The sequence below is a fragment of the Molossus molossus genome, unplaced genomic scaffold (genome assembly GCF_014108415.1).
Source record: "Molossus molossus isolate mMolMol1 unplaced genomic scaffold, mMolMol1.p scaffold_m16_p_4, whole genome shotgun sequence".
NCBI classification, from domain to species: Eukaryota; Metazoa; Chordata; class Mammalia; order Chiroptera; family Molossidae; genus Molossus; species Molossus molossus.
In genome coordinates this window covers 96267192-96339280 of record NW_023425377.1, presented here as the reverse complement: position 1 = coordinate 96339280, position 72089 = coordinate 96267192, and the positions used below count along the sequence as shown (strand labels likewise).

Here is a 72089-nt window from a genome sequence, read left to right as displayed (position 1 = left end):
TGGTCTTATTATCAAGACAACATGCGTATGTGATTTGAATTTCAGACCTGAGGTCCTCAATGGAGGCATCACAATTAAGTTGATACAAGTGAAGAAACAGGATTCTAGAGGACGTTTGTTGTGTAATTAAAGAGAAAGGAAGAAAATTCTGGACAATATTTCAGCTTACAATTTGAGCATTTTAGACATGTCCAACTTTCCTAGCTCCATGGAATTTGTTTCATGGTAATTTTCTACTATGCATTTCAGAGCTGAAACAAGCAGACTCATTTGCTACCCGACTTTGCATCAAACGTTTACCTTAGGAAACCACCATTCTGTACTCAGGAAATAGAACTGAGGATACACCATCCTCAGGTTAGTCTACCAGTGATGGCAAAACCCATAAGAATCCATATTCAGAATCTATCCAAGTACTGCAAATAATTACTTAATAGCTTATTGGGAAACATTTTAGCCTCTTGGTTGCAAAAAGGTCTTCAAAAATAACAGGGCAAATAGTTCTAGGTCTCTGTGACCTAAAATGTCTAATGAAGTCAAAGAATTATTGGAGCCTAAGAGAAATCTGAGGCCATTTAGCCTAATGATTTAGAAATGATGTCTCTGTCACCGGGTTAGAGGAACATGTGGCTTCTAGCTTAATGTTTATTTATTTAGCAACATTCACCAATGTTGGTAGCACTGGCTGTGAGAATTCTTCCCGAATATTCTAAGGCAACAGTTTAAATAAATCCAAAAATAAATTTGTTTTGTAATGTGTTCAACTTTTAGAAAATTAGGTTATAAAGTCCAAATGATAAAGTATAAAAATAATGAAAACTCAATAGCTGAAAAGTAGACATTACATTGAAAATTTGGTTGGTACATGAGGTATAAGATAAATGTTTTTTTTTCTACTACAGATTTTAAATCCATAAATGGCAAAGTATAGTAATTTCAGAGGAGAAATGCAAAGGGGGGAAAAAAAGAAAAGAAGCCCACATTTAAAAATAAATAAATAAACATTTTTTTTTTTAAGAGCATGAAGACTATCACAATTAGACCTATACTGTCCTCTGGTGGTCAAATTTGAAAATGTATTTAGAAAATGGAATTAAATAAATGATTATTTAATATACATTAATAACTGAAGGTAAGACAACCAGATGCTTCACTTTGTGTGAAGTGATGAGTAGTATATTAATGAGTAGTATTTCAATGCATTTTATGAATATACCACAATTGTCTATCTATTCTCCTGTTCATGAACATGGGATTATTTTCAGTTTTCAGCTACTATGGATGTTTTTGTACAAGACTGTCTATGGATGTATGCATTTATTCCTTTTAGGTATATACTGAGGAATTATTACAAAATGATCCAGGGGTGGGGTTAAGTGGCTAGGCCTTTTTATGAACAAACTTGAAAAATGTTCCTAAAATGGTACATTCTTCTTTGTCTGTTTGTAATAAACACAGAATACTACAGTTGCTGTTGAACAACATGGGTCCACTTATACACAAATTATTTTTTCAGTAAACACCTGTACTGTTTTTGATCTGCAGTTGCGACTCCACAATGCAGAAGATGATGGTATGCATCCATCTACACTGTTTCATATAGGAGACCTCAGATGCATAGATTTTAGTATCCATGGGGGTTCCTAGAATCAATCCCCCACAGATACCAAAGGACAACCATGTAGTTAAGTTTGGAGGCAGTCAAAAATTATTCACAGATTTTCAACTGTGTATAACCCCTAACACCTGCATTGTTTAAGAGTCAATTGTATTACCAAACAGTGTAAACAAGAGTTTAAACTCAAAATATTGTCATGGTTGAAGAGCTGACTACCATAAAATGGCTTACTCTATATGGGACGGTTCATTTCATGTCACCTTGCCTAGGCCATGGCGTGCCTGTGTATTTTGTAAACATTATTTTGCATGTGTCTATGAGAGTGCTTCTGGATTAGATTGATATTGGAATAGGTAGACTGAGAGAAACAGAATGCCTTCCCCAATGTGTGGGGCCTCATCTAATCCAGTAAAGCCTGAAAAGAACAAAAAGGTGAAGTAATAGGGAATTTACGCTGTGCCTGTCTTTGAGCTGGGACATGGGTCTCTTCCTGCCTTTGGAGGACCTGGACTTCAACTAAAACTTAGAGCACTGGCTTTCCTTCTTGGGACTTCAAACTCAGACTGGAATGGACACCATCATCCCTTTTGCATCTCAAGCTTTTGGACTCAGACTGTAACTATACCATCGAGCTCTCCCAGGTCTCTAGCTTGGCAGCTGCAGATCTGGGGACTTCTTAGCATTCACAATCACTCATGAGTCAGTTATTTATAATAAATCTCTTTCTCTCTCTCTCTACACACACACACACACACACACACACACACACACACGCACACACGTGCGCGCGCACTTACTCCAGCGTCAGTATAAACAAATGACAAGTAAGTCTCAGCACACATACTAACATTCTGTTTTATTTTTCACTTTCCTCAGGATCTTTAAAATGATGGAAGTATCATTTTCTTTCAGAGAGACAGCTTGTTTTCAATACAAAAAAAATGATGTGAGTTCTCATATGAGGACTTCACTCTGATGTCCTCTGTGTGCTAGAAGAATCTTATAGTCAGTAGCAAGACACTTTAAAAATCCTATTATTTTTCTTATCTAACTCTTGTCACAGCTTTTTCTATATGGAGATGCCTGCTGATAATGATTTACACAATATTCCAAGTCATTTGGTTCATTTTTTTCTTTCTTTTTTAAAATCTTTATTGATGAATGTATTACAGATGTTCCTCATTTTTCCCCCATTGACGCCCTCCTCCCCACTCCCTCCACCCTCCTGCCTTTTCCCACATTGTTGTCTGTGTCCATTGGTTATGTATATAAGTTCTTTGGTTTATTTCTTCCTGCCCCCAACCCCCTTCCCTTTGAGGTTTGTCAGTCTAGCAATGAATTTGTACTTCTTAATCCCTTCACCTTTTTCACCCATTCCCCCAAACCCCCTCCCATCTGGCAACCAACAAAATGTTCTCTGTATCTATGAGATTGTTTCTGTTTCTGTTCTGCCTGTTCATTTTGTTTGTAGATTCCATTGTTGATAGATATGTATTCATTGACATTTTGTTTGTTCATATATTTTATCTTTTTCTTCAAAAAGACCCTTCAACATTTCATATAATAATGGTTTGGTGGTGATGAACTCCTTTAACTTTTTCTTGTCTGGGAAACTCTTTATATGGCCATCGATTCTAAATGACAGCTTTGCAGGATAGAGTAATCTTGGTTGTAGGTTCTTGCTTTTCATCACTCTGAATATTTCTTGCCCCTCCCTTCTGGCCTGCAAAGTTTCTTTTGAAAAATCAGCTGACAGTCTACGGGAACTCCCTTGTAGGTAACTAATTGCTTTTCTCTTGCTGTTTTTAAGATTCTCTTTTTGTCTTGAACCTTTTGCATTTTGATGATGATTTGTCTTGATGTGGGCCTCTTGGGGTTCATCTTGTTTGGGACTCTCTGTGCTTCCTGGACTAGTATGTCTGTTTCCTTCACCAAGTTAGGGAAGTTTTCTGTCATTATTGTTTCAAATAGGTTTTTGATTTCTTGTTCTCTCTCTTCTCCTTCTGGCACTCCCACGATGCGAATGTTGGCACGCTTGAAGTTGTCCCAGAGGCTCCTTACACTATCCTCATTTTTTTGGATTCTTTTTTCTTTTTGCTGTTCTGAGTGGGCATTTTTTGCTTCCTTATATTCCAAATCAATGGTTTGCTTCTTGGATTTATGTGTTCTACTATTTAATCTGTGTAAATTATTCTTTATTTCAGTTAATGCCTCCTTCATTTCTGACTGTGCATCCATCATTTCTGATGGGTCCCTTTTTATGCTCTTGAGGCCCTCACTAAGTTTGCTGAGGTTCTCACTAAGTTCATTGAGCATCATTATAAGCAGTATTTTGAACTCAGCATCTATTAAGTTGCTTATCTCCATTTTGCTTAGTTATTTTCCTGGGGTTTTGTTCTATTTCATTTGGAACCTGTTTCTGTGTCTCCTCATTTTAGCTGCCTCCCTGTGTTTGTTTCTATGCATTATTTAACAAGTGGTATGGGGCTAGCTGAAACCAGATGCTGCTTGTTGAAAAGAATTTAGGAAAACCTGAAGCAGGATCCAAGACAGGCCAATCCTATGGTCAAGCAACTGGCAACAGCTTGGGTGGGCCTGAAAGTAGGGTGGGGCAGGGCCTCAGGGAGTCACCAGGGCGGGGCAAACAGTGTGAGCCAGGTTGCTGGAGTCCCAGATATGGCGGCTGTCTGCCGCCCCAGGGAAGGGCTCACCAAAGGAACAAAGGCCTCTGACAGCACATTTGTCCCGGAGAAAGCCCCCTCTCCAGCCCTCGCTCCAATGCTAAACAGCTCAGTTCTTCCCTGTGTGTCTCTGGTGCCCCTCGAGCTGCTTCCCTCCAAGCTTAGAGGGAGTGAGTCCGATAAGTCCGTGTGAGGGCCCTTTTTTTTTTTTTATCCTCACCCGAGGACATTTTTTTGCATTTTTTTTTGTTCAGACAGAGTGGGAGGAAGAGAGAGAGAGAGAAACATCAATGTGAAAGGGACACATTGAGTGGCTGCCACCTGCATGACCAGCCAGGGCTGGCGACAAACTGTAACCAAGGTACACACCCCTAGCAGGAACCGAACCCAGGTCTCTCTGGACCACAGGTCGACCCTCCTGAGCCGAACCTTCCAGGGCTGTGCGCAGGCCCTTTAAGAGGAGCTGCCTGGGGCTCCAGCCACCTCAGCCTCCCTGAGCCTCAGTTTCTGCTGTTTTTTCCAGCCAGAAGTTATGGGGATTCTCTTCCTGGCACTGGAACCCTGAGCGGGGCACCTGGTGTGGGACAGGGACCCCTCAGTCCTCAGGGAGGACCTTCCCAGCCGAGGCAGCCTCCTGATTTTTATCCGCCATATGTGGGTGTGGGACCAGCCCATCCGCCTCTGCCCCTCCTACCAATCTCAATGTGGCTGCTGCTTTAATTCTGAAGTTGTAGGACTTCCATTCAGCTTGATTTCAGGCGGTTTTGAATGATGGTTGTTCTGTAGTTTAGTTGTAACTTAGGTGTGGTTGTGGGAGGACGCGATATCTCAGTTACCTACGCCGCCATCTTGACCGGAAGTCGGTTCATTTCTTTCTTAAAAAAAAAATCATTTGATACATTATTTTATTTCATAGAGGAAGAGAGGTATGATCTATCCCATATTCTCTAAAGATGAAATGGTCAATTCTATTAAAGCAAAAAAGCCACTATTTGAGACCTTCACAACATGTATTTTTTTCCTACTTATTCTGTGTTTTGCAATTTAGCCATCATCTTTATCTTAGCAGTAGTATTACCAGTACTAAAGGTCATGGGTTCCATTTGTGTATCTTATTTTGTTCCATGTCTTATATGCTCATTGGCTTAGAGGTACCTGTATTAGTTTCCTAGTGGTGCCATAATAAATTACACAGATTTAATGGCTTACGACAGAAATTTTTTTCCTTACAGTTACAATAGCTAAAAGTCTGAAATTAAGGTCTTGGCAGTGTTGAATCCTTCTGGAGGAACTGAGGGAAAATTTCTTTCCATGCCTGTGTCCCAGGTTCTACTGGCTTACGACAGTCCTTGGCTTTTCTTGACTGGTAGTTACATCACTCCAGCCTCTGCCTCTATTTTCATGTGGCTCCTTCTCTGTGTCTCTGAGTGTGTCGATAATCCCTCTCCTTTCTCTCATAAGGACACCAGCCATTGGATTTCGAACTCTTCTTAAACCCAAGAGGATCTCATCTTGAGATCCTTAATTTAATCACACCATAAAGACTTTTTCCGAAGTAAGGGTACAGTTACAGGTTCCAGAAATAAAAACTTGGACATATTTCTTAGGAAGCTATATTCAATTTATTACAATACCTAATTATTTTTTGAGTTTGCTATGCATGAAAATGTGACAAAAGAGAAATTGAAATGAAAATGTAACAGAATGTTAACCAGAGGACTTCTGCTTTTGGCACAGATGGAGTAGCAGAAACAAGGCTAGTCTTCCCACATTAAAGAAATTACAAATGGGTAAAATATATGAAACACTGGCGCACAGGCAGGACTGTGATCCCTGCTGAAGTGAAACAAATAAGCCGAGCTCTCCAGTTTCCAATTTTATTGCCTAGATAGAGTTTGGAGGCTGCAGTGCAGGAATGGGAACCACAAACAGAGCCAAAGGGTTTTCTTAACTGAACAGACAGACAAAAATTTAGAAAGTTCAATGCAGGTAGAATATATAGGATAAAATACTAAAGTGTGTGTGTGTGTGTGTGTGTGTGTGTGTGTGTGTAGAGGGGTAGAGTGGGGGGGGGGGGGAGAAGGAGAAATATCCAGAGATATTCAAAGGGTATCTGAAATCTTTAGCTGACTAATTATTAGTACATGTATGGAGAAAAATACAGAGACTGGGCAAAGAACCATGGAAAAGGAAAGAAGCAGGGGAAAAAATTCCCCCAAATGACATAAGGCTTGGAAGATCACAACCAAATAAGATCACAACCAAAGTCAACAATAATAACAACAATAAACATCTCATATTATAAAAGGCATCCGAGTGCCAAATTAGTAAAAGAAAGGAGATATATATATATATATATATATATATATATATATATATATAAATTAGACTGCTTGAATTCACCATGTGAATTTTCAGACTAAATATTGCTATGATTCTACCTAACAAAACTTAAGAGCAAGACTTTAAAGGATCAAACACTTTCTAAGTAACTATACTGGTTCCTAGAACAATGCTCAAAATTATATAAAGAAAAAAATCTAGTATTCAACAGAATAAAGTTCACAGTATTTTGCATCCAAACAAAAATAGTTTAGTATACAAAAAAGCAAGAAAATACAACCTATGATGAGAAAAATCAATTTATAGAATCTTACCAAAAAATGACATAGATGACAGAATAGAATAGATAATGACATTAAAACTAATTATAAATATACTCCATTTATTCAAGAAAATAGAAGAAAGCATGCACATAACAAAAGACATAGAAGAGATAAAAAGACTCCCCAAATTCTAGTGATATATATATATATGTCTAAGATAAAAAGTATACAGAATGGTATTAATAATAGATTGGAAAGGGACCTGTAGAGTATTATGCTAAGAGAAATAAGCCAATCAGAGAAAGATAAATACCACATGTTCTCACTTATTTGTGGAATATAATGAACAAAATAAGCTGATGAACAAAATAGACCAGAGACATAGAAAGGAGTACAGTTCAGACTGACAGAGCTCAGAGAAGGGGGGCAGGGGGGAGGGATGAGATAAACCAAAGAACTTATATGCATGTATGTGTAACCAATGGACGTATACAACAATGCTGGGGGGAGGAGGGTGTCTAGTGGGGAAAAAGGAGAAACATCTGTTAACAAAAATAAATTAATAAAAATTGCAAAAAAAAAAAATAGATTGAACACTCAAGAAGGAAGAATTAGTGAACTTGAAGACAGAGAAACAGACACTATTCAAAAAGAAACAGAATAGAACTAAATACGAATAAATAAACAGTTCTGGAGGAAGGGGGAGAAATAAGATCAAGTTAAGAACCTAAATGAAACAATAAATAATATGGAAGAACACAAATCAATAAAGTAAAAGATAAGCACAGTAGAGAGAAAACAAGGAAACCCACAGCTAATTTGTTGAGATCAAGAAAATTGATACACTTTTACTATAAATTTTTACTACAGTGATCAGAGAAAGAAAGTGAAGAAACAAATTACCAATGCCAGAAATGAGAAAGTGGACATCACTACAAATCCTACAGATATGAAAAGGAGAATAAGACATATTACGAACAATATCACAACAGTATAATTTCTACAATGTACACAAAATTAGCAAATTCCCTACAGATATGAAAGAATAAAGACATGTTATAAACAATATTATAACAGTATAATTTCTACAATGTACACAAAATTAGCAAATTCCCTGAAAGACATAAATTAGGAAAGCTCACTCAGAAAGAAATAGATAACTTTCATCACTCCATATTTGTTTAAAAAGGCTTACATAGCTTTACTTTTGAATTCTACCAAACATTTAAGAAAGAATAGTATCAATATTTAACAATTTTTTGGAGCTAGTACTACCCTGATATTACACTCCAATATTACTTATGAACACAAAAGTAAACATTTTCAACAAAATTGTAGAAAATGAAATTCAACAACATACAGAAAAGTTAATAATACATCATAACCAAGTGAAATGAAACCACTTAATAAATATTTAATGTATGATTCAGTGAATTACTAAGGGCCAGTTTTTAAACGATCAGTGGCTAATAAATGTTGGACTGTAACTTTAAGATGTTCTTCAGGGTACATGGCAAAAAAGTCTTTTTTTTTTTTTCTTCTTTTTTTCTTTTGTGCAGTGTGCTTTCTTCAGATATACAGATGAATAAAACAACTTATACTCTCAAAGAGCTCACAATAAATTGACTTGTCACATGCATATAAACCAATATAATTCTCAAATATTGTTGGAAGAAAGGGAGACAGTGAAGCTTTTTTTATTGGAAAGAATTATTTAAGGTGATTTTTAAAAATAAAAACTTTATGGTATAGTTGAAAGAAATGTATAAACTTTTTAATTATGTAAGGTAGGAATGAGTGAGAAACAGTGCTTACAAGTACCTCGTGGGTAAGAGAAAATGAAAAAAGCGCAGTCAGTGTTTCAGGAGGACCTGTTAGGTACTACAGAACATCTTGAGGACTGCTTCAGTAGAGTAGGTTCTGGTTTACAGCCCAGCTCACCTCTCTCTCTAGCTTATTTCCAGTTATTTATTTTGCTGGTCTTGTTGGACAGTTTCCATTTAGAAATTAGAATTTTTGTTTGTTTTCATGGGATCTTGTCAGGGAGAATTGTGCTAGAGATTTTATTACTGGAGAAAGTAATTATTCTGCAGGATCTGAAGTAAAAACAGACTTGGCCACTGGCCTCTTGGAAATGATTCAACTTGTGGAAGTCAAGTGGTTTGAGCTAAAAAGAGATGATGATATACAGCTATTATTATTGTTTTTTTTTAAATTTTTGGCAATGTTACATTTATAAGGTTGGTTTTAAGCATTTCATTATTCTTCTAAAAAATTCTTCTTAAAATTAAATAGATAACTTTCTCTTCCTCTAGCAGTGGAAGACAGAATATTCTTTTTTATTTTTCTAATAACGTATTTCATTGAAAACTTTTAAATATCAAAGTCACAAATACAAAAAATTTAGAGCACAGGTGTAATAAGGATCACCAAGAATACTTGTAAAATATACATATTCACACTTCCTAGCCCCCAAGATTATAATCCATTAGGTAATTGTAGAAAACCCAAGAATATGCACCTTTTTCAACATGTAGAAAATGGAGGTGATCTAGTTTAAACAGCTTAATGTGTCACAGCCCCGCAAAAGAGAATATTATAGACTGGAGATGACTCAAAGGGCAGCTAGGACTTCCTTACTATACTATTAATTTAAAACTGAATTCCCAAAACTTGACACATCACACACTTAAAAATAACAATCCCAAATGTGGATTATTTTTGCTTTAGTTTTTGTTTTAAATACACACATAGGATTTCTTCTACTAGGAAAAATCATCGAGAATGAATTATAAATGTTTTAGATCAGTAAAAATAGTTTTTTTTTCCTTTTTATTGAATTAATTGGGGTGACACTGGTTAACAAAATTATATAGGTTTGGGGTACACAAGTTTATAACACATCATCTGTGCACTGTAAAAATAGTTTAAAATGGCTATAAGATGACAGAAATTAAACACAAAAGGATCCGTACTGGTGTGATTCCTTTTTCTCCTCACCCGAGGACATTCTTCCATTTTTGTTCAGATAGAGTGGGAGGGAGAGAGAGAGAGAAAGAAACATCGACATGAAAGGGACACATCGAGTGGCTGCTACCCGCACGACCAACCATGGCCGGGGACAAACTGCAACGGAGGTACGTACCCCCAGCGGGAACCGAACCCAGGTCTCTCTGGACTGCAGGTTGATGCTCTAACCGTTGAGCCAAACTAGCCAGGGCCTGATGTGATCCTTTAAAAAAAATTTTTTTTAAATATGTTTTTTATTTTATTTATTTTCTAGAGAGAGAAAGAGGAAGGGAGAGATAGAAACATCGATGAAAGAGAAACATATATCAGCTGCCTCTCTCACGCACCCCAATGGGGACCAAGCCCGCAACCCAGGCATGTGCCCTGACCAGGAATGAAACTGGGACCTCTCAGTCCATTGGAGGACACTCAATCCACTGAGCCACACCAGCCAGGCAATTCTTTTTACATCAAACTTTAAAATAGGCTAAAGTAATCTAGAAAGACAGAAAACGGATCACTGGTGGCCTGGTGCGTGGCCATTAACTACAAAGGTTCAGAAGGGAATTTTGGGGGTTGCTGGAAATGGTCTGTATGTAGATTGTAGTGGTGTTCACACGACTGTGCATTTGCTGAAGCTCAGAGCACTGTCCACAGAGAATTTCATTGGATGCAAATTACACCTCATTAAAGTTTATTAAAACAGGCTGTAAAGGTATTTGTGAGTTATTTTTTAATGAGGCCAAATTTATAAAGCAACTTTACTAGGTAGTTCCAGAATCTCCAGCAGGACCACAGAACTGGGCTTGAAAGATACACAGTCAGGAGCGGCACATCCTCTTGCAAGGGAGGCTGGGAAAGCAAGTTTCTGGCTTCTACCTTTAGTTGGAAAATTTCCCAACTTTGTCTTTTTTATTTGCGTGTGTATGCTTGTTTTGAAAATTCAAAAAGTACTGAAAAGAATAGAGAGAAAAATAACATTCATACATAGTCTGTTTACCAAGACTTAATTACTTTAACATTTAGACCTATGCTTCTGTTAATTCTTTAACTCGTCTTAAAGAACACATGTATGAATTCATTGCCATAGCAATTAGAGTTTAATGGATAATGCTCAAGTTTGCCGTGACTGCAGCTGATCACCAGTTTGTTACCATTTATCCTCAGTAGAAGCAAATGTTATTATGAACTTGATCTACATATTTTCTAATATTTTACATACGTATGCATGTATAAAAAAAATATGTATTATTTTAACTTAAAAATTTACCTAAATGTGCACTTGATTCTATAACTTGCCTTTTTCATGTAATGTGGTTTTTAAGTCTACCAATATCGATACACAGAGGTCTAGCAGTTAGCAACTCTAAGTACAAAGAACTCAGTACAACAAAAATAAAAGGAGATTTCAGCCCTGGGCGGTTTGGCTCAGCCCTGGGCGGTTTGGCTCAGCGGTTTGGTCAGCCTGCGGTCCAGAGAGAACGGGGTTTGGTTCCTACTAAGGGCATGTACCTCAGTTGCGGTTTGTCCCCGGCCCTGGTTGGGTCGTGGGGGTGGCGACCACTTGATGTGTCCCTTTCACATCGATGTTTCTCTCTCTCTCTCTCTTCCTTGCTCTCCCTCCCACACTATCTGAACAAAAAATGGAAAAGATGTCCTCGGGTGAGGATAAAAAAAAATAAATAAATAAAAAATAAAAAGAGATTTCAGAACAGAGCACCCAGAAATTGACCCAAGACATTATGCTCAATTAATTTGAATATTGCAACAACCATGTGAGATAGATATTATCATGGTCCCCAGTTTACAGATGAGGAATCTGATACAGGGGGGCTCAGAAACGTAGCCAAAGTCATACAAGTACAACGAAGCAGAGGTAAATTTGAATCTATACAGGTGAACCTCAGAGTGATACACAAGCAGAATGCTATTCCGTCTCTTCTGCACAGCAGGGTAATGTACTTTCAGGTGACATGGGTCACCAGGGGTTGTATTATTTTGAGAGTTTGGGAACCATTGTGATGAACATTGTACTAACATTTTCATTTTGCTTTTCTTAGAGAAATAAGAGCAGCATGTCTGTCATTTTCTATTGCCTAGTAGAAACCACCAGTGAAAACCTGGAAGAAAAGATTTTAGAAAAGTAAACTCTCTGATAAGCTAGAACCTCACTTCAGGAACTCTAGTATTTTCCCCAAATTTGGAATAGTACATACCTATATGTGTATGTATTTATATGTGCTTGCATATTATGTTGGGTATGACACACATACTCTTAATGATGGGAAACTTTTGTTCTCTGAAGATGGATTTTATCTGGAGATAATAAAAATCATTTTGAGCTAAGTAAGATAGATGGGTGATATAGAGTTTGGGCAATATTCATTTGAAGTAAAAATAAGTTTGGGCTAAAAATAATGAAATGGCCTTTTTAACATTCAGCTACCAATTCTGACATTTACTTTTTCTAGCAAAGGATCTAGGTATCTTTGGGACCTAATTCCACTATGAGGTAATTCTCCCCCCCCCCCACTTTTCTCTGCCTCTCTTCATTAATGAGTGTCATATATCAGAAATTTGGATACACACAACACTCTTTGTATATGAACTCCACACTGTTTTCTAGATTATGCAATACTAAGGACATATTGTGGTAAAAGGAGCATCCTTAGATGTAATGCTGTAAGAATGTAGACATTTTAGTCACCCCCTGAAGTCCTACCTTCATAAATAGCAAGATTCTTTCATTTTTATACTTTATTGAAAATCAGTTTTCCTTAATTCTCACATTTGTGAAAAAAAATCATGTACCCATTCTGAGATGAGTTGAGATGCATTTGCTATATGGATCTGTTGTTCTCTGCATAATCTGTCTAGAGTCCGGTAGAGGCATTCTCTTAACCACTGCTGCCACCTGCTGGTTATATTGTTTTTAGATTTTATTTTATTTTATTTCTTAAAAACTTTTTTTTTCTATATTGATTTGAGAGAGAGGAAGGGAGGAGAGAGAGAGATAGAAACATTGATGACAGAGAACATTGATTGTCCTCTTCCTGCATGTCCCCCACTGGGGATTGGGCCCACAACCTGGGCATGTGCCCTGACAGGGAATCAAACCAGGTGACCTCTTGGTACATGGGTCAATGCTCAACCAATGAGCCACACCGGCCAGCCTGGTTGTTAGATTTTAGGGAAAGCAGTGCATAATGCTCCAGTCAAGATGATGCAAAATGCAAATATCATTAATAGATATTGTTGTTGACCCTGAATAATAAAAAAGAATAACTGTAATTAAGAACACAAACACACACAAGAGCACAGACTCTCAAGATTACTAGGAACTTTACTAACCATCTTCCTTGGCTACCTATATGCTTTCTTGCTGTTTCTCTAAGTAATCACCAGATTGCCTTGAAAATCCCCAAGATCTTTGCCAATTCGCCCATTCAGTAAACACAGGTGGGCTCCTACCATGCATCAACCTGTGCTGGGGTTAAAACCCTGAATAAAAATGGCAAAATGTGCCCTTATTCAGCCAAACCTATAGTACAGAAGACAGGAATTGATAAAATAATCACAGAAAACAATGTTACAAAGTGAGGGGGGTGTTAACAAGCAAGCAAAGATGGTGGTCTGAGTGTGTTATAAAAGAATCTTAACAGGGTGGTTTGGAGGGTGGAAGGTTGAGCGTCTACCTTAAGTATCAAAGCTTTGGGCTGGGAAAGCGGGCAGCAGGTTGAATTCCAGGTAGAAAGAAGGTTTTAGCACAGCTCTGTTGTAAGAGAAAGCGTGATCCTTGCCAGGGGCTGAAAGGAGGTCAGTGTGACTAGGGCAAGGAGAGTTAGAGCAAGGAGGGGGGAAGGCTGTGGGCCCAAGCAAACAGGGATCTAACAGGTCATCTTATGCTTTGAGTTTTATTTTTCCAAGCATTAAAGGAAAGGGTACAGCTAGATGTGGTCAAAAGACCGGATTTGCACGTGATAAAACCGACACTTTTTTTGCAACGGTGAACAGATTGGAGAGTGCTAGTTGGATGGAAAGAGACCAATGAGGAGGCAACTACAGTCCTCCTGGGGAGAGATGATAAAGTTTAAATAAATAGATCAATCTAAAGGGCGAGGCAGAAACAGAAAGGCTAAGTTTGGCCTTCCCAGCGATATGTGGATGGGAAACATTGAGAGTCACTGTCCAATGTAGACAGTCCTTGTGCAGATTAACAAAGAAATATTTTCCTGTGCTAACTAGACGCGTTGTATTTCCCACAAGTTCTCTCTCTAGGGTACAGAATGACCGATTCTAATTTCTCTCCCATAAGAAACACCCTCAAACATTGAAAAATAACTGTCTTATATCCCTGAAGTATCTTATTTCCTGGTCAGTATTTTAGCTCCTTTGACCATTTTTCTCATATGGAATGATTTCAAGCTCCCTCACTATCCTGGCTGTTTCCCTCTGAATGATTGATTGCCAGGTTGTCTATATCCCTCTTTAAATATAGTCCCTAATACCCTAACAGAGGGTTTGAGCACCACTAAGCAAAACAGAATTAGCGCCTCCCTAATTTTAGATATATGGTCTAAAATTACATTGTGATCTTCTGACAGTCAAATCATAGAAAACTCTTATTAGCTCTTATCAAGATTAATCTCAATGAATACAAAAACCAAACATAATATAACGCATGTCAACCTAATAGAGAATTGGGTTGGAGTGGATTGATTTGTCTGTTTCATGAGGAGAGAGAGGTCTTTGTAAACTGGGTTGGAGTCAGTTGTACTATTTGATTCACTGTGACCATCAACACTATCAAAAGTCACTCTAATATGAGTTCTACAAGTGAAAGATAGCACCACAAAGCCTTGCCAAGTACAGACCAGCACACACACACACACACACACACACACACACACACACACACTCCCATCCCGCAATAAGGCATTAGTTTTCTTGATATATTTTTCTTAGTTTTAAAGACAGTAGCCTTTACCTAGATGCCAGTACTGACTGGTGTGGAATAGGTACTTCATAAATATTTGTTAAAAAAATGAATACACTCAGGTGATTGCTAAATGTACTTTAAATTAGGCAATTGACATGATTAGTTAAATAAGAAAAACATTATATGGGGCTCAATTGTCAGCATTTTACAACCTAATTATGTGAAAGTTTTGGTAAGCTCTCTATTGTATTGTCTACGTAAACCGAAGAATAATGTTCTCAGGGAATAAAATGTTTTTTCCCTTTAAGGTTAAGAATCTGCCTAAGCTGCCTAGTCTCCTAGAGGGAAAAAAGATTATATTTGGGTAATAGTTTTCCTTGTTCAAAGGTGAATATTAGCTCTTAGAAAGATCACACTAACTTTATCCCCAAAGCAAAAAGCTTTTAACCTGGATTTTTGAAACAGCTATTGAAATAAAAAAAATCATCTCATTCTTTATCTGGGGGTAGCTACTGACCTATACATTGTTGTGGTAATAATCCCCATGCATTGGTATCACTGTAGATATACTGGCTAAAAAAGTGTGTTGCTAAAAATATAGTGAATATCTAGCTTAAAATAGTTAAATATAAAATTCTACAACAAACTTCCCAAAGAGGAACAGACATTAGATATAAAAGAACATCAGAAGTGCATGGCCCCCAACTGGAGGGCTGATGGCATTAAAACCAAATTAAACCATTAAATTCTTTCACACAGAAAGTGCTTGGTTCTCACTGCTGTAGGTTGTGGACTTTTAAATATGTGTCATCAAGGACTGCTTGAGGACATAACTGATAGGACCTAAAAGTATAAAGATACATGTTTTACTCCCGGGCTTTGTGTCGTTTCTAAGAAAAAGAATTTTTTAAAATTCTGGTAGGATTTGGGGTTCAGTGATTAGTTAGTAACTTTTTCTTAAACTCGTTTTGCAAAGTATTTAAGACTTAAACTCAATTGTCAAGAGGTGGTTAGGCATTTGCATTAAATGTAAGTACCAGTGGACATCCTTTAAGCTGCGTTTGTGGACAGATTCATGACTTTCTTTTTTAACTCTGGGGAGGTCAACAAAACTCACTCTTTGCTTTCAGCTTGGCCCTCCCTCTCTTTGTTTTCATATACACACTTGGCCAAACTTTAACACTCACTCTCAAATTCCAGGAAGAATTCCATTGGGATTTATAAGAACCTCAATGAATGTAAGTGGAGAGAACTGCCTAGCAACCACAGGGAGCTGTTCCACCAGGAATATGGTGAGTCTCCCCATTTGTTCTGATGTTCTTTTATGTCCTTTCTCAGTAAAGTAAAATATTTTATAAATCTAGCATACTTCTTAATTATTTTTATATATTTTTATGATCTGTGTAGGTATTAATAGTATTATTCCACTTTTTAGTATATTTAGTATATTTTCCACTTTTTAATTGATAATTAGTGACATATGGGAAGGATGATGATTTTACATTTGTGCTATATTTCAGCACCTTACTAAATGATCTTATTGCATAAGAATATTTTTCAGCTGTTATTGTTAAAAAACCTTCTTTGAATGTCTTTTAGTATGTTTCTGGAGGACTCTGACACTTAATGGTTAGAGATTCTCTCAAGGAAGCTCTGATTTCTAGAAAAAAAAGATTTTTAATTCAGTATCATTATCACTGTGGTAGTGAGCAAAATAATTTTCAAAAGCTTAAAATAAATCTGTTCTTAGTTTGTGCTTTTTTATACCTTAATTGCAAATAAGCTCTGGTCACTAACTTGTGTTTTCTAAGGCTTCAGCATGTTATACTGAATAGTAATTTTTAAGTGGAAATCATTATCCTTTGTGAGGCAGATGAAATATTTGCAAAGAGATTTACAGTGTGTTATGGGCATAGAATTATTTTTGTGGAAAGCAACCCTAACTAAAATAAATGAGAAACATGTGCACAAAAGCAACTTATGAGTCTATAAATGTTTTAAGTTGTCTTGTGCATTAAAAAAAAAAAATAATAAGATCATGGTCCAAATATCTTCTAAACATGTTTATTCCATCTGAGAATCTTACTCATATTATCAAATTATGGCTTTCTCAATAAAAACATTTTATTTAGAATCAATGAAATTATTTCTTAAATTTAAAATCAAATAGTCATTTTAAGGATCGGCCAGGGACACAGTGTAGCCCATGGTTCCCAGAGGTCTGCAACATCACATCTTCTTAGTACCAGGAATTATTTGCTATTACAGCTGCACATTTAGACAGAAACTACTACATCTACGGTGCTTTGAGAGAGTGTCCAAATCACCATCAATTACACTGGAGAGAGAAGAGGCAGTCATCACTTGTTCCCATACTGTTTCCCTGTAAAACTGCTCTTTTCATATGGAGATCTTTGGGAGGGAGGAGAACCCCCAGAAATATCTATTCTCAAATTCCACTTGCCTCAGGGATATTTTACTCTTTGGGCTAAAAAAAATCTTTTAGTTGTTAATCTACCATATTTTACACAAAATAAAAATTTCCTCTATCAGCCCTGGCCGGTTTGGCTCAGCGGTTAGAGCGTCGGCCTGCGGTCCGGAGAGACCCGGGTTCAGTTCCCGCTAAGGGCGCGTACTTCGGTTGCAGTTTGTCCCCGCCCCTGGTTGGTCGTGCGGGTGGCAGCCACTCGATGTGTCCCTTCACGTCGATGTTTCTCACTCTCTCTCTCTCCCTCCCACTCTATCTGTACAAAAAATGGAAAAATATCCTCGGGTGGAGGATAAAAAAAAAAAAAAAATTTCCTCTATCATATTTTATTGGATTATTTAACCAAAGCTCTCACGGAAAGATAAAGTTAACTAAAGCATTTTTCCAGTGGGGGCTGGGGGGGAGAGAAACATGTTTTATAATAACTGTCACATTTTTATTATTTTTTTTCCTAGTCAGGGATGAAAAAACATTTTTAACATCTGACCCATCAACTCGATTTATGCGTTTTCTGCATTAAGTTTAGTAGTTATATGCAGTTTTCAGAAAATAGCACACACACAGTATTAAATATCCGTTGTACATGGATCTACACTTGTTTTATAACTCTGCCATTTCTTGTACATACCTGTATTTCCTTAGACATGAAGACTTCCCACATTGCAGCTACAAATCCTGGACCCTGAAAAAAAAAACTTTAATTAAATCGGTTATTTTTCTGTGATTGTATTCTATGTAAATATAGTAAATTGGAGAGCTGACCTGATATTTTAATCAAATAACTTGCTATTTATAAGAGCAATATAACAATACTGTCAGGGAAATAATCTCAACCCTAACTCAACATTAAGTTAAACTAAATAACATTAGGTAAAAAATGAAGACTTTTTTTTTTCTTTATAGTTTTCATTTTTATTATTTTGATGATGCTGTCATATTTTGTGCCATAGCATGCTTTTCTTTCATGGGATCTATTTATAATAAAATATTTTAATAAGCAAGTAGTTTATTTTCTCTAGTGAACTAATTCTTTATGGTACTAGAAATAGGATTAACAGGAAAGAGTACATGAAGAAATGTATAACTTTCTCTGGCATGAGATAATCTCATGACTGAAGAAATTTTAATATGTTCTTTTGAATGTGACAAATAATGTGCTTATGGAAACAGCATGTATTTAAAAAACATTTTGAAACTGATACTACTTCACAGTAATCAATTATATCTAACATTAAACTCTAATACATGCTACAGATCAAATAATGGAGGAGAGAAAACCATGTAAGAAAAAATAAATAATGGGTTCATGAACAGGCAATAAAGACAGGTATCAAATAATATAGAAGAAATAAGAAGAAAGGAGAAGAAACGTAAGCTACTGAAGTCTATTGTTACTATTATTTTTAGCTGAGAAGGGAAAACAGGAATTTGAATTACTCATGGTTTCTGTGCAGAAGATATATTGTATTCACATTTTATGATTCTGTTTCAAGCCTGCACAAGCTCTGAGTTCCAAATAAACAATTCCAACATGTTGCTCTCTCCCCTTCTCCAGCTGTCCGCATGACGGGGTCAACAAGGCCTGACCCCACGTGGGCATGTAAGGGAAGTAATAAAAACACATTACTCTGTTAGCATCTGGAAAAGTCCACATCAAAAGAGCCAGAGAAATAGGTCAAAGGAACTGTCTCTTAGCAATGACGTAAGGTCCTAAGTCTCAAAATCCAAGCCAAACAAGGAGCATCTGGATCCTTTAGGCAGTTCCATACTGACTTCGAACAGGGTGGCAGAAAACAAGGGAATAGGGGACATAATATTAATGTTACCGTGCCATTTGCTTAAGAATTTTATTTTCTTTAACCAGAAAATGAATTTCCCTTTAGAGTACATGGTGGAAGATAATACCAAAAGGTATTATATGACCAGCCAGTGTGGCTCAGTTGGCTGGGCATTGCCCTGTGCACCGAGAGCTCACTGATTTGATTCCCGGTCAGGGCACACGCCTGGGTTGCAGGCTTGATCTCCAGTAAAAGGTGTGCAGGAGGCAGCCGGTCTCTCATCGATGTTTCCACCTCTCTCTCCCTCTCCCATCTTCTTTCTCTAAAATCAGTAAAAACATATCTATATATATATCTCTCTCTATATATACATATACACATATGCATATACATATACATATATATGTACATATACATATATATGTGTATATATACACACATATGTATATGTGTGTGTGTATGTGTGTGTGTGTATTTAAAAGGTATCTAAACAAACTGCTGAACAAAATTAACCCAGAGACATAGAGGTGGGGTACAGACTGACAAGCCTCAGAGGAGGGCGGGTTGAGGGGGGGGGGGAAGAAATAAACCACAGAACATAGACAACAAAGCTAGGAATGGGGTGGGGGAGCGGGGAGAAGGGTGTCAATGGGGGAAAAATGAGAAACATCTGTAACAAAAACAAATTAATAAATAAAAAAATAAATAGATAAAAAAAAAAGGTATCAATGACCTTTGAAGCTTTTTGGCTGAGGATTTTCTGAATAGTTCCTTAGACAGCGCCTAAGGTTATTGAGAGAGTCCTGTGGCTATAGGAAGTAAGTAGTGCTGTGCTAAATGCAAGCATAAGTCAAGGTGTGTCAGACACTAATTCAGGCAAAGGAGAGCCAAATAGGAAGAGCATCCCAGGTAAGACATGCAGCTGCTTTGGCAATTGGGATTGTATATTTTCTTTTTGTATATTTATAAAAATTATATTAGCAAATCAGTCTGTGAAAACAAGGTGAGCTTGAGGCATCTTGAGAAGCTGAACTTTCTGGATAAGGATGGATTCAGCCTTTAGACGCACAGGGAACATGCGGAGCAGAGGTAACAAGCCCTTTCTCGGGCTATGTAGGTTTTGTTTTTCCTTTCTTTTCATTCATTCATTCATCCATCCATCCCCTTCCCCCCTTTTAATTATATGTTATTTGCCAGCAAACAATATAGATGTGATTTCAAAGAACTCACAATCTAGTCACCAATAGATATGCAACAATGGAAATATATGTACCTGGGAAAATAGAGCGACTGGGATTCAAAAAATGTCCCTTTTTAAAATAAAATAAGAATGACCATATTTATAATGATTGAAGCTAGGTGATGGGTATATTTGAAATTTTGCATTAGAAAAAGTTAAAGTTAAAACAAAATCTACTCTGCTAAGAAAATAAAGTGAAAAAGAATGTAAGATCTTTGAGCGTAGGGACCGAATGTTTTCTGTGTGTGGGTAAGGTTGTCTTAAATAGAGTAACACAAGTACAATCAAGGAAGAACCTAGTGGCAATAAAGACCTATTGCTTCATCTCCTAGCAGTACCTGTCCTTCCCAGGAAAGAATCCTCAAACACCAGAGGAAGCTACACCTGCTGGGTGGGACCGCTCTGTTTGTATCAATGGTTCAAGAATAATCCTTTCGCCCTGGCCGGTTTGGCTCAGCGGTTAGAGCGTCGGCCTGCGGTACAGAGAGACCTGGGTTCGGTTCCCACTAAGGGCACGTACCTCGGTTGCAGTTTGTCCCCAGCCCTGGTTGGTTGTGCGGGTGGCAACCACTCGATGTGTCCCTTCGCATCGATGTTTCTCTCTCTCTCTCTTCCTCTCTCTCCCTCCCGCTCTGTCTGAACACAAAAAATGCAAAAAAAAAAAAAAAAAAAAAAAGAATAATCCTTTTGATGGGCATGTCTCCAAAGCCTCAGTGATCACTCCCACTGACACCTCTGCCCACACTCTGCCTACCTCAGCAATTTATTTCCAATGAAGTAGGTATTCATGTTTTGCTGTAAGGCTTTACCATAATTTAATACAAGAAACAGTGTTTGGAAAACCATCTCTCTGTCTACTGTAAAATTTTGGTAAAGAATATTACTTATTATTGTTCCATGTCCCTTGCAAAAAGGCCCCATATGATACATTCTGTTTAAAATTTAATGCTAGAAAATAAACTGTCTTTTCTGAGAAAATAGTAGGCTATCAGTTAAAAATGATTAGCTATCTCATTGCATTACCTCCTTTTGTAGATGCGAAGCAAAATTTAATTTTCAATCCCATAACTATTTACCCTTTGTACTATTTGCTTCCTTTCTCATTTTTATTATAGTTTTGATGTTCTATTTGTGCTTACATTTCTATTTGTCTTGTGCGACTTGATTGTATCTGTGTATTTTATATAAAATTGCCTCACACCTTTTCTAGAGAACCCACATTTGTTCAAGAATATAACGTTTGAATCCCTAGTGGAGGAGAATATCATACTGTATACTTCTCCATGCAAATTTACTTTTAAGCGTATAACTGGTATGCTTTATACCCCTGTTGCCCAGTATATTTCCTGTGTTATATGGTCACCTCTAGCATGACATATCCCTGAAGTGATGAGAAACAAACCCCTTTGTGGAAAGAATTTGCGTCCTTTGCCATTCCAATGATGAGGACTAAAAAAAATCCTTACGATATGTTCGATTTCAGTAATATTTTTCTTCAGCAGAGATTATGAACATCAAAATGTGAGTTCTCGAAATTTAAAAAAATTAATTTGTTTGAATTTAGAGGTACTTTAAAGCTAACCATTTTATGAACACAATAAAATAGTCAAAAACATACTGTTTGAAACCTAGAATTTATATTAAAATCGAAGGATGTTTCAAACTTTCATGTAATGTGATTTATTTTTTATTTTTATTTTTTTATCCTCACCCAAGGACATTTTTCGATATTTTGTTCAGATAGAGTGGGAGGGAGAGAGAGAGAGAGAAACATCGACGTGAAAGAGACACATCGAGTGGCTGCCACCTGCATGACCCAACCAGGGCCGGGGACAAACTGCAACCAAGGTACATGCCCTTAGCGGGAACTGAACCCGGGTCTCTCCGGACCGCAGGCCGACGCTCTAACCGCTGAGCCAAACCAGCCAGGGCTCATGTAATGTGATTTAGACTAGACAATATGTGTTTTAAAAATCGACTTTCCAGGTTTGCACAAGTGTGCTGATAAAATATTTCAGGCAAATTGTGTTTGTGATGATTTAAAAATGGGATGAAGGTGAACAGCTGGTCAGCAGTCCCAACTATCTAGTATGGACATAAGAGCCCGACATTAAAGCACTCAATTCCCGTGTGTGTATATGTCAGTCCTATTACCATAATGAACCTGGACTCTAAACCGGATTCTATACTGATGGCAAAAAATAGCACTGTGTTCTTTTTTTTTTTTTTTTTATCCTCACCTGAGGACACTTTTCAATATTTTGTTCAGATAGAGTAGGAGGGAGAGAGAGAGAGAAACATCGATGCGAAAGGGACACATCGACCGGTCACCACCCACACGACCCAACCAGGGCCGGGGACAAACCGCAACTGAGGCACGTGCCCCCAGCGGGAACCGAACCCAGGTCTCTCCAGACCACAGGCCGACGCTCCAACCGCTGAGCCAAACCGGCCAGGGCAGCACTGTGTTCTTTAAACTTTGTACTTAGAAGCCTTGCGGTTTCCACTTGCTTTCTCACTCTGACAATGCTCTTAGCAATTGCCTCAATTTTCTCATCTTCAAAATGGGGACAATCCTATTAATACTTGTCCCACCTATGTCAAGGGAAGTATTTTTGTTTTTCTGTTACCTAACTAAGTGCTACCTAATTGGCACCTCAAGAAGTCAGATGAGCCCTGGCTGGTTTGTCTCAGCGGTTAAAGCATTGGCCCACAGACAGAAGGGTCTTGGTTCGATTCCCAGAAAAGGGCATGACCCTTGGTTTCGGGTTTGACCCCTGGCCTCAGTTGGGGTCGTGTGGGAGGCAACCAATTGATATATCTCACATTGATGTTTCTCTTTTTCTCCTTCTCTCCCTTCCACTCTATCTAAAAATCAGGGGGAAAAAGATCCCAGGTGATGATTAACAACAACAACAAAAAAGTCAGAGGAAGCAAATTGTATTATGTATAGCACCATACATGGCATTATGCAGAGACAACACTTTGGTTTAGGACTTCATGAAAGCCTTTCTCAAAAATATTGAGGTTCCATATGAAGAGGTATAGGAAGTGCTTTCTGTCTCACAAGGTTGTCATGTGATTCAAGTGTGATAATTTACACAAAAGCATTTTTATATGTTTAAACTGTTGTATAGATATGACGAGTGCTATAACTAGCAAGTTATAATGTATCCAAAATGATACCAGGTAAAATGACCCAACAAACACTGCAAGGATATCAGAGATGAACAAACCTGCTAGAATGAGGTTAGCAGTGTTCCCTTAGCAATCAAGGACTTGAGATTAGAAGGTATCAGTTTATCTACATGAGTCTATTATACTAATTGTTCTCCTAAAACATTAAACTCCACAACTGCCTTCAATGAGTCAGTATGAATGCTCCAGAAAAATTAGATTTACATTTGAAAATCAAAAATGTCAGAACAATCCAGCCATTTACAGCAGTGATTATCGGAAAACTGACCACAGTGCCGAGAGAGTGATTAGCTATGAACCAATAGCAGGTGGCTACTGTCCAAAGTATCCCTCACAGAAATCCTGAAACACGCACAGACAGTGTCATTACAAGCCACGGCCCCCTCCCGAAAACTTCACACTCTAGATTTAGCAGGAATGTTAACGTATGCACATCAGTGTGTTCCTACCAACATGGTTGGCCAACACGGATTTTTGAGCTTTTCTTTATGGTCATTTTGGAAACCAACTGATTGCCCTTCACTGCTTTGGGTACAATGATCAACCATCTCACTTTACTGACATTAAATAAAGTACCCAAAGGAGTAATTGAGTAAAGTTGGGTGGTGGAGAAGGGCCTAGGGAAGACACAGGATCTGAACATGCTCTGTAAACACCATTTACTCTAACTCATGAACATATATGCAATTTAGAATGATGCTTATAGCTAAGGAAAAAACGAAAGTCCTAGAATTTGTATGAAAACACCAGCTAAAAATGTCATGATAATTGAACGAAGCCTTCAGTAAATAGTGTACCATTTTCAATAGTGGTACAGTGGACACTTTGGATTAAGTCAATCATGTGCTTAATTTTGTTCTGTGAAATTTTTTGCTTGTGCACCTTTATTCCAAATTGAATTGTAGCAAAATCACAGATAAGTGAGAGATGACACATATATTTTTTGCCACCAATGCCTAATGGAGTAAATCCAAAAGCATGTGCATTTAACGTATACCTGTTTGAGTTCTAAAATAATTTCTACTTAATTTTTAGGAAGAATGTTTGCTTTCCCAAGTGACTGCAGATTCCTATTTATTGATACTTAAAAAAAAATTCCCATTCCCTGGTTTGTGTAGCTCAGATGGATATTTTCCCGTACACCAAAAGGTCATGGGTTTAATTCCTGGTCAGGGCACATACTAGGTTTCCAATTCAATCCCTGGTTGGGGCTGGGAGGCAACTGATCAATGTTCATCTCTCACATTGATGTCTCTCTCTTTCTCTCTAAAAATCAATGAATATGTTCTCGGGTGAGGATATAAATAAATAAGTAGTCACAGGACTCTGACTTTTAATAGAAATCCTTATAAAGAAGAAATTAAGCCCTGGCCAGTTTGGCTCAGCGGTTAGAGCGTTGGCCTGCGGTCCGGAGAGACGCAGGTTCGGTTCCCGCTAAGGGCACATACTTCGGTTGCAGTTTGTCCCCGGCCCTGGTTGGTCGTGTGGGTGGCAGCCACTCGATGTGTCCCTTTCACGTCGATGTTTCTCTCTCTCTCTCTCTCTTTCCCTCTCTCTCCCTCCCACTCTATCTGTACAAAAGTTGGAAAAATGTCCTCGGGTGAGGATAAAAAAAAAAAAAAAAAGAAGAAGAAATTAAAAAGTCTGACAGTCAACACATAAGATATTTTGGCCTAGGAAATTATCTTAGATTTATTGTTCAAGTTGTAAGATCTGTAACAATGACTAGCATTTTATATTTAGTTTCATGTTTTTTTTTTTTACTCTTTATTGTTGAATGTATTACAGATGTTCCTCATTTTTCCCCCATTGACGCCCTCCTCCCCACTCCCACCCCCCTCCTGCCTTTTTCCACACTGTTGTCTATGTCCATTGGTTGTGCGTATAAGCTCTTTTGTTTATTTCTTCCCACCCCTAACCCCCTTCCCTTTGAGGTTTGTCAGTCTAGCACCCAATTTGTACTTCTTAATCCCTTCACCTTTTTCACCCATTCCCTCAACCTCCCTCCCATCTGGCAACCAACAAAATGTTCTCTGTATCTATGAGAATGTTTCTGTTCTGCCTATTCATTTTGTTTGTACATTCAATTGTCGATAGATATGTATTCATTGCCATTTTGTTTGTTCATATATTTTATCTTTTTCTTCAAAAAGACCCTTCAACATTTCATATAATAACGGTTTGGTGGTGATGAACTCCTTTAACTTTTTCTTGTCTGGGAAACTCTTTATATATCCATTGATTCTAAATGACAGCTTTGCAGGATAGAGTAATCTTGGTTATAGGTTCTTGCTTTTCATCACTCTGAATATTTCTTGCCACTCCCTTCTGGCCTGCAAGGTTTCTTTTGAGAAATCAGCTGACAGCCTTATGGGAACTCCCTTGTATGTAACTAACTGCTTTTCTCTTGCTGCTTTTAAGATTCTCTCTTTGTCTTGAACCTTTTACATTTTGATGATGTGTGGGCCTCTTGGGGTACATCTTGTTTGGGACTCTCTGTGCTTCCTGGACTAGTATGTCTGTTTCCTTCACCAAGTTAGGGAACTTTTCTGCCATTATTGTTTCAAATAGGTTTTCCATCTCTTGTTCTCTCTCTTCCCCTCTGGCACCCCTATGTTGGCATGCTTGAAGTTGTCCCAGAGGCTCCTTACACTATCCTCATTTTTTTGGATTCTTTTTTCTTTTTGCTGTTCTGATTGGGTGTTTTTTGCTTCCTTATATTCCAAATCGATGGTTAGCTTCTTGGCTTTACCTACTCTGGTACTGAATCTGTGTAAATTATTCTTTATTTCAGTTAGTGCCTCCTTCATTTCTGACTGGTCCTTTTTTATGCTCTTGAGGCCCTCACTACATTCGCTGAGGTTCTCACTAAGTTCATTGAGCATCCTTATAAACAGTATTTTGAACTCAGCATCTGGTAGGTTGCTTATCTCCATTTCACTTAGTTCTTTTTTGGGGGTTTTATTCTGTTCTTTCATTTGGAACCTGTTTCTTTGTTTCCTCATTTTGGCTGCCTCCCTGTGTTTGTTTCTGTGTATTACTTAACGGGAGGTTTGGGGTAGCTGAGACCAGATGCTGCTTTTTGAAAGGATTTAGGAAAATCTGAAGCAGGATCTAAGACAGGCCAATCCTATGGTAAAGCCACTGGCAACAGCTTGGGGGGGGGGGCTGAAAGTTGGGTGGGGCCGGGCCTCAGGGAATCACCAGGGTGGGGCAAGCAGTGTGAGCCAGGTTGCTGGAGTCCCAGATTGGGTGGCTGTCTGCCGCCCCAGGGATGGGCTCACTAAAGGAACAAAGACCTCTGACAGCACCTTTATCCCGGAGAAAGCCCCCTCTCCAGCCCTCGCTCCAGTGCCAAACAGCTCAGTTCTTCCCTGTATGTCTCTGGCGCCTCTCAAGCTGCCTCCTCTTCAAGCTTAGAGGGAGAGAGTCTGAGTAAGTCCATGAGCAGGCCCTTTAAGAGGAGCTGCCTGGGGTTTCAGCTGTTTCAGCCTCCCTGAGCCTCAGTTCCTGCTGGTTTTTCCAGCCAGAAGTTATGGGGACTTCTCTGCGGGGCACTGGAACCCTGATCAGGGCACCTGGTGTGGGACAGGGACCCCTCAGTCCTCAGGGAGGACCTTCCCAGCCGAGGTGTCGTCCTGATTTTTATCTGCCACATGTGGGTGTGGGGCCAGCTGGTCCGCCTCCGCCCCTTCTACCTGTCTCGATGCAGCTTCTTATTTAATTTTGTAGTTGTAGGACTTCCATTCAGCTTGATTTCAGGCGATTTTGAATGATGGTTGTTCTGTAGTTTAGTTGTAACTTAGGTGTGGTTGTGGGAGGACGCGATACCACGTTTACCTATGCCGCCATCTTGACCGGAAGTCCCTAGTTTCATGGTTTTTAAATCCTTCATATATGGTGGTGAACTGGGGCAGAGCAATTAAGGAAATACACACACACACGATAGCTTGGTTTCCAGAAGATGATTATTTAAGTGAAATGAGTAGAGAATGATCCTTTTACAGAGTAAGAAGATTTTCTATAGTAAACATTCTTACATGGCAAGACTGCTTCAGGATATAAGTTAGGATTATTTTTCATGGTTACACAGTAAGCCAGGAAACAGACCATACTTGTAAGAAAGATGCCACTGGCATGTGCAAAGACATAGTCTAGATCTGAAAAAAGATGATAAAACTCTTGTGTGTACCATTTTAGTCATGTCAAATGTAGAGTTCTAAAACAAAACTCACCAAAATGAACCTTAAACATCAAGGAATCATTAATTATATTTTATCACTTTAGTTTTCTACATACTCTTTATATAGAATTTTAATTAAAAATAACTAAAAACAAAACATCAAACAGTAAATTAATTAGTATAATCAAATCTAAAGGGCTTGTTTTTATGATCATCTTGGAAAGCAAAACAAGAAACAAGAAGCACCATGTGAATACAATGTTAATATGTCCTTTTTAAGAATAGGTATTCAGACCTGATTTCTCTAATAGCTATAGCAATTGTAGCAAATTTCCAGTACACCATAGTGGGAGGGGGGTGTGAAAAATTGGGGGACCCCTCATTCTATATGTCCTTTAATCAATCTGGAGACCACTATATCTGTGCAGATGACATCTATATAGAAGAATATTTAGGAAGTTATCCCAAAAAGAGTTTTATTCAGTTACTTACACATGATGGTGGCCTAAGGACTGAGAAACCCCAACTCCACTGACTGTTAAGCAGACGGTACTTTCGTCATAAAGATGGGTGCTCTACAGGTTCTAGCTGGGAAAGCCACATTGGACTCAGTGGTTCTCTCAACTATAATTCTGACTAAGATAAATGACCATATTTAGGGAGGAAAGTTTGAAGATCAAAGAGTTTGTCTAGTCTTCAAAAATATTAAGTCCTACTTCTGGATCATACAAGAACAACACACCTATATCTATGTGCTACCACAAAAGGCAGCATAACAGAACAATGAGAAGCACAGACCAGCTGGGCGGTATACCTCAATCCACAACCTGCTGGCTCCGAGTCTTGGGTAAGTTACCTAATCTCTTTCTGTCTTAATTTTTTCAATTATAAAACAAGAATAATAATGGTGTTCAACCGGTAATGTTGCTACAAATGAGTTATTATTATAATGTGCTTAGAACAGTGCCTAGCAGAGCATGTACTTGTTATGCACTTGTAAATAAAGAAGTGAAAAATTATGCCGCCCATTTTTTAATAAAGTGTGTTCCTTTCAGACTATATTTGAGTTGTCATAAGAACGATCCCCAAGAACGGACTGTACTATTTATGCAAAGAAATCGTCAAGGACATTGTTTATTATGTCCCAGTACCAAGGACAACTGTACTCCTGAACAATTAGTTGTTTACATCTTGTGTTTGCTAAATTGTGGAACTGATCTGATTTTTCTTGTGGCTATAAGAAATCTTAGAGTTAGATTTATGGTTCATGTCTACCAAGTGTACAAGTGTGGTACAGTTTTTAGACTCATTTCGGGTTCCATTTTATTTTTTCACTCTTGTTTTTCTTTCTCTTTTAATGTATCCCATGTGTTATTCTATTTTTATTATTTTTATCCTTTGGGAAAAAAAGAATAAAAATATAAGTATTTGTATAAAATCTAAAAGAAAAGAGAGAAGTTAATAAAAGGTTTGAATATTGTTCATGGAGCTGAATATAGAAAGAAAGAAAGCAACTATGGTATCTACTCAAAGTCTATGTATTCATTTAAAATTAGTTAAAGTCTCAGCCTTTCCATCAATCTTTCCCCCAGGTCTTTGGCCCTCCAAACCTCTCCTTGTCCTGAACATAGATCATGTTAATTTTCCAAACCATCTGATTTAGAATTTTACTATCCATGATCTCATACTTCTATCATTTCATGTGTAGCCATGTTTCAGCATAATTATAGGACCTTCAAAGTAGAAACTTTTTCATCTCCTTTTGAGCCTCCACTAAAGCTACTGCACATAGTGTTGAATTTATGCCTAAGAAATTAATTCTATCACTAGAAACAGATGATTAGGGAGCATTACATCGAAACTGTCAATGCACCACTCTGTGCTTAAAAAGTAATATTCTCTGACTAAATAGACTCTACTTTAACCTTTAGGAAGCCTATATTTTGATCTTTACTTGATTTTAAAGGACTATATACTGAACTTTAGTTTGTTTCTTTAAAAAGAACACATATTTTTCCAGAGATCATCTAACCAGAAAATAATCCCCAAACCTTAGTGTGAAGCTAGAAACCATGTGTTAAGTTCTAAGGAGCTGAAATAAATGCTGACTAAAGTTGATTATATTTGTATGTTAAAGATCACATGAAAATAACTCAAACAGTCCTTTATTACTTTTAGTTTTCAGTGTCTTTTTAATTCACCACTTACAATGAAAAAGTAAGATCAAATCTATGTACCAATTTACTACAATCACATTCTTTTTTAATTTTTAATTTTAACCAATTTCACGTGTACAGTTCTATAATACATCATCTCACTATTGTATTGTGTGTTCACCACCCAAAGTCAAGTCTCCTTCCATCACCATTTATCCCCTTTTACCCTCTTCTACCTCCTCCCACCCCCTTTCCCTTTGGTAATCATCATATTGTTGTCTGTGTCTATGAGTTTTTCTTTCTTTTTTTATCCTCACCTGAGGATATTTGTTTTTCTATTTACCTTTAGACTGAATAGGAGGGAGGGGGAGAGAGGGAGAGAGAAACATCGATGTGAGAGAGACACATTGACTGGCTGCTTTCTGCATGACCCCAACCATGGCCAGGACGAGCTGCAACCGAGGTACGTGCCCTTGACCAGAATTGAACCCGTGACTCTTTGGTCTGTGGGCCGACACTCTAACCACTGAGCCAAACTGGCCAGGGCTATGAGTTTTTCTTAATCCCTTCATCTTTTTTTTTATTTTTTATCCTCACCCGAGGATATTTTTCCATTTTTTGTACAGATAGAGTGGGAGGGAGAGAGAGGAAGGGAGAGAGAGAGAGAAACATCGATGTGAAAGGGACACATCGAGTGGCTGCCACCCGCACGACCAACCAGGGCCGGAAACAAACTGCAACCGAGGTACGCGCCCTTAGTGGGAACCGAACCCGGGTCTCTCCGGACCGCAGGCCGACGCTCTAACCGCTGAGCCAAACTGGCCAGGGCCCTTCATCTTTCTTAAGTAGAAAAACCAGTATTGAGTTTGTTGATAAAGTAAAATAACTTTTTACTTTTACCATACTGGCTTGCCCCTGCATATATACAACATTTCTTTTGCTGTGGTCCTTGATATAAATGATTGGCACAAATGTGGATCCATAGAGTATTTCAGATATCACTGCAAGACTGAAGCCCCTTAAAAACAAATAGATCACTATTAATCTTGGTTGAAAACAATATTTCTGTCAAACACACAAATGGAATCATAATTGAAGCATGCTTCAACATGTAAATCACAAGCAGTTATGCAGAATTTTAGGCAAAAACCATTCCTTTCCAAACTTAAAACCAAATTCTTAAAAGTCTATTTTTAAAAATTTATTTTTGTTACATGTTTCTCCTTTCCCCCACAATGACACCCTCCTCCCGACCCCTGACCCCCACCCCATCCTCAGCATTGTTGTCTATATCTGTGATTACACATACACAAACAAATTCTGTGGTTTATTCCCCCCCCCCCCTTTCTGGGGTTTGTTAGTCTGTCTCTGGGTCTATTTTGTTTATTATATTCCAGAAATAAGTGAGATCATGTGATATTTGTCCTCTTCTGACTGGCTTGTTTCGCTTGGGATAATACCCTCCAGGTCCCTCCATGTCATCTCAAATGATAAGAGATCGTTCTTTCTTACAGGTGCATAGTATCCCATTGTATATATGTACCATAGATTTTAAAGTCTATTTTAATAGAGCTTTAAAGAATACAAACTTGTAGAAACTCAAAGGCTAACTCATAAATGAGCTCTATTCACGTCAGAAATCCTACATCATGGTAAAGCCTGGACTTCACGGTCCTGGAGGAATGTCCTCAACACAGACCAGGCTAATAGACCAGGTCTGTCTAATTGTGAGACCACTAAAAATATTTTTCTGAACAAATATTTCTTTTTTTTTTTATGAATTTTTATTTATTTTTTTGTTACAGATATTTTACCTTTTTACCCCATTACACCCCCCACCCCCACCCCTCCCTCCACCCTGTCCCCGGCTTAGTTGTCCATGTCCATTGGTCATGCACACATGCATATAAGTTCTGTGGTTTATCTCTTCCCCCCTCCCCACCCCCCATCCCCTCTTCTGAGGGATGTCAGTCTGTGCCCTACTTCCATGTGTCTGGGTCTACTGTATTCCTCAGACTGTTATGTTCATTATATTCCGTATATAAGTGAGATCATGTGGTATTTGTCTTTTTCTGCTTGGCTTCTTTCACTTAGGATAATACTTTCCAGGTCCCTCCATGTCGTCTCAAAGGATAAGAGATCTTTCTTACCGCTGCATAGTACTCCATTGTGTATATGTACCACAGCTTTTTTATCCATTCGTCTACTGGTGGACACTTGGGCTGTTTCCAGATCTTAGCTATTGTAAATAGTGCTGCTATGAACATGGGGGTACATATATTCTTCCTGATTGGTGTTTCAAGCTTCTTAGGGTATATTCCCAGCAGTGGGATCACTGGGTCAAAAGGAAGTTCAATTTTTAATTTTTTGAGGTAGTACCATATTGTTTTCCATAGTGGCTGCACCAGTCTGCATTCCCACCAGCAGTGTATTAGAGTCCCCTTTTCTCCACACCCTCGCCAACACTTGTTGTTTGATGATTTGTTGATGGCGGCCATTCTGACAGGTGTGAGGTGATACCTCATTGTTGTTTTAATTTGCATCTCTCTGATGATTAGTGATGTTGAGCATTTCTTCATATGTCTCTTGGCCATTTGTATGTCCTGTTTGGAGAGGTGTCTATTCAGCTCCTCTGCCCATTTTTTAATTGGGTTCTTTGTCTTCCTTTTGTGGAGTTGTATGAGCACTCTATATATATTGGAAATTAACCCCTTATCTGATACATCATTGGCAATGATGTTCTCCCATACAGTGGGTTGCCTTTCCATTTTGATGATTGTTTCTTTTGCTGTGCAGAAGCTTTTTAGTTTGATGTAGTCCCATGTGTTCATTTTCTCCTTTATTTCTGTTGCCTTAGGTGATGTATCAGTGAAAATTCTGCTCCGTATGATGTCCGAAATTTTGTTGCCTACATTTTCTTCTAGATTTTTTATGGATTCACGGGTCACATTTAAGTCTTTTATCCATTTTGAGTTTATTTTTGTGTACGGTGTAAGTTGATGGTCTAGTTTCATTTTTTTGCATGTAGCTGTCCAATTTTCCCAACACCATTTATTAAAGAGGCTGTCTTTACTCCACTGTATGCTCTTGCCACCTTTGTCAAATATTAATTGAGCGTATTGCCTGGGGTCCATTTCTGGGTTTTCAGTTCTGTTCCACTGGTCTATATGCCTGTTCTTGTGCCAGTACCAGGCTGTTTTGGTTACAGTCGCTTTGTAGTATAACCTGATATCTGGTATTGTGATCCCACCTACTTTGTTCTTCTTTTTCAAGATTGCTGTGGCTATTTGGAGTCTTTTTTGGTTCCATATGAACTTTTGAAGTATTTGTTCTAGTTCTATGAAATATGTCGTTGGTATTTTGATGGGGATTGCATTGAATCTATAGATTGATTTGGGTAGTATGGACATTTTAATTATGTTAATTCTTCCAATCCATGAACAACGTATATGCTCCCACTTTTTTATATCTCCTCTATTTCTTTTTTCAATGACCTGTAGTTTTCTGCAAATAGGTCCTTTATTTCTTTGGTTAAGTTTATTCCTAGGTATCGTAATTTTTTTGGCGCGATGGTAAATGGGATTGTTTTTTCAGTTTCTCTTTCTGTGAGTTCATCATTGATGTACAAGAATGCCGTCGATTTCTTGACGTTAATTTTGTATCCTGCTACTTTGCCAAATTCATTTATTAAGTCTAATAGATTTTTGATGGAGTCTTTAGGGTTTTCTATGTACAATATCATGTCATCTGCAAATAATGACAGTTTCACTTCCTCCTTTCCAATTTGGATCCCTTTTATTTTTTCTTCATGTCTGATTGCTGTGGCTAAGACTTCCAGTACAATGTTAAATAAGAGTGGCGAAAGTGGACATCCCTGTCTTGTTCCTGTTCTTAATGGAAATGTTTTTAGTTTCTGTCCATTGAGTACGATGTTGGCTGTAGGTCTTTCATATATGGCCTTTATCATGTCGAGGTATGATCCCTCTATTCCTACATTGCTGAGCGTTCTTATCAGAAATGGATGCTGGATTTTGTCGAATGCTTTTTCAGCATCTATTGATATGATCATGTAGTTTTTATTCTTCATTTTGTTTATGTGGTGTATCACGTTTATTGATTTGCGAATATTGTACCAGCCTTGCATTCCTGGAATGAATCCCACTTGGTCATGGTGAATAATTTTTTTGATGTATTTCTGGATCCGATTTGCTAATATTTTGTTCAGGATTTTGGCGTCTATGTTCATCAGGGATATTGGCCTGTAGTTTTCTTTCTTTGTAGTGTCTTTTTCTGGTTTTGGAATTAGAATTATGCTGGCCTCATAGAACGTGTTTGGAAGTCTTCCTTCTTCTCGAATTTTTTGAAATAGTTTGAGGAGAATGGGTGTTAGTTCTGTTTTGAATGTTCGGTAAAACTCCCCCGTGAAATCATCTGGGCCTGGGCTTTTGTTTGCTGGGAGAGTCTTGATTACCTCTTCAATTTCCTTAGTTGTTATTGGTCTGTTCAAGTTTTCTATCTCTTCCGGGAATAGTTTTTGGAGACTGTGTGTTTCTAGAAATTTGTCCATTTCGCTTAGATTGTCGAATTTGTTGCCATATAGTTGTTCGTAGTAGTTGTTAACGATCTTTTGTATTTCCGTGGTGTTGGTTGTTACTTCTCCTCTTTCATTTCTGATTTTGTGTATTTGGGTTCTCTCTCTTTGTTTCTTGGTGAGTCTAGCTAAGGGTCCATCAATCTTGTTTATCTTTTCGAAAAACCAGCTCTTTGTTTCATTGATCCTTTGAATTGTTTTTTTGGTCTCTATGTCATTTATTTCTGCTCTGATCTTTACTATTTCCTTCCTTCTACTTGCTCTGGGGTTTTCTTTTTGTTTGGTTTCTAATTCTTTAAGTTGTGAGGTTAGACAGTCAATTAGAAATTTTTCTTGTTTTTTGAGGTAGGCCTGTAGTGCTATGAACTTCCCTCTCAGAACTGCTTTCGCTGCATCCCATAGATTTTGTGTTGTTGTGTGTTCATTTTCATTGGTTTCCAGGAAGTTTTTAATTTCTTCCTTGATCTTCTCGGTGACCCATTCATTGTTTAATAACATGCTATTTAGCCTCCATGTGTTGAAATGTCTTTGCATGTTCTTGTTGCAATTGATTTCTAGTTTCATGCCATTGTGATCTGAGAAGATGCTTGATATGATTTCAATCTTCTTGAACTTGTAGAGATTTAGTTTGTGTCCTATCATGTGGTCTATCTTTGAGAATGTCCCATGTGCACTTGAGAAGAATGTGTATTCTGTAGTTTTGGGGTGTAATTCTCTGTAGATATCTATTAAATCCATTTGGTCTAGTGCTTCATTTAGAGTCTCTGTTTCCTTGCTAATTTTTTGCCTAGAGGATCTATCCAGTGCTGTCAACGGGGTGTTGAAGTCCCCTGCTATGATTGTATTGTTGTCGATTTCTCCTTGGAAGTCCTCCAGAAGATTTTTAATATATTTTGGTGCTCCTATATTGGGTGCATATATGTTTATCAAGGTTATATCTTCCTGTTGGATAGATCCTTTCAATATTATGTAGTGGCCATCTTTGTCTCTAGTTATGGTCTTCATTTTGAAATCTATTTTATCAGATATGAGAATTGCTACCCCAGCTTTTTTTTGCTTTCCATTTCCTTGGAAAATTTTTTTCCATCCCTTCACTTTCAACCTATATGAGTCTTTTGTTGAGAGGTGGGTCTCTTGTAAACAACATATAGATGAGTCATGCTTTCTTATCCAATCAGCTACTTTATGTCTCTTTATGGGAGCATTCAATCCATTTACGTTTAAGGTGATTATTGATATGTACTTATTTATTGCCATTTTTGTTTAGTGTGGTTCCATTTTTCTTCCCATTTCTACTGCTAATTACAGCAGTCCTTTTAACATTTCTTGCAGTGCTGGTTTGGTGCTAATGTATTCCCTTAGCCTTTTTTTGTCTGGGAAGCTCCTTATTTGACCTTCTATTTTGAATGATAGCCTTGCTGGGTAGAGTAGTCTTGGATTCAGATTCTTGTCTTTCATGACTTTGATTACTTCATGCCATTCCCTTCTGGCCTGTAGTGTTTCTTGTGAGAAGTCAGCTGAGAGCCTTATGGGGTTTCCTTTGTAGGTAACCTGTTGCTTATCTCCTGCTGCTTTTAGGAATCTCTCTTTGTCTTTAATTTGTGGCATTTTAATTACTATGTGTCTTGGTGTGGGCCTGTTTGGGTTCTTCTTACTTGGGACTCTCTGTGCTTATTGAACTTGAATGCCTTCTTCCTTCACCAAATTAGGGAAGTTTTCTCTCACTATGTTTTTGAATATATTCTCTATCCCTTGCTCCTTTTCTTCTTCTTCGGGGACTCCTATGATGCGAATATTATTACGTTTCCAGTTGTCCCATAGTTCTTTTAAGCTGTCTTCCTGTTTTTTAATAGTTTTTTCCTTTTGTTTTTCTGATTGGTCGATTTTTTCTACGCTGTCTTCTAATTCACTGATCCGGTCCTCAGTTTCCCCTACTCTGCTTTTTATACCTTCCAATGTGTTTTTCATTTCGGATATGTCATTTTTTATCTCTTCTTGTTGGCTTTTAATTTCCAATTGGCTTATTTTAAGTGTCTCTATGTCCTTACTCATGCTGTTCAGCTTCCTCAAGATCATGGCTCTGAATTCTAGCTCTGTCAACATGCCTAATTGCTCCATATTGATCTCATCTTTGGTGGAGGTGTCTTGCTCTTTCATTTGGCTTCTGTTTCTGTGTTTCACCATTTTGGCTATCACTGTGGGCTTTGGAGCCTGTCAAGTTCTCCCTGTGGGTGTTGGTGTTCTGCTGTTTGTGGCTCCCTCTCCTGTGTTTAGATGAGCGAGGGAGGACCCACGTTGAACACCACTGTCAAGTCTTACTTTCCTGGTTAAAGTTGCCAGCCCAGGAAACGTACTGTTATCCTCCAGCCTTTTGCCTGGAGGCTAGCAGTCTAGGTTAATTGATGAGTTTTAGGTTGTTAGTTGATTGAAAAACTCCCTCTGGTGCTCAGCCAAGGGGCTTTCACGAGGGTGGGGCAGATGCTGGTTGTTAGTGAGCCTCAATTAGCACTTCAATGGCCCACAGGGTGGGGTTGGATCTCCGAGGGAGGGGCTGCTGCCTCTCCTCAGAGCCCTGGGAAGGAGCAATGTGGTCACGGTCTGCACTCAGCCAAAGGTCTGAGCGCCCTCCAAACCCCGAGTGTCCCAACACAGTTCCAGTCCAGTCCGCCCTCCCTCTGCCGGAGCCCAAGTGGCTGTGGCTGTTTCAGCCTCTGTCCCGGCTGCGCTGTGGAGCCGCCTAGGAGTGTAACCCGAGGGAGCTGCTCCCAGCTAAGGCCGCTGCCGAGCTGCCAACCGTGGGCTCCCTGCCCCCGTATCGCGCCTTCGCAAGCCTACCGGGATGGAGTCAGTGTCCCTCATTGTATGGTCCTCGCAAGCTGCTTTTCTGTTGCTTTTTCCCGTCGATTTGTCTGTGTTATTGTTGTAAATGCAGTTTGGTTCTGGGAGATGGTCTGTGTAGCTCCGTTCACTCCGCCACCATTTTTTTTCAATCCCATGATTTCTGACTGGTCCTTTTTTATGCTCTTGAGGCCCTCCCTAAGTTCACTGAGCATCCTTAAAAGCAGTATTTTGAACTCAGTATCTGTTAGGTTGCTTATCTCCATTTCGCTTAGTTCTTTTATTGTGGTTTTGTTCTGTTCTTTCATTTAGGACCTGTTTCTTTGTCTCCTCATTTTGACTGCCTCCCTGTGTTTGTTTCAGTGTATTACTTAATGAGAGGTATGGGGGCTCGCTGAGACCAGATGCTGCTCGTTTGAAAAAATTTAGGAAAAATCTGAAGCAGGATCCAAGACCGGCCAATCCTATGGTTAAGCAAGTGGCAACAGCTTGGGTGGGCCTGAAAGTAGGTTGGGGTGGGCTTGAAAGTAGGGAGGGGTGGGGAGGGGTGGGGAGGGGTGGGGAGGGGTGGGGAGGGGTGGGGTGGGGCCTCAGGGAATCAACAGGGCGGGGCTACCAGTGTGAGCCAGGTTGCTGGAGTCCCAGATATGGCGACTGTCTGCCGCCCCAGGGAAGGGCTCACCAAAGAAACAAAGGCCTCTTACAGCACGTTTGTCCCTGAGAAAACCCTCTCTCCAGCCCTCGCTCCAGTGCCAAACAGCTCAGTTCTTCCCTGTATGTCTCTGGCGCCCGTGGAGCTGCCTCCCCTCCAAGCTTAGAGGGAGAGAGTCTGATAAGTGCATGCGCAGGCCCTTTAGGGAGCTGCCTGGGGTTCTAGCCATGTCAGTTTCCCTGAGCCTCAGTTTCCCACGGGTATTTCCAGCCAGAAGTTATGGGGACTTCTCTTCCTGGCACTGGAACCCTGAGTGGGGCACCTGGTGTGGGACGGGGACCCCTCAGTCCTCAGGAAGGACCTTCCCAGCTGTGGGAGCCTCCTGATTTTTATCTGCCACACTTGGGTGTTAGACCAGTCTGGATGTGGCTGCTGCTTTAATTCCGTAGTTGTAGGACTTCCATTCAGCTTGATTTTAGGCGGTTTTGAATGATGGTTGTTCTGTAGTTTAGTTGTAACTTTAATGGGGTTGTGGGAGGACGCGATACGCGCCATCTTGACCGGAAGTCCCTACTCTACTATTGAATCTGTGTAAATTATTCTTTATTTCAGTTAGTGCCTCCTTCACTTCTGACTGGGCATCCTTCATTTCTGCCTGGTCCTTTGTTATGCTCTTGAGGCCCTCACTAAGTTCACTGAGGTTCTCACTAAGTTTATTGAGGTTCTCACTGAGTTCATTGAGCATCTTTATAAGCAGTATTTTAAACTCAGCATCTGGTAGGTTGCTTATCTCCATTTCACTTAATTCTTTTCCTGGAGTTTTATTCTGTTCTTTTACCTGGGACCTATTTCTTTGTCTCCTCATTCTGGCCACCTCCCTGTGCCTGCTTTTATGTAATACTTAATGAGAGGTAAGGGGCTAGCTGAGATCAGATGCTGCTTGTTTGAAAGAATTTAGGAAAACCTGAAACAGGATCTAAGACAGGCCAATCCTATGGTAAAGCAAGTGGCAACAGCTTGGGTGGGCCTGAAAGTTGGGTGGGGTGGGGCAGGGCCTCCAGGAATCACCAGGGCGGGGCAACCAGTGTGAACGAGTGTGCTGGAGTGGGGCGGGGCAGGGCTACCAGTGTGAGCCAGGTTGTCTGTCTGACACCCCAAGGAAGGGCTCACCAAAGGAACAAAGGCCTCTGACAGCACATCTGTCCAGGAGAAAGCCCCCTTTCCAGCCCTCCTCTGCAGGCCAAACAGCTCAGTTCTTCCCTGTATGTCTCTGGCACCTCTCGAGCTGCCTCCACTCCAAGTTTAGAGGGAGTGAGTCTGGTAAGTCTGTGCGTGGGCCCTTTAAGGAGCTGCCTGGGGCTCCAGCCACCTCAGCCTCCCTGAGCCTCAGTTCCCGCTGGTTTTTCCAGCCAGAAGTTATGGGGATTCTCTTCCTGGCACTGGAACCCTGAGCAGGGCATCTGGTGTGGGCCGGGTACCCCTCAGTCCTCAGGGAGGATCTTCTCAGCCGAGGTGTCCTCCTGATTTTTTTCCACCACACGTGGGTGTGGGACCAGCCTGTCCACCTCCGCCCCTCCTACCAGTCTGGATGTGGCTGCTGCTTTAATTCCGTAGTTGTAGGACTTCCATTTAGCTCGATGTCAGGCGGCTTTGAATGATGGTTGTTCTGTAGTTTAGTTGTAACTTTGGTGTGGTTGTGGGAGGACGCGATACCACGTTTACCTACGCCGCCATCGTGACCGGAAGTTCTGTACATAGTCTTGGCACTTCTGCTTTGTCAGGTCTCTTTTAAAGATTGTTCCTATTTAATCTAGATTTTCAATTTCAGTTTCATAAAAATCAAAACAGTCAGTCCTTACACATTTCCTGCCTTTACCTTTGAGTGGATCAGAATATGGCAGAAAAGAGAAACAAGGAAAAAAATGAAGTCCAATTTTTACCTTTGTATGGCTTACACTTTTATTGGCTTCTTCTGACCCATTTCCCCCTGCCCTCCCTGGGACCACTTTAAAACCACCTTCCCCCTCCTTTCTAAAGTAACTTTCATATTTCTCTATAATAATCATGGTTCTTCTATAAATCATTACATCATTCCAAAATATGGGCTTGTATATACATCTTCTAGTAGGACTCAACTGTTAACAAAAATAAACAGACTTCTGTGTTTGCTGAGAAGGTTTTCTGGGGAAATATTGATTGCTACATAGGCCTTCTTGTAATAAATCAGATATTTTATTTATTTTATTTATTTTATTTTATTTTATTTTTTATCCTCACCCGAGGACATTTTTCCATTTTTTGTACAGACAGAGTGGGAGGGAGAGAGAGAGAGGAAAACATCGATGTGAAAGGGACACATCAAGTGGCTGCCAACCGCACGACCAACCAGGGCCGGGGACAAACTGCAACCGAGGTACATGCCCTTAGCGGGAACCGAACCCGGGTCTCTCCAGACCGCAGGCAGACGCTCTAACCGCTGAGCCAAACTGGCCAGGGCTAAATCAGATATTTTAGATAACACCGATTGAAAAACAAACAAAAAAACCCAGTACCATCTTTGTTTCAAATCTATGCATTTTCCTTTTATCTTAATTTTTTTTTAATCCTCACTTGAAGATATTTTTCTATTTATCTTCAGATTGAGTGGGAGGGAGGGAGAGAGAGACATCCACGTGAGAGGGACACACTGACTGGTTGCCTCCTGCACAACCCTGCACAGGGCCGGGGACTAACCACAACCCAGGTACGTGCCCTTGACCGGAATCGAACCTGTGACTCCTTGGTCTGCAGGCCAACGCTCTAACTGCTGAGCCAAACTGGCCAGGGCCCTTTTATCTTAATTTTATGTTTCAAATCAATTTGTCTATCATATTATACTCACGGGTTCTGTCATTAATAGTGTGATGTCCAGAGAACACGTGTTATTTGGTGTTTCACTTTAATAAACAAAAATATGAAAGCACTGTAAAAAAAATACTTTTTAATATTTATCATGAACTCTGGTTCATATCAAGTTGCTTAACTTTTAAGAAAAAGCACAGCTTAAATCAAGTTCTTCTGGCATGATAATTACTTCCAAACTGCCTCTTCAGTGGTCCTGCCGTTTTCCCAGGACTGTCGTTCTCTTCGGGATCTCTCATTGTCCTGAATCGCAACAGGTTAAAACCTAAGCTCACAGGCTTTCCCCCTAAATCAGATCTTCCTCCTGATTTTCTAGTTTCAGTCAATGGTTCCATCTTTCTTTTTATTCCTGCTTAACCCTGGAATCACAGTGAAACAAAGCAGATAAAAAATACCTTGAAATAACATTTTTAAAACCTATTCTATTGAAACCCCTCCCACAAGTTTTAATAACATCGCAGCTGGAAACAGATACCTCTGATAGAGGTGCAGAACTATGCAACTCCCATGGAGGAGACTCTGGGGCCATCTACCAAAGCCACAGGTGTGTCCAATCCTGACCTCACCAATACTGTTCTAGGACCTATAATACAGGTACATCACACTCAGGCAAGTTGACATTCATGATCACACAATGGAATACTATGCAGCTATAAAAGGAAGCGAGGATGCCCTGTATGCTCTGATAAGCAAAGATCTCTAGAATATATTTTAAGAGATAAAAACACATGCATAGCCTAATGACTTTTTCTCTCTTAACACCTCTCTCATAATGTACTTTCTCTTCGTATCCTTGTAATGAATGCCTCACTCACTGTTGACTTTTGAACCCTGCAAATGTATGAAAATATTAAATCAATGTAAGAAAACTCACAACATTAATATGCTTTTGACATTCTATTTTAATAAGTGTGCATGGTTCAAACGTTACAGCAATATAATAAGTTTTCAAAGTACACACGTGGTTGAACTAGTGTAGATAGCTAAGTGTGAAATAGCGAATATGATGTGCTATCTTTCAGGTAAAAACAAAATATTTTGTAGTTAGCTTCCTTAGTTCAGTATCTTACTTGCTTTAAAAATTTGAATGGATCCACAATCCCTTCCACTGGGAATTTAACTTTCCTTTTTGATTTTCATTGCTCTCTGCATTATGTTTCACCCAAACCATCTCAGTGGGATTCCCCACATGGAGGTCTCCCTCTAACCACACCTGCTCCAAGGCTCCCTCCTTCCCCAACCTTTCACAACTGTCTGCTCTTGCTCATGTTTCTCACATATCTGGACACACTACTCTCTTACTAAGGAAATGAAGTGCTGAATTTGAGAAGAGAACATCTCCCCAGGTCAGTCCTCACTAATCTTACGCTTCTCCGAATCCCCACAACACTGAGAACAGTCATCACAAAATCCAGACCATTTGCCACAAATCCACGTAATCTTTTTTCTCTAAAGAGTTTCTAATTTAATAGAAGATAGGAATCACATCTTATGTCTCCTTCAAGGACTTCAAAGTACTTAAAGGTCAGTAAAGTGGAATGTGTAAAATCTAATTATTTGCCTATATCTTAATGACTTAAATTTGTGTGTGTGTGCTTACACAGATTAATTTTCAAAGGTTAATATCAGATATTGAAATTGCATTTTCTTCTCACAGTTATAATGAAAACCCTTTACTTGGTATAGACCAGTGTGTTTTTCTAATAACAATGCAGGCTAATATGTCAGAAATGCCAGAAGGATACCAATAAAAGTTCTTGTTCAGTATTAATTCAAATAACAGTATGACCGATCTTCCAACAAAGAGCTTAACCTCTCTAAGCCTCAACTTCTTTTCATCTAAAACTGTGGGGATGCCCAGCCGATGTGGCTCAGTGGTTGAGCATTGACCCATGCACCAAGAGGCTGCTGGTTTGATTCCCGGTCAGGGCACATGCCCAGGTTGTGGGCCCGATCCTCAGTGGGGGGCGTGCAGGAGGCAGCCAATCAATGTTCTCTCATTGATTCTTCTGTCTCCCTCTCCCTCTCCCTTCCTATCTCTCTAAAATCAATAAAGAAAAATAAAAAATAAAACTGTGGGGATATATCCACTTTACTGAGCTATGATGAGAATTAAATAATAATGAACACAAAATCCTCAGTGTACTTTTGGCACATGGTAAAAATCTCAAAACATGTTAGTAAATAGAGAGCCTTCACTACAAATTGGATGGAAAATGGGGTTACTGAGAATGAGGAAGAAATCAAGACTAAGAAATCGGAGGTTTTGAGCCTGTGTGATTAGTGCTAGTCACAAAATAGTAAGTCGGAAAGAAGAACCTCATGGTTCAATTAGGTCAAGAGAGGCTATGTCGGCACCAAGTTAGGACAAAGTCATGAGATTTATCTTATGTATATGAACATCAAATCAAGTAGATCACAAGGTCTTTTCAGCTACAGGCTTAAAGAACTTGGTGCAGTGCTTCACACACACACAAAGTTACATGATACAGGCTATGAATATTGTCAGCAGAATGGAAAACAGCAAGGGCAAAAATCAATGTTATACCCAAGAATGCTACTTTACATTTCCAACCTCCCAGTTTCCCTAGATTTGCAACCTATACCTCTTAGTATTAGTAAAATTGATGTGTGTGAGCGTGTATATACACTGAAAATTAAATTCTACAAGCATCTATTTATTGAGCATCTATTATTTGTCAAGCTCCTTATAGCAAAGTCTGATGGTAGTGGTAGGGGAAATATCGTACAAAGAAAATAATAGACTTGTCCTCCAGGATCTCATAATTCAAGGATAGAGTGTTATATGAATAATACTAAACAAATCCTGAGAATTTTGATAATAGAAGGAATACAAAATGCAATGAAAATTTTGGGGTGACTCATTCTAATTAAGAAGGAAATTAAGGAAACATCACATAGGGTGACAAAGGAGGCTGAGAAAAGGGCCTTTGGGCTGAGGAAAATGTCTGGGTTATGGTGTGATAAATAATCCTGTCGATGAATTGTCAATACAGTTGGCCCTCTGTATCTGTGGGTTCCGTATCTGTAGACTGAACCAACTGCAGATTGAAAATATTTGAAAAAATGTTATGTTGTTGCTGACATATACTATGTAGTACATGGACATGTACTACATGGTTTTATCTGTACTAAACATGTACAGATGTTTTTTCTTGCCATCCTTCCCTAAACAATACAGTATAATAACTATTTACACAGCATTTACATTGTATTAAGTATTATGTGTAATCTAGAAACAATTTAAAGTATATGGGAGGATTGTGTTATATAAGGGACTTGAGTATCCATGATTTTGGTATCTGCAGGAGGTCTGAAACCAATGCCCTATGATTGAGGACAACTATACAGGGAGAAAGATGTACTAATAAAGGGGCTGAAACTACCACTGTGGAGGATATGCCAAATTAGGGAGATAAAGGTGATTTTTTTTTTATCCTCACCTGAGGACATTTTTACATTTTTGTCTTCAGATAGAGCGGGAGGGAGACAGGGAGGAAGAGAGAGAGAGAAACATTGATGTGAGAGAGACACATCAAGTGGAGAGACACACACGACCCCAACCGGGGCCGGGGACAGACTGCAACCAAGGTATGTGCCCTTAGCGGAAACCAAACCCAGGACTCTCTGGTACGCAAGCTGACGCTCTAACCACTGAGCAAAACTGGCCAGGGCAAGACAAATGTAATTTGATAGCACATACAAGCAAGTCACACTGGCAAAAGGAAGAAAGGAACTAGGGAAAATACATGTGAGCTTTTCATATTTGTCTGCAGGTGGGTAGGTAGTAAGGATCCAAGGTGATGGAGAAGAACTAGTGAAATATTCAGACTTTTATAACTTTAGATATAGGGTGGTATGTACAATGAAAAGAAAGATGAAGGCGACGGAGGTTTTGATTTTGTATGATTGTGGCTAACACCTTCTACAAAGAGGGGGAATGAGGAACCAGTCTGCAGGGAAGGGTTAAAAAGCAAAGCAATTCTGACTGGCAAATGTTGAAGGCAAAGAGAAAGGAACTCACAGTCTGTGTACTGGCCATGCTCCTGAACTAGCAGAGTCCCCATCCCTATCGCACCTCAGGCTGAGCAGGAGATGCCTGGGAGGCCTGGTCCGTAGTTAGATGTAAGGACTGTGGCTCTGGAGAAAGGTAATGGCTAGAAACAAAGATCTGGGCTTCCTTACCCCGCAACTCTCCGGAGAAAGCCAGTTAAGGGAGAAGAGAAAAGAATGTAGAATAGACTCCAGGATAATCCAGAGCATTTCTTTTTTCATTGGAAAGAAAATCTGCCCTTTCTGAACTGTGAGTCCTGGGCCCTCCCTAGACATGTTTAAGAGTGTCCTGGACATGTCGTGTTGTCAGCTCTGCTTTCAGCCTTACATATTCTGGTCTGAGTATGGGGCTTGGAAGACTGAAAGCTGCGTTTCTCCAGGTATTAGCAGCTAGGATTTGCTACTGGGAGGCATCCGCCTGAGATTAAAAGGTGGGAGATGCCATTCTGTTTTGGTGATGGCTCCAGAAATTGTAGCAGCAAGGTCGCTCAGGGCAGGGGCTCCAGGGCGTAGGGCGGTACCACCTCCCTCCTCCTGCTCCCCGGGCCTTACAGCACTTGGGTGGACAATCCCCTGTGTGAAATCCTCTGCTGTTTCCAGGACCCAGAGAAGATTGGTTGTAGAGACTGACTGAAACGTACCTTAGATATCACATGGGGAAAATGTACGGCTAGAAATGATCTACCCCTTCCTTTAAAGACTGGATTGTACGGAGGATAGGAGCAACATCTTAAACCAGTGTAACCATATTCCAAGTTTCATTACACTGACCATGGAACTCCAGCTTATTCAGTTAATGCCCTTCAGAACAAACTGATTTGACTGAGTTAAAATAATGAAATGAAAGGCTCCAGAAATTCCTCTTAGGAAAGAAGCAGAGAAGGGAGCCAAGAAGCACTACAGAAAGAGAGAATCGCATCCCCGGCCACTGACCAAGCTCCAAAACAAGCTTCATGTGCCCCCGCGTGCACTGATTAGTTTAACACAGAGCTGGACAAGATTTGTCCAAAGGGGAAACAGTAAATAAACATGAAATAGTTAGTAAAAACGTCTATTATGTTTTAAAAAAAATACCCAATGTATAGAGCAATAGCAATGTGTCTAGCACTGCGCAAAGCACTTAATATATTTTATTTCATTTAATCCTCAAAATATCTTATGAGGCTGGTGCGATTATTATCTCAAATTTATCCTCAGATGAAGAAACCAAAGCTTAGAGAATTTAAGTTATTTGACCAAGTTCACACAGGTAGAGGCAGTAGAACATGAATAATTTGTAATTTTAGAGAATGTATACTTCCTACAGAAAGAAGAAATATGGAGAAAAATAAGGCCTCATGGGCTGGGTAAACTGGCCTTAAATTCCCATTAAGTCAAAACTAAAGCATGCTAACATTACAGTCTTGGGGTATAAAGAAACTGTTTTTGAGAGCTATTTAAAGCCAGAATGCCATATGCATTGCACAAAATACATAAAATCGCCTCTAACTAAAAAATGTCAGGAATCTGCTATTTTAGAATAATCTATGTTATTTCTTCTCCAGTTGGCCTGGAACCACTCTCTAAGGCAACATTTCAATGACAAAGAGCTTGTTTCTGAGTGTGGCTGGGGAAAAGCTATCATTGCAGGTGGAAGGGAAATACAGGGTTCTTTCCCTGAAGAATAAAACAGTGCTAAAATCTTCCCAGCCAGTGCTATCCATTATGTGAGGCACTGACAGGCAATATAAATGGAGTCTAGGGAGGAAAGGGGACTGGATTTAAGGTGACCTAATTTCTGTTAGAGTTTTATTGACTGAACACCGTATAGAGATTCAAAGTCATTTTCATCCTCATTCATCTGGAATGTATAACTAGACACAGATACCTCTAAAAATATTTAAGTGGGTGTGTGTTCGCATAGATGATAGAGTTTGTTATCTAACTGGGTTAGGGGGAGTTGAGTGAAGAGACAGGGACGTGGAGATTGGGTGGCACAGAGCAAGGGAGCAACAACCTGAGAAAATCAGAGGCTGTTCCAGGGGCTCCAGGAAGTCAGCACAACATTTACATAAAAAGCATTTTTTTTTTTTTTTTTTTTTAGTTTGCAAAATACATTAATGTGCTATTTAATTCTAATATTTATTTATTTATTTATTTATTTATTTATTTATTTATTACCTTTTTTAAAAATTGATGTTAGAGAAAGAGGAAAGAGGAAGGGAGAGAGAGATAGAAACATTGATGAGAGAGAACATTGACTGGCTGCCTCCTGCATGCCCCCAACTGGGGATCGGGCCCACAACCTGGGCATGTGTCCTGACCAGGAATTGAACTGGCGACCTCTTGGTGCATGGGTCGACGCTCAACCACTGAGCCACACCTGCTGGGCTAATTCTAATTTTTAATCCATGTATTAAGATTTTCTAAAAATTACAGATAATGAAAGTGAGCTTGAAAGGAGCTACATGATTTTCCCAGGGTCTCAGAGCTTTTGAGAGCTAAAGCTTGGACTCCTGACCCCAGAGCTGGTGTGTTTCGTCCTCTCAAGCCAAGTCTGTCAGCGTAAATGAAGAATCTGAGGGAAAATCATGTCAATTTATGAAATGCGAGTTTTAAAAAATGTAAACACGTCAGGATCTTTAATAAGTACTGTAAATGTTTAGAAGAATAGCAAATCATTAGAAATAGATGTTTACCTTACTACTGATAGCCCAGCACGAAAGTAATTCAGCAGTGGTTTTGCTACTCCTGCATCCATTCCAGACCAGCCACACCTGGAAATGAGAAAGTCATGTCAAAGTTGATGCTGTTGAAAATGTGTTCATCATGGTGTTAAAGGGCATGGGCTCAGGGTCAGAAAGCAGCAATCACTGGGACACATCCAGGGGCGAGAGAAAAGGAAGCAAGAAGGAAAAGGGAAAACTGCATGTAAAAAGCACTGTGGGAAATGGGGAAAGGACAGGAAAGAATGTATTGGAGGTTAGTTTGTTTTGTTATCATTAAAGTTGTTGTACTGCTTAAGTGGAAAGACGAGATAAAAATGTAAGGTGAAAGTAATACCCGCCCTTTTATTAATTTTCCCAAACCCTGCTTGAAGGTTAATCTTAATGCTGACGGAGAGCAGTGCAGGGCAGCCCACTAGAACTTTCTGTGTGTAGGGACTGTCTACAGCTGCATTGCACCACAGGGCAGCTTCTAGGCACAGATGGCTATCGAGCACTTGCCTTGTGGCTAGTGCAAACAAGAAACTGAGTGTTTAATTTTATCAAATCATGATTAATTTAAATTTATATTTTTATATTTAAAAGAATTATTTTTGTTAATCCTTACCCAAAGATATTTTTCTATTAATTTTTAGATAGAGTGGAAGGCCGGGAAGGGGTGGGGGGCAGAAACACTGATGTGAGAGAGACATATCAATTGGTTGCCTCTTCCACGACCCTGACCAGGGCCAGAGAACACACCTACAACTTAGGTACGTGTCCTTGACTGGGAATCAGACTTTGACCCTTCAGTCTGCAGGTCCGCAGGCCGATGCTCTAACTACTGAGCCAAACTGGCCAGGGCTTTTTTTTTTTATTATTATTTATTTATTTTTTCAATTATTGGGGTGATATTGATTCATAAAATTATGTAAGTTTCAAGTGTGTAGTTCTATGTTACATCATTTCTATATTGCATTGTGTTTACCACCCAAAGTCAAATCTTCTTCCATCACCATACATTTGACCCTCTTTCCCCTTTACTGCCTCCAACCTCTTCCCATTGGTAACCATCATACTGTTGTAAATTTAAATATAAATGGCCATACGTGGCTTGTGGCAACTATATTGGACAACCAAGCTCTATAACTGGGTTGGCAAATTCTTCTTTAAAGTAGCAGAGAGAAAATATTTTAGGCTTATGGGCATCTTGCAACTATTCAACTCTGTCATTGTAGTCTAAGAGCAGCCATAGACAACACTTAAATGGATCAGTTTGGTTGTGTTCCAATAATAATACTGTCTGGGAAGTTGGCCCCCGTTTTGCTGTCCCTGGCCCAGACTCTGGAGGGGAGAATATATGCTTCAGAACTAGAAGACCTGGGCTTGAATCTGGCTTATTAGCTCTGTGACCTTCAGCAAGTTACTGAACCTCATTGTGTATCAGCTCTCTTATAAGATCATGCTTGCCTCATATATTTGTGAAAATGAGCTGAGAATGATGTATACAATGTGTCCAACACATTGTCATACAGTAGAAAGGGAAGATAAACATCAGCTCCCCTTCTCTCTCCCCGCTTTTTTAACCTCAAGATAATTCTTTACTATATCTTGTACAAATATCTAGATCACTTCTTTGGCACTTAGGGCAAATAATAATTAAAGGCAGCATATTTTATGCATACATCTTAACTGTAATCTCTAAAAAAATAGGAACCATGTTACTCCTCTCAGTTAGACCAAGTCCCTAGCTCGAACCTTATGTAGAGTATAAGCTCAGAGAATCTTACTTGAAACAGTTATCTTTGTGTTACCTTGAGCTTGCCCAACCAGTTAAGCCTTAACTGTTAAGGCATTAAATGATCCTCAGATTAAGAGTCCAAGGCCTAAACCAATGGTTTTCATAATCAGGACAACAGCAATGTTCCCTGTAGATGTAACATACAGAAAAAAGGTATTGTTTTCAATGCAGAAAATACATTTATAAATTAATTTTTATTTTAACTTCAATGGAAATTTATGGGATTGGGACAGATTTAATAAATCATAATTCCTCATTGTTTAATTAAAATAACCACATTTTTTACTTTAAGCTCAGGATCATAATTGCTAAAAGAACTTGACTTAGAGCAAAATCATACAAAAAAATGAAAAATGTTGAATAGCTCCTTGCCTAACTGTACCGATAGTCTTCAACCTTAAGGTAGATCTCTGTTCTCTGACTTTTGCAGTAACCATCAATGATTAAATTAGCAGCGATCATCCTCTTAAACTTGAACCAGAGCCAACAACTGGTAGAAGTCTTCGGCCCACTATGACCCCAGATTTTGCTCTCCCATCCTCACTGACTTGTGTTCTATATTCCTGCATTCATTACTTCGTCCCTCAGAGCCTGGCTTCAGTCCAGCAACCTTTTCTCGAAAGCTTTCCTCTTTGGACTTCTAGGATACCCTCTTTTCTGGATTCCCTCCTGTTCCTCTCTTTAGCTCTTTCTTCCAAGATTTAAGTACTTACTGAATAATTTCTCTAAAACACATTCCACCTCTTTCTATATTCTATTTTGGGTACTTGGCTAATTTCATGATTTCAGCTGTCAACTAGAGGGACACTCCCAGCTATATAGGTCTGGCCTGAACCTTCTCCATAGTTTTAGGCTTTAAACTGTCAGTAAAAGATTTCCAACCAGACTTCCCACACTGTGGAAACATTAGGGACTTCAAACTCAAATGGTCCCAAGCTGAACTCATCATTTTCCCTTTCAAACATGTTTTCCCCCCTATTTTCCTCACCCATGTCGTTGATACCACCACCCTCCTGATCACCTACAATAAAGTCCCTTCATTGTCATAGGCTCTTTTGTTTTGTCTACTACCCATATCAAATCAGTTACTATGACCTATAACATCCACATCTGCAACATATCTAAAATTAGACCCTTCCCTGTTGACTCCTGGTAGAACCTGCTGGGTGAATATAAATACTGTGGGTAGTTATCAAGATATGCAGAATGAATGGGTGCTTTCTCTGTTCCCCTATCCCAGTTAGATATGATAAACACATAATAACACTAAGATGTAAGAGGGATAACAATTTAAATTCTAGTGGAAATATAAAAGTTAACTTTTTTGTCTTCCAATTCATGAACTTCATTAAATAATTTATTCTGCAGATATTCAAATTAAGTGAGTACCCAATAAACTTCTAACATTTTATTTATTTATTTATTTTTATCCTCACCTGAGGACATTTTTCCATTCTTTATTCAGACAGAGTGGAAGGGAGAGAGAGAGAGAGAGGGAGAGGGAGAGAGAGAAATATCGACGTGAAAGGGACACATCGAGTGGCTGTCACCCACATGAGCCAACCAGGGCCGGGGACAAACTGCAACCGAAGTACATGCCCTTAGCAGGAACTGAACCCGGGTATCTCTGGACCGCAGGCCAACGCTCTAACCGCTGAGCCAAACTGGCCAGGGCTAACATTTTAAAATGTATTCTCTTTTAATCAAATTACCTCTAAAGATCCTTAAAACTTCCTTTGCTAAAGGGAAGAAAGCTCTCCAGGGATGTACTTATACATTCTTGATTGGCCAAGCAAAGGCATAAATTCTACTTATATAATTTCAGGTATTGATAAGGCAACAGAGGGAAGCTTTATTATTATTTTTCTGCCAGTGCTTTTGAAATGATAATGTATCTGTGCTTACCCACTTTAAAAGACAACTCTTAAAAATGATATTAGTAGAGACTACTATTTAATAAATATTTTCTGATAAATATGCTAGAGAAAGGCCAGAACTCTTAAACTCATATGTGAGTTATGCTTAAACAGATAGAGAACAATTGTAATATTTTTGCTATACTTTCTATCAGGGACTAAGAAATAAATCATTAAGAGGAGTAAGAAAGTGCATCAAAAATATTTCTGGAGCCCTGGCCGGTTTGACTCAGCGGTTAGAGCGTCGGCCCACGGTCCAGAGAGACCCGGGTTCGGTTCCTGCTAAGGGCATGTACCTTGGTTGCAGTTGGTCCCCGGCCCCGGTTGGGGTCATGTGGGTAGCAACCACTCGATGTGTCTCTCTCACATCGATGTTTCTCTCTCTTCCTCCCTTTCTCCCTCTTGCTCTATCTGAAGATGAATGCAAAAGTGTCCTCAGGTGAGGATTAAAAATAAAAGAAAGAAAAAAAATATTTATGGAACATCTGAATGAAAGAAACTAAATGATCAATCTCTAGTATTTATGTTTAACGATTATTCAGAATTATTGTTTGTGCTATTTCCTTCTATTATGAACCACAGTTATTTTGAGCATAGTACAAATTGATTAAAGTATTAAATGATAAATTATATCATACTTTATCTGTTGCCCAAAAGCAGCCCTGAACCATCACAAAAGGCCAGAATTTAGGGCAGTGTAATATCAGCTTGGCCACCAAAGCAACCAACCATATGGCAGCGCAAAGTACCCACTGGAGAAACATTCCTGGAAATAAAAGAAATTGTTAGTCATTCAAACTGATTTGAGTAAATTAATGCTTAGGAATATCAGTGAGATATTATTATAGGAATGGTCACAATTTACTGAATGCGTATATGCCAGGAACTTTGCACATTTAATAAGATTCTTCCAATTACTGTCCATCATAGTTAACCCTAGTTCAAAGACAGAGAAATTGAATCTGAGATGAAGCAACTTGTCCAAACAGCTAGCAGTTTGTAGAAACTGGAATTTAAACCTAGATTGTTTGACTCTAAAGCTTACTAAGCAGTGTATTTCTGCTTATCATCTTTCCCCACCTATTAGACAAATCAAAGATTTTCTACCAAAGAATACTGACAAGACTGAGTCTCTACATGTTTATTCAGATGCCGTACCTAGTGCTGTCCCTCACCAAAAACACAGTATTAAGAACTTCAGCCCTGGCCGGTTTGGCTCAGCGGTTAGAGCGTCGGCCTGCGGTCCTGAGAGACCCGGGTTCGGTTCCCGCTAAGGGCATGTACCTCGGTTGCAGTTTGTCCCTGGCCCTGGTCAGTTGTGCGGGTGGCAGCCACTCGATGTGTTCCTTTCACATCGATGTTTCTCTCTCTCTCTCTGTTCCTCTCTCTCCCTCCCACTCTACCTGAACAAAAAATGGAAAAATGTCCTCGGGTGAGGGAAAAAAAAAAAGAACTTCAGAATAGCGCAACATGATTTACACCTTTGGGGAGCATTTATGTCACCTCTATGACAAAAATAAAGTCATTTATGGTCACATGTAGACCTCATACAGTTAGAGGTGAATGCCTGTGATGAACCAGATATCACAAAGCTGAGAATTAGCCTTCTGGGTCAGGGCTTCTCTCCTTCCTATGCTGTGGGCTGCCATTTGCCAGTTATCTGAACATCACACGGTGATGTGAAATATATCTGTACCTTTCTGAGATTTCTGTACCATCAAGAGTTTAGTGATTAAAGGATATAGAAAAAGTCAACATTGGAAGAAATACTAAAGTGATAACTCAATGTAGCACTTCTGACTCTAACTTTGGAAGATTTTTGCATATTTCTGTGGAGGAAAGAAAAACAATGACTGTTAACATCTAAGACCAAAAAAAAAAAAAAAAAAGTAGGATCATAAAAATGAAAGGGAACATCATTTTACCAGTTCTTCATTTTATAATTGAGAAACTGAGAACAAAAGAGAAACTTGCTCAGGATCACAGTTGTGGAACACCTAAAAGCCAGGTCCTCTACCCCTGGGAATGCTTTCTGTTCCTCTTTTAGTACTGTCCATTCCTGTCTTAACTCCAGAGGACAAGAAAGACTCTAGAGAAAAAAGATTTGTAATTTTATGGTCTAAGTTATAGCAAGACATAAGAAACTGGGGAATAACGCATCTGCTTCCCAATAGGTATTCACCATAACATCTCCAATTCCTTCTCCTGGTTATAATATAAAAGGCAGGTAGGTAGCCTGGCCAGTGTGGCTCAGTGGTTGAGCATCGACCCATGCACCAAAAGGTCGCTGGTTCAATTTCTGGTCAGGGCACATGGCCAGGTTGTGGGCCTGATCCCCAGTGGGGGGCGTGCAGGAGGCGGCCAATCAATGTTCATTCTCATCGATGTTTCTATCTCTTTGTCCCTTTCCCTTCCTCTCTCTCTAAAATAAACAAAGATAAAAATATTAAGAATATCTTTAAAAAAAGGGGGGGGGCAGGTAGGTAAAAACAACTGTTGCCTCTTCCCTAACATTTACTTTACAGTCAGTTCTACTTGAACGTGTTGTTATAGTCCTAAAAACCACTGTGCTATGCAAAATCATGCAATAAAAACCACAGAACTAATGGGAAAATTGGGGCTAGGGTACCAAACACACACTTCATCAACAACATGTTAGAAAAGAAGATAGGAACCTAATAAAAGTGATAGTACAGTTTTATACTGGTTCAATGGTTAAGAAATTCACAAATGCTACAATAAATATGGCTCTTTAATGTGCAAAGGACCTGAAGTTTGCTTGTGGAAGTGGGCATCTGAAGTGTTGCAGTTTGTGTTAGTGTGAAGTTGGTGGGTTGGGGGTTCTAACCCCAGATGAGGATGGCTGGTGGATTTTTTGTATTTCTATGCATCTTTGTTCATCTGGATACAGTTTTCTGTGTTCACCCAGTGTTTTGTCAGAGTCAAAATTGCACATAAGCAAACACAAAACTCATGTTATGCTCAAATTGTTTTCTATTCTCTCAATTGTTTTGAAAACACAGATTTTCAAAGCAAGTGTTACTAGTAGAGTGGACTAACGTCCTTCTTCTGTAAACACAGCAGATGCATCATGAAAGCTTTCCTAACAGCATCCATGCATCCTAGCTTTACCATGAAACACAATCTTAAGGTTGTTCTATACTGACTGTCAGGTGAGCTGGCTTGGCATTATCAAATGATTTATCTTAAGCTCTATTAATTTGGCGCCAGAGTCAACAAAATTTACTTTTGTAGCCATCATTTCTAAAAGACCCAAATACAGAATTTTGTATTTACAAATAAGTTAAGGTTAACAGTGAAGAAAAAATAATTACCATCACCAGTTTCACATTTTGTAAGTGGTCCATAGTTGGAGCCAAACAAAATGATGGCTAGGGAAGCGGAGAGGAACCCAAGGGTTAGATCTGTTTCATTGTTGCTCTTGGTATCAGTTCTGCCCAAGAGGGAGCTGGTTCACTTTAGACTTGATGCAATTTTCAGGAGCTTCTGAAAGAAAAGATATAAACAAGAAACAATGAAGAAGTTGTGGATCTGTGAACAAATTGTGATCAGTGCATACTATTTATTGAGTTTTATAAAAAGTATGCTAAGCCCTGGCCGGTTTGGCTCAGCGGTTAGAGTGTCCGCCTGCGGTCCGTAGAGACCCGGGTTCGGTTCCCACTAAGGGCATGTACCTTGGTTGCAGTTTGTCCCTGGCCCTGGTTGGTCATGCGGGTGGCAGCCACTCGATGTGTCCCTTTCACATCGATGTTTCCCTCTCTTTCTCTTCCTCTCTCTCCCTCCCACTCTGTCTGTACAAAGGATGGAAAAATGTCCTAGGGTGAGGATAAAAAAAAAAAATTAAAAAAAAAAGTATGCTAAGATTCCTTCTTCCAGACAAAAAGTTAGGACATTATGAAATTAGGTATTATGTTCATACTCCATGTTCATTTATTCATTTTTTTAATAAAAATACTTTTTGATCTCAATCTATAATTAAAAAAAACAATGTCTTCAGAGCTGGAAAGCCTTACTTCTTCTAAGATCTAGATACAGTTTTATTATATTATAAAAATTGTTCTGTATAGGTAGACAGGTATATAATAAAAAAATTGTAGACTAGGACTCTGTTGACTTCAACTGGTTGTTGCGATCATCAAATGAGAGAGCAGGTGTGAAGACTTTCAGAACTATTAGTGCCTTAGCAAGCAGACGCTTGTCACATTTCTGACATGGGCTTCCCAGCACATTCAGGCTGAATTACTCCTGCTGCTCAGGAGTCCCTGCAGATAAATGCACTTTTCTCCATCAGTAGTACCCCCACAGTGTGCATTCATTTAAATAGTTCATAAAACCCTATATCTTTATAAGTTTTTTTTTCTCTTTATCCTCACCTGAGGACATTTGTACATTCATCTTGAGATAGAGTGGGAGGGAGAGAAGGAGGAAGAGAGAAAGAGAGAGAGAAACATCAACGTGAGAGAGACACATCGACTGGTTGCCACCCACACAACCCCAACCGGGGCCAGGGACAAACTGCAACTGAGGTATGTGCCCTTAGAGGGAACCGAACCGGGTCTCTCTGGTCTGCGGGCTGACACTAATTGCTGAGCCAAACCAGCCAGGGCTCTTTATGAGTTTTTTAAAAAACTGAACGGATAGAAGAATCTCCTAAATGTCTTTAAGATTTAGATTCTTGAAGAATCTCTTCAGGACTTATCCGCCAGTATAAGTTCAGCAGTGGTGGTTTGCACAATACTGTCAGCCAGCCCAGAATAATGCAAAGCAGCTAGTCAGCTCTCTGCATAATCTGGTAGCCCCTAGCCACATATGGATAACTAAATTTAATTTAAATTAATTAAAATTAAGTTTAAAAAAATTCCATTCCTCAGCCATGCTAACCACATTTCATGTGCTCAGTAGCCACATATGACCTGTAGCTACTATACAGGACAGTGCCCAAGTGGAACATTCCCCTCACTGCAGAAAGTCTATTGGACAACATTGCAAAGCTTATTAGAAAGTTCCGGCTCTGGTTGGGTTGGCTCAGCGGTTAGAGTGTTGGCCCGCGGACCAGAGAGACCCAGGTTTGGTTCCTGCTAAGGGCACGGACCTCAGCTGCAGTTTGTCTCCGGCCCCGATTGGGGTTGTGTGGGTGGCAACCAGTCAATGTGTCTCTCTCATATCCATGTTTCTGTCTCTCTCTTCCTCCCTGTCTTCCTACCCACTTTATCTGAAGATTAAAGCAAAAATGTCCTTGGGTGAGGATTTAAAAAAAAGTTCTGGTTCCTGCCCGGCCAGTGTGACTCAGTGGTTGAGTGTCAACCCATGCACCAAGAGGTCACCAGTTTGATTCCCAGTCAGGGCACATGCCCAGGTTGTGGGTCAGGCCCCCAGTGGGGGTGTGTGCAGGAGGCGGCCAATCAATGTTCTCTCTCATCAATGTTTCTTTCTTTCTTTTTTTTATCCTCACCCGAGGACATTTTTCCATTTTTTGTTCAGATAGAGTGGGAGGGAGAGAGAGAGAGAGAAACATCGACGTGAAAGGGACACATCGAGTGGCTGCCTCCCGCATGACCCAACCAGGGCTGGGGACAAACTGCAACCAAGGTATGTGCCCTTAGTGGGAACCGAACCCGGGTCTCTCTGGACCACAGGCCAGCACTCTAACCGCTGAGCCAAACCAGCCAGGGCTCTCATTGATGTTTCTATCTCTCTCTCCCTCTCACGTCCTCTCTCTCTAAAATCAATAATGAAAGAAGAAAAAAAAAAAGTTCTGGTTCCTCTTTGAAGAAAAGACCCCCAAACCACAAATAGACAAGAATCAGGCATTTGTCATAAGGTAACATTTGGAAAAGGCTACTAAACATGATTCACCTTTTTAGTTGTACAAGCTACATGAGGGAAAAAAAACAACAACACAAAAAAATCATTTTATCACAGGAAGAAACCAGAGTCTTCCCACAATACTGTCTTGAAATTATGTTTTGTACATTGAACTTTCGGTTCACTTCACCATGTAAGCTGTGATAACCCAGTCTTTTTTCTCCCCTTCCAAATTTAATACTAGTGATAAGTTCTTGTGGATATGTATTGAACAAAGTATATCCGAATCAGTTTTCCTTGTTATTTTACAACGATGAACATTTACTTTAAAGGCGTTTCGTTTATCCCGGTGTTGTTCCTTACGAGTTCTTACAGGGAATATTAAATATACAACTACCTACAAGTTCACGTTCTTTGGCACTATTATGGATAATTTAACTGAAGGCAAGGACAGCTTCCAAACTGCTGAATTAAGTTTAGTAAGAAACATATGTATTTGAAATTGTGTGTGCTTTCTTAAACAAACAAAACACTGCTGGTAAGACAGCATCCTCCATGGGGATGAAGCTGAGGAAGAAATACCAAGGCATATTTAAACACTGACCTAGTAAAACTATTTCAATAAAAAAATAATAGTTTTAAAGTTAGGCAAAAAGAAATTTTTAGCCCTGCAATGGCTTATGTGGGCTACTGCTCAAGGTTCAAGCAGGTAGGTGAAATTTTGCTAAAATAAGACAATGGCAATAGGTCCCAGGAGTAGGAGGTGCCTGGAAAGAATATCATGGGACTGAAAAGACACATGATTAGGTGTTTGCTAAGAATCCCCCCCCCCCATTTTAACTAAAATTAGCAAAGTGCAACAAAACCTTTATAAGCACATTGATAGGCGAATGTCAGACCTTCAAAAGTGGCAAATCGTTTTAGTGAAAAGATGGCTCTATTAAGGAATATTGACAGTCCTAAAACAGATTTCACCCCACTGAAAGAATAATTGAAATGCTGGAGTGCAAGAACTGCATTTTGACTGCTCAGTGAACATTAATCAATGTTACTTCACTTAAAGTTGTTTCCTGCAGACAAATGAAGTTTATTGCGTACAGCCTTGGTCCATTTCAGAAAGCATGTGATGTAATTTTAGTGTGGGTTGGCAATACTCTCTTTGAAGACAAGTCTACCTCTTTCTAAATCAATGAAATTTTTGGGGGAAATAAAAGATGTCACTTTATCTAGTGCATCACTCTTAATTCTTTTTAGTGCAAATCTGTTAACAAATTTCAAATTACTTTTCAATAAACTTTAAATTAATTTAATATACTTTAGATTAAAGTAGTTTTAGTGTTTACTTTTAAATGTCCACTGATAGTTTAGTAAACTATATTTATTCATTTTTGTTCTAGTACCTTTGTGTCATTTTATTAGTACATACTTTTCCTCTCAATTTCTCCTAGTCATTTAAACGTCTATGCAGACCTTTATTATTTGTTGTTGTTGGTATTGGCTGTGTTCTGTTCATTACTGCTTGTTCCACTTCAACAAACATTTCAGTTTTAGTTTCATGTTAATTTGCTCAAATCTCCTGGCAACCCCTGCCAGTGTCTTGGCTAAAATGAGCAGCACTTGAACGTACTTATTCTAAGCTTTGCTTTTTCTTTTTAATCATGAGCACATTTGGAAATATCATGAGTGAAAGGGTTAGTCATATTTTAAAGGATAAAGGTAAAAGCTTACAAAAGGCAGAAACTGTGGAAATTGTGTTGCTTGCATAACCTTTGCTCAGCCTTCTGTTGAGTACAGTTAAGGATTATCTGGATTATCCACAAGGCAATGGATAACCCAGCAGATGCCAGATCAGTCCTACTGCAAAGTGGACAGTGGGCCAGACCAAGTACATCAGCAGGAAGTGCCGGAAGCTAGGAGTATATAACCTACGCCCCAACTGTTATTCCAGGCTGAACACTTTTCAGCTCAGCCCGCCTGCACACAGGAGCATGCAATGAAGCCGTTTTGCTCTACATTGGCCTTGCGTTGCGGATGTGATCTCCCGCTGGCTCAGACCTTTTAATGAGACTCCCTTGCAAAGTTACTTGGGTTTCCTTTGAGTTGCTGAACTCACTGTGCTCAGGGCCAGCGGCTGAGACTCCCACCTTCTCAGCACCCTTGTGACCCACCTCCACAGGCTTCAGGTGTGGAGCCTGCTCGGGTCTCATTCCTTCTGCTGCCCAGGCACCTAGCCAGCCTCACTTCCTTCTGGACAGTTACCTATGCACCGGGTGGGGGAGGGCGAAGGAGGGGAAGAGAGGAGGGCTCTAGCACTCAAGACCCTAGGGCCTGTTCCCTGGGCTCTTCCTGGTGGCCTGGCCAGCCTTCACTTCCTGGGGACAATGACATGTCCACTGGCTGTAGGAGGAAGGAGGGCTCTATCAGAGAAGATCCAAAGACCTTGCCTGAGAGCAGCAGGTTGGGGAACACCTTCCTTCAGCTTCTGTGCAGGAGCGCGTGGTCATGCGACTTGGGTGACAAGGAGTCCTCAAGCTCTTTGTCAATCTCTCAGCAAGTTGGAAAGAAAGGGAACTCTGGGCTTGTCACTCTCTCTAAACATCACAGAACTAGGTGTTATTTATACTATTTATGAATAAAACCAAAGGCCGAGGGATTTCACACAGTTGTGAAAGACAATCTAAAGCTGAACTTTTTTTCCGCTGAGTATCAAGAAATTCATCTGAACCATGAATGTAACTGATGTCTCTTGGGACATGACAAGATTTCACTTGCAATCACCAATCCTTTATAAATGCACCAGAGCATTTTTCTGTATATTTATCTGATATGTACTGAGTGCCACAGAACATATGTTCTAGGCTTCTCAAGCTTGGCTGCACATTGCAATTGCTGGGGGAGGGTTTTTGTTTTACTTATTTATTTCCAAAAGATTGATACCCGGACCCCATACCAGACCAACTGAAATTGAATCTTTAAGAGTGTGGCTCAAGAATAATTTTCTTTCAAACCCTCCTCCATGAGAATCACATTCTAGACTAAGAGTTGTCAAATGATATTGATAGTAAGAATCAGTATATTGAGGAGTAACGGATTAAAATGCAGGGTCCCGACATCCTGGTTTGGACTTTAAGAAACATTCCTCTGAGTTTCTCACTATCTGATATGCAGCCACGTAAGTGAGAATAAAAAATGCAGTAGTTCACTGGGCCTGGACATTTTACATGTGCAGATTATAGGACGCTTCGGCCATCTCACAGACTCCTGTTGAACAGCACTGTTTTAAATGGTCTCTGTGAGAGCGGCAGTGACCCACACAGGGTCCTTCCCTTCCTGTAGGTTTCAGATTAGCAAGGGACACAGATATAAGCAAATAACTTCAGAAAGGGGAAGTGCTGGGTTCTGTCCTAGTCCAGGAGTTCAAAGAAGGTCTCTTTGAGGAAGTGACATTTAACTGAGACGATTCAGTGGTTAGTAATGCTTGTGGAGTTGCCAGAAAGAGGAAACATAAGGGTAGTCAAAGATGAGGTGTCCTGGGAGGAAGTCCTGCTGTGAACATTATTTACAGTTATAAACAACAGTGTATGACAAGTAGATAAAAAGGTTCAGTACCATGTCCTTTAGAGAATTAAAGAAACTGAGGCTTTTCATTTAAAAGAAGGGATTAATTAAGCAGTTCAGAAAAACTCTAAAGTTCCCCTTTCCACACATACATGCTCACAGATACACACATATACAAAATCTCTGCCAAAAAATATAGGGTCTAAATACAATCGTTTCACTTTGTGATTATAAAAGACCTCAGTAGTCATGTGGGGTGTTCTCATTTCAGATTGACATTAAGAAACGGAGATTCCTGCCCTGGCCAATTTTGCTTAGCAGTTAGAGCATCGGCCCGAGAATGAAAGGGTTGTGAATTCGATTCTGGTCAAGGGCACGCACCTGGATTGCAGGTTCGATCCCTGACCCCAGTCGGGGTAGTGTGTGAGGCAACCAATTGATGTGACTCTCTCACATCAATGTTTCCTTCTCTCTCTCTTTCCCTCCCTCCCTTCCGCTCTCTCTAAAAAATCAATGGAAAAATATCATCGGGTGAGGATTAACCAAAAAAATAATAACGAAGAAACTGAGATTCCCGTTGTTGTGAATTCCCTAAAATCTAAAAGTGAGGTGGGGGCTAAGTCTGGCTTGAGGATATTTATAACAGAATATTCCAGTCCAGTACTTTTCACATCATGCCACTTAAACTGCTACTTTCTTTCAGACTGTTTCAGGTGCATTAATGCCTAACCATGGAAGTCTGGTCGGAAGACTCTGAGCAGGCACTAGAAGATCAAGGTGAGTTTCACCTCAGTTTCCCTGTATATAAAATGTCAACAATAAAATCTGTGCACCCTTGGATGTAATCAAAAGATATGACATACATAAAATATTATCAGGACCTCTGGTTTCTGTGCTAACGTTTGAAAATCTTGAAAGTTGTTACTTCTGTCATCACAATAAGAAAAAAAGCTAGACAGACTGAAAACCAACAATTCCCATTACATCTAGCAGAGAACTGAGATCCCAGGACGGAGCCCTGCCCTGGACACTGAAGGGAAAGGCAGAGAATCCCAGCTTACCAGGAGCAGCAGCCACTGCAGCCGGTCACTGCAGCCGGTCACGGGTGGAGGGCACTGACACGGTGACTGGTGAATGGCTGGACACTGACTGGGGACTAAATGTAGCACTGAAAACCTGGGCAAGCAGGACCTAGTCTCAGGGAGCATCCACACTCGAATGGATCTCACTGTCAGGAGCCACCTGAGGTTCTCACAGTGAAGATCAGAGAAAACCCCCTCTTGTTTCTGGCAAGGGGAGGGAAAGAGCAATCACTTTGAAATGCATCCAGTGCCTTTCGGTGGGTCCTCTCAAACAAAGGAGAGCCCCCAAGGGAGACTTCTCCAGGAAAGCGGTGTCTGACCTAGAGCAAGAACAGTCAGACAACCTGGGCTCCTCTCGCCTTTCTGTCTGGCACAGTTAAGAAACTCTTCTGAAGGTCACAGCCCACTAATTGTAGCGCACTAAAAACGAAGATTTAATCATAAAATTCCCCAATACTTTATGACCATAGTAAAGGTGTTTCAGCATAATGACACTGGGTTACCACGGAGAGATCTGCAAGATACACGGTTTAAGGGGTTTCTAAGGAAAGGACATGAAAGGAAACTGAAGCCTGCGATGCTGACAGCTAGAGTAAACATTAAACCCAGCCAAGCTTTTTGCCAGTTATACATAAAACCTCACACTAGAGGCCTATTTATCTGAGTTTCCATTATCTAATACATTATATCTGGCTTTCAACGACAAAAAAAATTACAAGGTGTCATAAAAGGCAACCCAAAAATGCAGTCTGAAGAGATAAAGGAAGCATCAGAATCAGACTCTGATATGGTAGAGACTTTGGAATTATTAAACTGGGAATTTAAAATTTCCATAATTAACATGCGAAGAGCTCTATTGGAAAAAATTGGACAGCATGTAAGAACAGATGTGAAATATTAGCAGAGAGATGGAAAATCGAAGAATCCAAAGAAAATGCTAGAACACAAAAAGCACTGCACCAGAAATGAAGAAAGCCTTTCACAGCTGAGAAACGATCAGTGAGCTTGAAGATATGTCAACAACAACTTTCTAAATTTCACTGTAAAGAAAAAACAGAATGAAAATAAAAGAAATGGAATATTCAAGAATTATGTTAAAAGTATAACATATAGATAATAGGAATATCAGGGCAAAAAAAAAAAAACAACAAAAAGAAAAAGGAGGGGAAGAAATATTTGAAGTAATAATGGCTGAAAATTTTAGAAAATTAATGGCATACCAAACCACAGTTATAGGAAGCTCAGAGAACACCAAACAAGATAAAAAAAAAATCAAACAGAAAAAATATTACAATAAGCCGGAAGAAAACAGACTCCCTACCTATCGAATAGCAGAAAGAAGAAGTACTTCTTGTTAGGAATCATGCAAGCAAGAGAGAATGGAGAGAAATATTTAGAGTGTTGAAAGAAAATCCACCAAGTTAAAATTCTGCACCCAGTGTAATTATCATTAAAAAAATTTTTTTTCTTTATTGATTTTTAGAGAAAGAGGAAGGGAGAGGGAGAGAGAGATAGAAACATCAATGAGAGAGAACATTGATTGGCTGCCTCCTGCATGCCCCCCACTGGAGATTTGGCCCACAACCTGGGCATGTGCGCTGACCGGGAATCGAACCAGTGACCTCTTGGTGTATGGGTCAACACTCAACTGCTGAGCCACACCAGCCGGATGTAATTATTATTTTATAGTGAAAAGGAAATAAAGACTTCTCAGGCAAATGAAACTGAGAACATTGTTCACCAGTAGACCTACCTTGGAAGAAATGTTTAAATAAGTTCTTCACAGAAAAGGAAAAGTATAGGTTAGAAACATGATGTATATGAAGAAAAGAAGAACACTAGAAAGAAATAAAAGAAAGTAAAACAATTTTTTAATTCTTTTTTTTTTTTCCTCACCCGAGGACATTTTTCTATTTTTTTGTTCAAATAGAGTGGGAGGGAGAGAGAGGAAGGGAGAGAGAGAAACATCGACGTGAAAGGGACACATCGAGTGGCTGTCACCTGCATGACCAACCAGGGCCAGGGATAAACCGCAACTGAGGTACGCACCCCTAGTGGGAACCAAACCCGGGTCTCCCCAGACCGCAGGCTGACGCCCTAACCGCTGAGCCATACTGGCTAGGGCCAATTTTTTAATTCTTAATTGATTTAATAGATGATTTTCAAATAGTTACCAGCAGTGTATTAGGTGATTATAGCTTATGGATAGTGAAATGAGTGACAGCAATGTTTTATGGGACAGGCTGAAGGAAGTAAAAATAGTCTAATATAAATTACTTGAACTACCTACAAAGGTATCATGTTATTAAAAGTAGATTTAAATGTATACTTCAAACTTCTGGGTAATTAAGAAAAGAATTTAAAAGAATGATAATTGCTATGCTGAGAGAAGAGAGAAAATAGAATTACATAATGATAAAATGTCAACTCTCCCCAAAGACATTATAATCCTGTGTATGTACCTCACACAGTGTCAAAATACATGAGGCAAAATAGATAAAACTGCAAGGAGAAAGAGACACAAACCCATGATCATAGTTGGAGTCTTCAATACTCCTCTGTTAGTAATAGACAGATCTGCAGGCAGAAAATCAGTAGGTTTCTAGCTAAACTGACCAGCACCATCATCATCTGGATCTAATTGGCAGTTATATAATATTTCATCCAACCACAGGTGACTAAACATTCTCCCCAAGTTCACATAGAACATTAGCCAAGACAGACTATATTCTGGGCTATAAAACACATCTTTAAAAATTAAAAAAGAGACATCATACAAAGTATGCTCTCAGACCACAATGAAATTAAACTAGAAATAACAGAAAGATAGCTGAAAAATTCCAAAATATTGGAAGTTTTAAAAACACACCACTAAATAATTCATAGATCAAAGAGGAGTTCTTAAAACAAAATATATTTCAAAGTAAATGAAAATTAAAATAATACTTATCAAATTTATGAGACACAGCGAAATCAGTACTTAGAGAAAATTTATAGCATAGGATGCATATATTAGAACAAAAAGCTCTAACATCAGTAATCTAAGTTTCCATATAAGAAACTAGAAACAGAAAAGCAAATTAAATCCAAAGTAAGCAGAAGAAAATAGCAGAAGTTAAAGTAGAAATCAAGGAAATTAAAAATAGAAAATCAATGAAATAAAGAAAATGAATGAAAATAGAGAAAATGAATGAAATAAAAAGCCACTTATCTGAAAAGAGCAATAAAATTGATAAACCTCTAGCCAGGCTAACTAAAAAAAGGAAAGATAACACACATACTATTATTAGAAATCAAAGAACTACGGACACCATGGATATTAAAAGAATAATAAAGGAATGTTACAAACAACTCCATGTCCACACATATGATAACTTAGATAAAATAGGCCAATCCCTTGAAAGAAATAGTAAGCCAAAACTCCCCCAATGAGAAATAGACAATCTGAAAAGGCCTATATTAAAGAAATTGAATAAATAATTAATAGACTTCTAAAACAGAAAGTAGCAGGCCCAGATAAATTCACTGGTGAGTTCTACTAAATATTTAAGGAAGAAATTATACCAATTATCTGTAACCTCTTTCAAAAAACAGAAACAGAAACACTTCCTAACTCATTCTATGAGGCCAGCATTACCCTAATATTAAAACCAGATAAAGATATTGCAGGAAAAAAATGCAGACCAATATTCTCTCATGAAAATTGATGCTGAAATCCTCAACAAAATATTTGCAAATAGAATTGCACACAATCACCAAGTGGGATTTATCCCCAGTATGCAAGGCTGGTTCAACTGAAAAATCAGTCTATACAATCTATCACATCAACAGGCTACAAAAGAATCACACAACCATATCAATAGATGTAGAAAAAGCATTTGAAAAAATCCAGCACCCATTCATAATAAAGAAAACAAAATGCTCAGTAAACTAGAATAGAGGAGAACTTATTCAACTTGATAAAGAACATCTACAAAAAACCTACATCTAACATTCTGTCTAATGCTAAGAAACTAAGATCAAGAACATGACAAAGATGGCCCCTCTCACCACTGCTTTCCAACAATACACTAGAAGTACTAGCCAACACTGTAAGACAACAAAAGTAAATAAAAGGTATACAGAATGGCAAGAAAGTAATAAAACTGTCTTAGTTCACAAATGATACGATTGTTCATATAGTAAATCCCAAACAATTGCCAAAAATAACTCCTCAAACTAATAAGCAATTATAGCAAGGCTGCAGGATACAAGGTTAATACAAAAAAGGCAAGTGTTTTTCTATATCCCAGCAATAAATAATGACATTTGAAATTCAAAACACAGTAACATTTATATTAGCATTAAAAATGGAAATATTTAGGTATAAATCTAACAAAACACATGAATTTTCTATTTTCTGTAAGTTTATATTATGGCACTTCACTTTTACAAAAGATCTACGTTAATATGGCAATGGCTTTTTTGGGGTAAAATTAAAAATCCTCTTGGAATTTCTTTTGGTTTGTGAAACAGATACTAATGTAGGCCTTTTGTAAAACAAAGGCTATCAAAAAATCCTCAAACAACAAATGCTGGCGAGGATATGGAGAAAAAGTGTACTCTATCACACTGCTGGTGGGAATGCAGACTGGTGCAGCTACTATGGAAAACAATATGGTGTTTCCTCAAAAAATTAGAAGTGGAACTGCTGTTTGACCCAGTGATCCCACTTCTTGGAATATATCCCAAGAAGCCCAAAACACCAATCAGGAAGAATATATGTACCCCTATGTTCATAGCAGAGCTATTTACAATAGCTGAGATCTGGAAACAGCCCAAGTGCCCATCAATAGATGAGTGGATAAAAAAGCTATTGTACATTTACACAATAGAATACTATGCAGCTGTAAGAAAGAAAGATCTCTTACCTTTTGACACTACATAGAGGGACTTGATAGTATTATGCTAAATGAAATAAGCCAGTCAGAGAAAGACAAGTACCACACGATCTCACTTATTTGTGGAACATAATGAACAAAATAAGTTGTCAACCAAAAGAGATCCAGATCCAGAATCATGGAAGTAGGAAACAGACTGACAAACCTCAGAGGGATGGGGGATAAACCCCATGGGAAGAGATAAATCAAAGAACTTATATTCATATATGCACAACCAATTGACACAAACATTAGGCTGGGGAAGGCAGGAGGAGGGTGGGAGTGGGAAGGAGTGGGTCAATGAGGAAAAAGGAGGATGTCTGTAATACTTTCAACAATAAAAAAATAAAAGCAAAGCGGTGTAAAGCAAACTTTTGAAAAGTGAGGGATACTCTTTACACATTTAGGCTTATGAGAGGTTTTATAGGAATGCTCTACTTTCAAACAGGGGGGAACTATGTACAAGATGTATATTAGAAGAACTATAAAATAAAAATTAAAGAACTAAATAAACATATTCTATGTTCATGGATAGAAGGTAGTATTAAGATATCACTTCTTTCCAACTTGATCTGTAGATTTAATGCAATCTCAATATTCTAACAACTTACTTTATGAATACTTACAAATTGATTCTAAAGTTTATATGGGAAGGCAAAAGACTCAGAATAAACAACACAATACTGAAGAAAAACAAAATCAGAGAAATGACACCACCCAATTCCAAAACTTACTATAAAGTACAGTAATCAAACAATATGATATTGGTGAAAGAATAGACACACAGATTAATGGAACAGAGAGCCTATGAATAGGCCCACATAAATATAGTCAACTGTTCTTTGATAAAGGAGCAAAGGCAATTCTTTGAAGAAAGAATAGTCTTTTCAACAAATGGTGCTTGAATAACTATACATTCATGTGACAAACAAATGAAGCTAGGTGCAGACCTTATGCTTTTCACAACAATTAACAGAATATAGATCATATACTCTCCATGACTTTGAGTTTGGTGTTGAGCTTTTATATAAAACACTAAAAGCCCAATCAATGGGAGAAATAATTGATTAATAACCAATGATGACAGTCTTAATCATCTGTTCTGAGTTTAAGAAAACACTATTTATTTATATTAACTTTATAAAGTCTTGAATGAGAATGAGAACATATAATGAAATAATAGAAATAAAGGATGATAACAGAGAAATTATAAATAAGAGAAATAATACATAAAAAATACAGATTCTAAGAACCCATATAGATACTATAAAAACTAGCACTAAATTTTATTTTATTTTTTAAACTAAATTAAATTTTTTCTATCACCATTTATCCTCTCTATGCCCTCTTACACCTTCCCCACCCCTCTCCCCCCAAATCACCACACTTGTCCATGTCCATGAGTTCTCTCTTTTTTTCTCAATCCTCCTCCAACACACCCATCAGAGCTGTCTGCCTGCTCTCTATCTATGAGTCTATTTCTATTTTAACCAATTTTAGCACTATATTTTAGAAGTAGCTTTGTAAAGTGGAGATGAGCCAAAAAAAGGTCTACATTTGAGGTATTTTTAAAGGTACTATTAACTGGGTATCCTTACATCCTTAAGATTTGTGCATTCATTTGATGAATGGTAAAATGGTGGTGGAGTGAATGGAAGCTACACAGATGATCTCCCAGGACCAAATGGGAATTACAACTAAAATAAAGACAAATGTTTGGAAAAAGGCAACAGAAAAACAGCAGAACAGGCCATATAACCAGGGACACTGGTAGGATCTGTGGAGGGGTGAGAGGATGGCGGGCTGGGAGCCCATGGACAGCAGCAGTCTGAGCTGTGAGCAGTGCCCTCGGGGTTAAACTCCCAAGCCCACTCAACAGCGCAGAGAGCAGGGACAGAGCACTAAAATAGCCACAGCCACTCACCTGCTCTGGCAGAGGGAGGGCAGACTGTTCTGAAACTCTGTGGGGACACACGGGATTTGGAGGGCACTCAGAGTTTTTGCTGAGTTGTGGCCACAAAGGACGGTGTATAGTTTGTTCCTTCCTAGAGCTGTGGGAAAAAGCATCAGCCCCTCCCTCAGAGATTCGGCTTTTTCCAGGTGAGGCAAAGAAATGCAAATTGAGGCTTATTAACAACCAGCATCTATCCCACCTCCTGGAAATCCTTTTACACAGAACATTAGTGCTACATTCCAAGGCCCTGAGTAACTGAGACTACTAGCCTTCAGGCAAAAAGCCAGAGGATAACTGAATCTTTCCTGGGTTTACAAATCTACCCAGGAAAGTGAGACTTGACAGTGGTGGTTAATGTGGGCCCACCCAGACTCATTTAAACCCAGTAGAGGGAACCGCAAACAGCAGAGAACCAACACCCACAGGGAAAATTTGAAAGGCTCCAAAACCCACTGAGATAGCTGAAATGGTGAAACAAAGAAACAAATCCCAAATGAAAGAACAAGAAAACTCTATTGAAGATGAGATAAATGAAATGCAGTTAAGCAAATTATCAGAGATAGGGTTCAGAGCCATGATCTTGAGGAAGCTCAACAATATGAGTAAGGACATCAGCACCATGAGTAAAGATATAGAAACATAGAAAACCAACCAAGTGGAAATGAAGAATAACATAGCAGAAATAAAGAACACATTGGAAGGACTAACCAGCAGAGTAGAGGAAGCTGAGGACTGGAACAGTGAATTAGAAGACAGGGTAGAAAAAAATTAACCAATCAGAAAACCAAAAGGAAAAAACAATTAAAACACAGGAAGATAGCTTAAGAGAACTGTGGGACAACTGGAAACGTAATAACATTTGCATAATAGGAGTCCCTGAAGAGGAAAAAAATGAGCAAGGATTAGAGAATATATTTGAAGAAATAGTGACAGAAAACTTTCCTAACTTGGTGAAGGAAGAAGGCATTCAAGTTCAAGAAGCACAGAGAGCCCCAAGTAAGAAGAACCCAAACAGGCCCACACCAAGACACATAATAATTAAAATGCCAAAAATTAAAGACAAAGAGAGAATCCTAAAGGCAGCAAGAGATAAGCAACAGGTTACCTACAAAGGAAACCCCAAAAGGTTCTCAGTTAACTTCTCAACAGAAACACTACAGACCAGAAGGGAATGGCATGAGGTAATCAAGGTCATGAAAAACAAGGATCTGAATCCAAGACTACTCTATCTAGCAAGGCTATCATTCAAAATAGAAGGTCAAATAAAGAGTTTCCCAGACAAAAAAAGGCTAAGGGAATACATTTGCATCAAACCAGCACTGCAAGATATGATAAGAGGACTGTTGTAATTAGTAGAAGAAATAGGAAGAAAAATATAACCAAACTAAACAAAAATGGCAATAAATAAGTACATATCAATAATTACCTTAAATGTAAATGGTTTGGATGCTCCGATAAAAAGACACAGAGTAGCTGATTGGATAAGAAAGCATGACTCATATATATATATTGTTTACAAGAGACCCACCTCACAACAAAAGACTCACATAGGTTGAAAGTGAAGGGATGGAAAAAAGTTTTCCAAGCGAATGGAAAGCAAAAAAAGCTGGGGTAGCAACTCATGTCTGAAAGCAGATTTCAAAATGAAGGCCATAACTAGAGACAAAGAAGGCCACTACATACTATTGAAAGGATTTATCCAAAAGGAAGATATAACCTTGGTAAACATATGTGCACCCAATATGGGAGCACCAACATATCTTAAAAATCTTCTAGAGGACTTTAAAGGAGAAATCAACAGCAGTACAATCATAGCAGGGGAATTTCATACCTCACTGACACCACTGGATAGATCGTCTAGAAAAAAAATTAACAAGGTAACACAGACTCTAAATGAAGCGCTAGATAAAATGAATTTAATAGATATCTACAGAGAATTACACTCCAAAACTGCAGAATTCACATTCTTCTCAAGTGCACATGGGACATTCTCAAAGAGAGACCACATGTTAGGGCACAAACTAAGTCTCTAAAATTTCAAGGAGATTAAAATCATATCAAGAATCTTCTCAAATCACAATGGCATGAAACTAGAAATCAATTGCAGCAAGAACATGCAAAGACATTTGAAAACATGGAGGCTAAATAGCGTGTTATTGAACAATGAATGGGTTACCATGGAGATCAAGGAAGAAATTAACTACTTCCTGAAAACCAATGAAAATGAACACACAACAACACAAAATCTATGGGATGCAGCGAAAGAAGTTCTGAGAGGGAAGTTCATAGCACTACAGGCCTACCTTAAAAAACAAGAAAAATCTCTAATAGACTATCTAACCTCACTATTTAAAGAACTAGAAAGTAAACAAAAAGAAAACCCTAGAGCAAGTAGAAGGATGGAAATAGTAAAGATCAGAGCAGAAATAAATGACATGGAGACCAAAAAAACAATTCAAAGGATCAATGAAACAAAGAAGTGGTTCTTTGAAGAGATAAACAAGATTGATGGACCCTTAGCTAGACTCACCAAGAAACAAAGAGAGAGAACCCAAATACACAAAATCAGAAATGAAAGAGGAAAAATAATAACTGACACCACAGAAATACAAAACATTGTTAACAGATATTATGAACAATTATATGACGACAAATTCGACAATCTAAGCAAAATGGACAAAGAAACACATAGTCTCCCAAAACTGAACTGGGAAGAGACAGAAAATTTGAACAAACTAATAACAACAGAAGAAATTGAAGAGGTAGTCAAGACTCTCCTAGCAAACAAAAGCCCAGGTCTGGATGGCTTCATGGGGGAATTTTACTGAACATTCAAAGAAGAACTAATACCCATTCTCCTCAAACTATTTCAAAAAATTCAAGAAGAAGGAAGCCTTCCAAACTCATTTCATGAGGCCAGCATAATTGTAATTCCAAAACCAGAAAATGACACTACAAAGAAAGAAAACTACAGGCCAGTATTCCTGATGAACATAGATGCCCCAAATCCTGAACAAAATACTAACAAATCGAATCCAACAATACACCAAAAAAATTATTCACCATGACCAAGTGGGATTCATCCCAGGAAGGCAAGACTGGTACAATATTTGCAAATCAATAAATGTGATACATCACATAAACAAAATGAAAGAAAAATCATATGATCATATCAATAGACGCTGAAAAAGCATTTGACAAAACCCAGCACCCATTTCTGATAAAAACACTCAGCAATCTGGAAATAGAGGGATCATATCTCGACATAATAAAGGACATATATGAAAGACCTATAGCAAACATACTCAAAAAGTAAAAGCATTTTCCTTAAGTACAGGGACAACACAGGGATGCCCACTCTCACCATTCTTATTTAACATAGTACTGGATGTCTTAG

At 39.0% G+C, this 72089-nt stretch overlaps 1 protein-coding gene across 1 annotated transcript; it reads right to left on the bottom strand.

Annotated features, from left to right (window-relative positions):
- Nucleotides 1-13094: 13094 nt before the first annotated feature.
- Nucleotides 13095-55298, bottom strand: TMEM144 (transmembrane protein 144). The gene is given in 14 exon segments (XM_036282272.1): nt 13095-13178; nt 17970-18023; nt 23802-23899; nt 27598-27717; nt 30797-30826; nt 30829-30961; nt 40859-40914; nt 40917-40939; nt 47631-47708; nt 49451-49485; nt 49488-49570; nt 52003-52119; nt 54689-54807; nt 55294-55298. Coding segments are annotated over 14 exon segments (1035 nt in total).
- Between the last annotated feature and the right edge of the window lie 16791 nt (nt 55299-72089).